This window comes from Vidua macroura, chromosome 5 (genome assembly GCF_024509145.1).
Source record: "Vidua macroura isolate BioBank_ID:100142 chromosome 5, ASM2450914v1, whole genome shotgun sequence".
NCBI lineage: Eukaryota > Metazoa > Chordata > Aves > Passeriformes > Viduidae > Vidua > Vidua macroura.
In genome coordinates this window covers 12,215,381-12,287,469 of record NC_071575.1, presented here as the reverse complement: position 1 = coordinate 12,287,469, position 72,089 = coordinate 12,215,381, and positions in this window count along the sequence as shown.

Genomic DNA, 72,089 nt, shown 5'->3' with positions numbered 1-72,089 from the left:
ATTACAAAGAAACATGTGAGATACTACAATTTTTGTCTGCTGCCAGCACCTCAATTATATTCAGTCTCTAATATGCCTGCAGCCACAGGCATGTCAATACTACCCACTGAAGGAAAAACCAAATTCATGTCTTATTAAATTTGCAAATGTAGCCGCACCCATTTCACACCTGAATTTCTCATCCTCCAGGCAGATTTCACTTATGCACTTTCAAATAAAATGCATTATATAAGAATCTGTTTCATCATTTAGGCTCTTGAGCATGATCTTTCCTTCTTTAAAAAATTTTATTTGGGTGGTCAGTGGAGGATCAGCAGAGCATAAAACATTCTCTCTTTCTTTCAGAGTTAAAATTTTAAGAATCTAGCGTATGATACAAAGCTCAGGTTGCATAGTATGTTTTTTCCTACAATGAGAATCCAGGAGTTATCATTCAACAGCTTCACATATTTTCTTATCATGTACATGTAAAAGTGAAAGGAACTGATTTGTCTGAATTACTTAACTTTTTGCCATATTCTATAGTTAGACAAGTTCACACAACTGACCTTCCTTGTCTTTCGATGCATACAGGTGAGACCTGACTCACCTGATAATACCATTTATTTATATGATGAGGCATTTTAATTCATAGAAGAAAAGCAATGATGGGAGAAAAGACAGAAACTGCTTGGGTAAGAATTGATGTAGTTGACAATTACATATTTTATTGATGGGATACAGAACTTTCTACCTCTTCTTCAGTTATTCACCATGAGATAAGGGAACATTAACAAGGGACACCTCAGAAGTTTCCTGCTTTCTAGAACATGCTGGCCAGCTGGCTGGAACACTGGTCTTACTGATTGAACCTGTACATTTACATCCCCTAGGCAGAAGCTGGTTGCAAATTCAAGTGTCTCACAACCCACCTCAATTTGCTAATCACTTGGCGACTGGATGGGGATGCAAGGAGAATAACTGCCCCTTCCTCTGCTTGTGCAGGCCTGACCAGAGAGAACTTTTCAAAAAAAAAAACCACATGACCCGGCCATGAAGGTGCAGAAATTGAACACACAGTCTGTGAGTCTCAACAAAGCTCAGGTGCCAACTGTCTCAGTATTGCCAAAAAGACCATTCTCACAGAAACTCTTGTATGTGTAGGGGTGTTTACTGATGAAACTTTGAATGTTTTATACTTTGGGCATCTTTAGTGCCAGATGGCATTTTAGTAGAGGTTTTGGAAATGAAATCACTAAACCTCAGAACTTGCACATAGAGCAAGTCAATTCCATGTGAGTACAATCCACTCACTATTGATAGGAGATGTGGACCTGCTGGAAGGCAGGCTGTTTTTTCCCCCTTTGTGAGAAACACTGGTCATCCTCAGGTGAGGAGACCAGTCAGAACATGCAAAGTACTCAGGAATCTTGGACAAAGAGATTGAATACAACTATAGATCATGGGACCCCCACATATCACAGGAAAGCCACTGTGCCTGTTGCTTGCTCTTTCCCATTGAACTAATAATTTCTGTAGCTCTTTTGACAGGCTGTACACTGAGGCAATGTAACTCTTTTGGATATTTTTCAAATATACTGATGTTTAGAAGAGTCATCACTTTTCCAAGATGATGTAATATTTTTGTGATCTATACCACTGGCCCAGGAGGACAAGTTCCTTATATAAAATAAAATGCATTTCTGCAAACCTGTAAAATCCTCAAGAAAGAGGACAGAATGAGAGATCAAAAAGTAAGTTGGAGTCTGCAGAATTTTTTCTCTAGATGCATTGTATGGTTTTAATCAAATATTTCTAGCTTTTGAATCAAATTTGCTACTGTCATGATGATTGGAACTAAGACTACTTACTTCATACCATCGGAGATTTTGGTCTTATGTTACCTTTATGGTATAATGAAAATGATACTCAGTTGTCACTGTGAGAGCTGGCGTGGATGTTTTGAGAGTTTTTAGTTCTTACTTGCAAAATGCTGCCTAAACACTAAGTGATATTGGAAGTTACCACAGTCTGACTAGTCCCTTTATTCTTTACATCACTATCTTATTTTTAGTTACTCATCAGTGTTCTCATGCTTCCTTTTCCTTTTCCTGAGACGTCATCATAAAGCAACCATTTAAAGTCAACAGACTGCTCACAGATCCTGATCAAGCATAACAAATGTAAGTATAGTTCAGGTGTCTGTTTTTCCCATTTGCTTTTAAGATTATCTGCATTCGATATGTGCTGGTCTCTTTTAGTCTGTGTGGTGCGTCCAAATATTTTAAAGCATAAACCAGAAGGACATTGCCTGAGCTGGTAGGAGGGGAAGGAGGAAATCCTATACTGGAGGAACAATTACAGGAAGCTGACAGAGTCATTAAGAAGTTTAGAAGAATCAACAGAGATGAAAGTCATTTTGGTATGGTGCCAAGTTGGAGAAGGAAATGACTTGTACACAGGGATAGATTTCAAAAAATAAACATTAAAAAACCCTCAGAAAGGGTTGTGGTAACATTTAGCTGAAAACAGTCTTGCAACTTTGAGACAGTCTGTTGTCTATTCACCTGATTCAAAGGAGGCAAAGAAATGTCAGAAGTCACTTCTTTCCACAGAGGGATTCCCTCAAAATGGGATACTCACAGGAAAAGGCCTGTCAAAACCTTGTACCCATCTTCATATGTCCTGATTAGGAAAATGAATGTAACTAAACTTGCATTGTACTTGGACTCTATCTAAATGGTACATTAGGAGCTTTTCATGTCTGGCACAATTTCATGGTGCCAGAAAAATCTTACCCATAATCTGCACTGGTCTTAGAAATGGAGAGGCACAGATGGCTTTGTTCCTCACCTTCAAAAGTTTTGTAAGCATTGACTCTTCTTCCTAGTCTCCTAAATTTTGTTCAGTAAAAAGACCTTGAATTTGCATAATCTCAGTAAAGACCTCCATTTTAAAAGTTAAAATATTCATGCTCATGAGGCATATTCACATCCCCTGGCTGATGGCAATACTGCTCAAAAAGTCCATGTTCCATCATCAAAGAAGAATTTCTTATATTCCACCACCTTGGGACTTGCAGATGAGACAAGCCTGCATTTACTCTATCTCTACAGAGTAACTGAGTATACAGAAAACAAGATGGACAAGTACACAAATGGACATCAGAAAGCACAAGGCTGTGGTACTCTGGCAAATAGACTACCCTTATGAATTACCCTTATGAGGACTGGAAAACCTTTTTCACAGGAAAAGAAAATAGGCAACAAAAAGTGTTGAGACTGAGGACTACATCTAGTCTTGTAAGGCAGAAAGAGAAATGAAAGGGATTGATGGGATGTCTGGCTGATCAGAAGAGGAGATAGGAGTAGCAGTACCTGTTTTTTCATTAACATAAAATTAGAAAGCAATGTATGGAAAACTGGTGGGTTAATATATGGAAAGGCTGGGATTCCATTAAGAGCTGGAATGTGGTACAACCATTGGGATGAGCTGGTGTAGAAAGCTGAAAGTTTCCTCCTGAGGAGGAAGAAAGCAGAAAAATAGAACAGATTCTGGGCAATGAGATGAAAAAAGCTGAAAGATATTGCTGTGATAGAAGTGAAATTGCTGAAGAGAAATACGGTGTAAGAAAAAGGGTGGAGAAAGGGATGGATTGAAAAGGGAAAGAGGAGCAAAGTATGAAAATGAGCAAAAGAGTCAGTCTTAGTTAAAAATCATTCTGTTCCATAATCTTCAGTGGAGCCTTACTGCTGTCAGCCCTGCTGTCAGAAAACATCTGAGATCCACAAGTAAAATGTTAGCCTCGTACTGTCATTAGTGATGTCTGCTTTGGAAGAGTCATGTATTAGGATGTAGTATCATGTATTATTCATAGGAATTAAGGCTTAAGATACCATTGATTCCCAAATGTTCAAAAAGGAATCCACTTTTGGCTTGATGACAGGCAAAGACAAAAAATGTCTAATCACTATTAAAACAAAAGTCACTTCATAGTTCCTATTGCAAATTCACCATCTTTTAACTTCCAGTCATAAGTGCTTGTAATCTCTCTTTTAAGATAGAAATCTTTCTCACTCTATTGTTTCTCATGGCTAGAGAATTTAAATTATTAAAAAAAACCATGGTTTGATAAGTTTGATTTATTTGGTAGTATTTAAAGGCTAAACAGATTGAGCCATTTAAGTTTCTCAAAGTTTTCAGAGGGCAAATAATTTTTGTGCTATCATTTACACAAAGCCTTTCTCTCTTTGGTGATAGCAGTTGAAATTGCCTGTCATGCTTTATTGAACTAACCCAGTTATTTGGTTACTAAAGAAACTGACATCCTAGATAAATTCACATCATTATTAAGCAATTACTTAAACATTTAGGACATCATTCAGCTAACACCAGTGGCTTCACTGGTAGGTCTTTTGTAATTCACCAATGTAAATTGAAACCAAGGGTTAATTAAGAAATACCAAAACTGCATATGAATTTCTGAGTTCATGATTCTATTCTTCTGCGAATGTCAATGAGCATGACGTTGATCCTTTCATTTGATCCTAAAATAAGCATTAGACTTTTAGTGTATGACCATTCCTAGGAGTCACACAGCTCCAATAATAACCCCTAGCATGTTTACATACCTAAATATTTTGCAGCATTTTGGTTCATTTTGTCTGAAAGTAGTAAGAAAAATTATTTGGAGAGCTTCATCAGGAGTTACTTCTGTTTTCAATTTCATAATATACTTGTGTGCTATTTTATTATAGTACTCTTTATGGTTACATAATAATGCAATTCATCTAGACTTATAGCATGCACTTTATAGATAAATTGTCAGTAATGAGTAAGATCATTATATGGATCCAGTTCCTCTGTTCATTTTATGAAACAATTCACCTCAGGATGATCTTATCTTCTCCCTCACAAGAAAGCCACTTTGTCTGGCATTTCTCAGGGGCAGGTAAGGGAGCCATACATATGTCATTCATACTGAAAACTGTACATTTCTTACATTCGAAGCATGAAAAGGTCATGTCAGTCACTGACAATTTTCTGTTTCTTCTCTATGACTGTATTTAGCTAGTCATAAATCTGTCCAAAGGAACTATCTATCTCACCATTAAACTTAGTGCTATGTGTTTATGCACCTTTTCCTCATTTTAGGATTTATGGTATAATCATGAGTAAATTGTACATTGTCTGCTTAGCCCACATGGCTGAGTTTTTATGTAGAAGTTAAGGTTTCCGAGTCTCCTGCTTAACCATATTGGTGTCAATTCAGCAATGTTTGTGTCTTTTTCAGTTTTACCCTTTTTTAAAAATAGGAAAATACACAACTTCCATGTCTTTCACACTATAATAATATTTTTATTGAGTATTCAATAAGAAGTTCCAGACATATATGTATCATGATGTTGAGCCGCAGTTCTCACACAGTGAGTTTATTTTAAAAGGGCTTGAGATACTACTTTTCTCTGAGGTGGATGTGTGGGAGAAACACAACCATGGTTTCAGGAGGTTAAAAACCAAACTTTTCTGGCAAACTTTAGAAAATCAGTAATTTGGCAAAATTTAAAAAAAATGTTTCACAGAGCATTGACTTCACAAACTCTACCCATCCAACCTTAAATTACCCATATTTCAAGAAAAGGAAATTATGAGTAGAAAAGAGACAAAGAGAGACAAAGGAAGAGAGAAAAGCAAGATACAGCTACAGCCTTAGATACTAACATGGACTCAGCTGCCATAAAATCCAAAGACAATTAGGACTTGACCATGTGCATATCAGGGCAATGGGTTTTATCTGCTCCAGCCTCCTGTGGCCACCTTCTGCCCAGGTGGGCCATCTGGTCATCTGGCCACTCTAGGGCTAGATTGTGGTACCAGAGGTATGGTGTGGGGCACGGCTTCAGGTGTGCCAGATGTGACAGTGACTGGGTTGGACTAGAGGCTCCAGGGGGTGGGGTGTGGAACAGTGCATGTCCCTGCCCCCCTACATACTCTGCAGTAGTTTTGAGCCAGTAATAGTTTTCTCTAATCTGTCATGCGTACTGGTTTAGCAACCAAGATTATACACTCTGTGATGCAAAGTATTGCTTTTTGAAGGAAAGCTGGAGTTTCTGTGTGTGATGATATACAAGTCACAATAATTTGATTTTAAACATTAAGATACATAAATAAAGTTTATTACTGCTTCTTTCTAACAAGACCTTTCCATTGTTACCCATTGTGTGTTCATTATTTTCTTTCTCTAGCTAGTTTTGGCTGTTGGAACTGCAAAGCAGAGATTTGTGTATTTCCCTGTAAAGCACTGCTGTTTGGAAAGAGAAAGCCTTTTCTAAACGCCAAGATATTGCTTGTAATTTATGTGGTCTTTCATGAATCTTAGTGGATATAATTTAGTAAATACAGGGAGGTTATCAGTAACTGTCATGTGAATAATAAGGCTAGGTCATTTTAATATCCTTCTCTGTGAAACCAGCACACATAATGTCAAGGAATACGTCATTCACCCAAAAGATTCATTCAAGCACAGGCCAGTAGGGCAACAAAGACTGCTACTATTGAGGAGGCAGAAGAGAAAGCCTTAGGCATACCCCAATCATGACACAGTTCAGGAGGCTATGCCTGGGTCAGAGAGCTCTGTGGAGAGAACTCTGCCCCCTTTGCTCATAAGAAAGTGTCAGGAGTATAAGACATTTGTGAACTCAGGAAAGGACTGTTGCAAGAAATGTTATTTGGAGCTGGTTAAAGGAAGAAGCAGCTGGTGGGGGTTGCATGGGTGGCTTGCTGCTGGGTGTTGTTATTTTCAGGAGACAATTGTGTCTCCTCACACAATCTTAGTCTTTCCTTCTGAGCAGAGTAAAATATGGAGTAAACACAGAAGAAAGCTGCAAAATGTCCAGTGTCTGCAGGGAAATGGTGTTCTCCTTGGTGCACCCACATCTTTTGCACCCCATTTGCTCCCACAGTGCTGCCCCTGCAAGAAACAGAAGGCGTTAATTGTCTGAGAGTGATATCTGAGATGACAACAGAGCAAGTGGTGGGTTACCACAGCTGTCCAATAGCCAACACAAAGAACAGCAATACAACTTCAGGTTTGTCTTCCGGTTTGTCAAAAGCCATTTGAATCTATGGCTTTCTGAAGGAATGTGTCCCACTCTATTCAGGACTGATAGCCCTATATCATCTTCTGTCTGTTCTTTCAAGGAATGCCTTTAACTGCAGAAAACACTCATTCTTTCAGTCACCTGCTTGCTAATGATCATACCTTCCCTCAGGGAAGAGTCAGTTCAAACACATCTTGCAGTGATTTAAACATTTTTTACCTTAGGAGATAGTCCAAACACAGTCCAACAGTGTCACGGAGTGCATTCTTTGCATGGATGCCCTCTTTGGATGGTATCTTATTGTGGATGAAATTGTGAAGTTTTCATCAAATATAGGAACAAAGGCAAACTCCTATGGGCTTAGACACTAACTGAGCAAAAAGCAAAAGCTAATTTCTAGATCTGTTCTGGGTAATATTTTTTGTAAAACTACAAAATCATATCTGAATTCTACATGTCTGAATTAATTATTGACAAATGTTTAACCACTAAGTTTTAATTACATGAAACACTTGAATCCCTTAAGTGAACAAAGCACCTTTTTCTGTGGGTAATTTAGATATCTTCTGCTTTGCAATGTGAGTGATGTGCCTTGCAAAGGAAAAAGGTGCCTGACAATGGTGAGGTAAGTCTATCAGTTAATATATTATTAAAGCATGGAACCAGTCCATGCTGTGATATCTGAGGCTCCTCTGTGAGCCTAACCACTCTAGACAAGCAATGGTAGAAACATGAGAGCCTGCAGAACGCAACTGCTCCTGTGGTTCAGTCAGCAGCCAGGCTGGGGTTTCTGGATGGATATCCTGTACCTAAAAGTGCAGGAAGATATTGTAATAGCCATGTCCTTTTACAGAGATAGTTCTATCTCTAATTTGATACTGCAGGGTTAAAACACAGTGATATTTTGCAATGATCACCCACTTAATCCTTTATTCTCCTTGGAAATTAGAACTTCCTCATTTTCAAAGGCCTGCATAGCTGTAAGAGTATTTAGACTCTTGGAATCAGTGGTTACATATTCTTAAAAAAGGACATTGATTCTACAGATGTAGAGATTGTGTTCAAGAGACAACACATAAATTAGCTTTAAATATTGCAGATACTACAATTCATAAGTTTGTAGCAAAAATTATTAGAAGAAAGAATCCAGACTATCTCAAATACATATGTATTTTTTCAGTGGAAGACTTAAGTGATTTTTACTTTAGTTCTCAGTAGTTTATTGAGAAAAGTGCAGTAAATTACATGTTTTACCTAGAAGAGATGCAGAATTTGGTCATTCATGTATCTAAAACCCCAATGATTGTTCAAAAAATCAACCATAGAAATAAAAGATGGCTTAAAGCTTTTACCATAACTATATTTTAAGCCTTTATTCCATTCAGAAATCTTAAGTAGGAACTTGCTTGTTATCTATTCCATTAACCAAGGATTCTGCAAATAAACATTTTTTCTTTTTGATAAGCTATAAAATGGTTTGTCCCAGCCAGTGTCAGACACAATAGAACTGTTAATGTGATCACAGATGAATCAGCCCCACCAGAAATGAGGAAAAAAAAGACTTCCATTTCACATAAGTCTACTACAAAGTGAGCTTTGAAGTGCCAGCTAACACAGCTCAGTTCCTCAGATATCCAAAACGGTCTTAACAACATTGTGCATGGTAGATAGCTGGAACTCCAGTTCATTTTACATTTGTATACATATAAATCAGAATTATAAGCCAAGGAATTTTCAATATAGGATGATCAGTACTATGCTTCAAGAATGTTCATATAAATACTGAAGATAGAATTTTTTTTACATTACCACTGATTAAGCAATTGCTTTTCACAGTAACTGTTTTTCATTCCTATTAGCAACAACTGTATCTTTTATTTAACAGTGGAATTTAATGGAAAGAATTATGGGCCCAGCCCTTGCATTCTGTTCAAAACACTCCATTCAAAACAGAAAATGTAAAGTAAAGTTACCAGAACTGTAAAAAAACCTGATATTGCAGAATTTCTTCTTTGCTCTCCACAGCTTAAAGTCTAATGTTGTCCTTGAAGAACAAGGTGGGAGACTCAAAAGTTCATTCTTTTTCTTCCTCTGATCTACCAGTTTGACTGACATTGTGCAAAGAGCTTAAATCCTTATAAGAGGAAAGATAGTCCATTGAGTCCTTCAGTATTTTTGACTAAGCTTCCCCACCTCTAATGTAGGGTCTCCATCACTATTTTGTCTAAATTCTTAGCCGCTAAAATGTTAAATATCCAACATTACTTAGGCAAGATTCTTCAGTGCAAAATACTCATATAAACTAAACTAGGCTACTTGATCTAAATTGAGTTCAACTCAGGCACCCAAAATCAGGGGCCTAAGGCAAGATTTTTCCTACCTAACCCAGATGTCTAAATCAGGAGTTCAGTCTCCTTAGAAACCTTACAGAGAGACAGAGAGACATATACTGAGGCATTTATGATACTGTACTGGGAGATGTGCCTTGCAGGGCTCTTCATTCTCCGCTGAGTCCAGGCGGCAAAGAGCAATTTCATTCCCACTGCAGGCTAAAATGAGCTAGAGCTGTACCTTAGTTCTGCACTGGGCACCTGGAGAGTATCACATAAGTACCCCGTGCAATCTGAGCTAGATATGGCTAAAAAACATGTAGAAGGAAACATATAAACACTGAAATGCATTAGAATATGCTTACCAAATTTCAGACTTGGAAATTAGTTTACGTACAGCTATTTCCCTTGCCAAATATGATGTATTCATTTAAGGAGTTAAGCATGAGACTTTGCTCTGCTTTACTAGGAGGGAAGGAAAGAATGTCTCTTTGAAAAAGTTTTTCATGCCCTTCTCTCATTCTCTGTTGTACATTTCAGTTGCTGTTATCATATTTTCCAGTCTTAACATCCCCATGAGTAATTATTGCCACACAATTAAGAAAACATTTAGAATGGAAAAGCCATTTGTTAGAGTTGCACTCTAAACCAATGGTGTACTCCTGTGCTTTGACTGATAACCTTTCCCCTGACAGCTTGCTGGGATCTGATGACTGTTTAGGTTCACTCATTACTGATTCTTGAGTTGGATTTTCTGTGACCTGACCTTTCCAGTAGTATATTTTCTTGCTGAAACAAACACATTTTGACAAGTCAGTAGGGGCCAGCTTGATACTCCTTAAAGCAGAGAAGACAAATTTACTTTGTTTAGAGCACAGAGACTTTTTCAAATTTTTTCTTCACAGTTTGATGGGTTAACCCATAGGTTTTTCTATACTAGGGCTGGATTCTGTACTGTTCCTGATATGTTCTCTGTATTTTTATGTTATATGCTAAGCAAACTAATGTTACTATAAAAGCAATCAGTCAAAATTACTAATAGCAAAAATGTTGGATTAAACTAGAGAAAGAGTGAAATATGTCACAATTTTTTTTAGAAATCAGATTATTTAAGTATAAAATTTCGTGTGCAGTGCTTTGGTGTTTAGAAGACTATATTGAACATATTGCATATATTCCAAGATAAACCCTTTTAGAGTAATGCTATTGAATATTTTAAAAGATATACATTAAGGTGGATGATCCTGATGATGCTAATAAAAGGTTACAAGCCCAGCTCTTCCTTCCACCCTTCTCTGCTGCTGCAAATTTGACAATGATGATGGGGCTGTGCAGCAACAAAAATAAAGGTTGGGCAATATAAAATATAGAAAGGTTGGGCAATAATGGAGACTATTACATTAGAAATTATCAAATAATGAAAGGCAAAACTGCATGCATTTTATCTATTATTTCCATCTGTAATAAACATGCAATACTACACAAGGGTGACTAATACAGACAAGTGCTTAAGGTATTGTATTAATTTTCCTTCTCATTTGCCTCATTTTAATATTTCAGTTATGCCCTCAGCTGTACACTTTTATCATCATTTTAAAAGCTCTGCAGGACTCCACTGTACTTTACATGCCTACCATTGCCAAGCAGCATTCTGCTGTCATTCTGTTTTGCGCCTCTGTGTTTGTTTCACATTCTTGACAGATATTTCTGCTTTTTGTTCATATGATATCTTTTGTGAAGAATAACCTTTCAGAACACTTTCAGGAATGTTTCACAGAATCACAAAATTTGCTGAGTTGGAAGGAACCCATGAGGATCATTAAGTCCAACTCTTGGCCCTACACAGGACACACCAAGAGTCACACCATGTGCCTGAGAGCACTGTCCAATGCTTCTTGAACTCTGTCAGGATTGGTGCTGTGACCACTTCTTTTGGGAGCCTGTTCCAGTGCCCAACCACCCTCTGGTTGAAGAGCTTTTTTCTAAAATCCAACCTAAGCCTTTCCTGACCCAACTTCAGGCTAATCCTTTGCATCCTGTCACTGGTCAGCACAGAGAAGGGTTTCATGAATGCCTAGCATATATCAGGAGTTAGCAATATTTTTTTTTTTTATTCAAAATAAATATTCTGAAGTTGTGTGCTGTGACTGATGTTGTACACATTCAATAAGAGTGCAAAACATAATTGGACAAAGAAAATAGGCCAATTCGCAAGGGATCCATAATGTGTTTCACTGTACAACACGGAGAAGTTTACTAGGATTTCATCAACAAGATTTGAAATTTTTGAGTTTTAATTCAATTTGATATTTCATTTTGCCAGTTCAAAATGAAATACACCAGAGAGAATGATCTGAAGTACTAATGGACATTATTAGGACTCTAAAAATCATAAGTGTTTATAAAAATATTTTGAAGCATCAAAAAAAACCTCTGCTTTCAGCTGTTTATATTATGTTTTCCAATAGTGAACAATCTGTCTGCATTAAAATAAGTAGAAAATAAGAATACAATTATTATCAACACATAATATATAACAATAGTATGACATCATCTCCAGAATCAAGTTCAATTTTAGCCATGCCTGTATCTTGTAACAGTAGCTGACACAGCGGAGTTTGGACTAGATAATGATAATTACTAGGAGCAGTAGGGAAAAAGTAAGATATTTCCTTAGGAAGAAACAAGAATGTTACATTTCTACAAATTAATGACTAGCTGTCATCTGGGAATGCAGGTCTTCCTCTTTCATTTTTCCTCCAAAATCAAGAATCAAATACAATCACTGATATTGTCAGGTATTTCATTTAAAGCTGGCAGATGGAGGGAAGGAGTGTTTTTTTTTTTTTTTGCATAACATGTAATTAATGGCATTCTTTGGACCATTGCTTTGAATTTATGGCAAAGCCAAAGACTGAATAGGAATTTTTTAAGCATTTCACAATTAAAGAGTTAAAAAAATCATTTGATTATATATGTGTGTCAAATTATAAGCACAAAAGAATTTCATTAAAATTGCAATATAATTCTTTAAAAGAAGTTGGAAATTGCCAATATTAATTTTGCCCATACAACATTAATTCAGGCTTTTATCCATGTGATTATAATAGAGGCTCAAGTTAAATGATCACATCCTTTTTCCCACAGGACTTCTGCCTAATTTCAGCCATGCTACAGGGTCATGTTCTGGCAGACTCAAGTTTATCTGCCTATACACTCAGAAAATCAGGTGTGAAAACCCCAAACCTGACAACAATAAAAAACCTCTAGTCCAGATGCTGTACAGTCCTGTTAGCAAAGTACTGCTTTTGATTTAAAATGCCTCCTGCCAGAAATATGCATGGCTTCCCTACCACAGCTGGTTTGCTTCTGGCCCGGGGAATGCAAATGCAGTACTCAGGGCTCTGTGCAGCTGTCCACGTAGCTTTGCCAGCAGTTATACCTTGCCAGAGCATTCATCATTAGCAGATGCAGATTTCTAATTTCAGGAATATTAAACTCAGCAGCGCTCTTAAGCAACTTATGTTTTCCACTCTTTAAATTCATTCAAGACAAAATGCAGCTCTGTGTTAGACTGCTTCACTAAGTGACTGATTACTCCAGGGAAGGTTACACAAAGTGCTTTGCATCTCTGAACACCTTCCTTCCAACCCCCAACCCTTTCTGGTTTTAAAACAGTCCTAAGACAATTATACCTATGAACAAATGGCTTTCAAAATGCTGGTTGTTACCACAGGGAGGACAGAACCCTGGCTATCAATATTGTGAGGAGTAACATTCAGAAAAAGATGGTCTCCACTGTTCTTCCTTCTTACCCTCAAGTTTTTGCTGCATTAAAAAATTGAATGGGATGTGACAGGGATGGGAAAGTGCTCTGTACTGTCACCTATGTCTGTGAATATTCTTATATCACACAATATAAAGTATCCAACTGACATATGATAAATGTGTGCCAATTTTTAATATTAAAAAATTAGTTCTGTTTAACATTAGTCTCATTGAAACTGCATGTTGAAAACATTTTAAAAAAACCCAGTAATTTAATAATTTTATCCATTAGCATAATTCGCAGTCCATCTTCACTATGAACAACAACAACAACAACAATAACAACAAAACATTTTCAAATGCTTCCATAAAGTTTAGGAGCACAAGAATGGCCTGTTTCAAACATCATCTCAAAAAATGACTTTTTGTTATTCAATTCTTCGGAATCTGAATAAATCCATAGAAGGGCAACATTTCAAGGAAAGTAATTGCCAATACACTTTCAATTCTGTCTAAAACCTACCTCAAACAAACCTAAAAGCTTACAGGGGAATGGATTAAATTATATCCTGATACCAGAAAAAATATGTGATTCATCCAATCCATTTGTAAATAGTGTTTTAATTTTAAGTGGTGTAAATCCAAACTAAGTCTCCTGACTCAAATGAAGTTCTTTAAAGTAAATAAAGTAAGAATTGGGCATGAGAGATCATAAATACCTTTTTAGGGACAGGAAATTTAATGGTTTGACATAATAGGTTATTCTGATCATTTTTATTCTCCTAAAGGCTAGAAGGATAAGCTAATTAATTGTTGAAGAATGCATCATGCCCTTTCAAAGTTATTCAGTGTGCTTACAGTCCACTTAAAGTAAGCTTATATTTTTAAGGTCCTCTTAAGCACATATTAATGATTTGAACCTCTAAAACACCCAAAAACTGTTTCTTCAGACCACTTCCTATGAAAAAAAATTGGAGTTATAAAACATTGCATCATTAAGTACAGAGTGACTGACTAGACCTGTCAGCTTTTAAAGGCCACCTTCCGTAGAGTACAAGAGCTCTCTATCTCTTTGTATAAGAAGTTGAGCAAGACAGGCTGGAAACTGGCTTGACTAAGCAAGGATCTGCTCCTCCAGCTGAGGAGTAAGAAGCAAATGCACAGCCAGTGGAAGCAGGGACAGGTGACTTGGGGAGAGTACAGATATGTCGTTCATGTGTAGGGATGGGGTCAGGAAAGAGAAAGCAAAGCTGGAACATCACTTGACAAATGACCTGAAGAATAACAAGGAGGAGTCTATAAGAATATAAGTCAGTAAAGAAAGGGTAAGGAGACTTTATTCATCCTGATAAGCAAGAAGGGTGAACTGGTGGTGACTGTTATAGAGAAGTCTGAGATACTCAGTGACTTCTTTTCCTCAGTCTTCACTGCTTCTCTCAAAGTCTCCAGTCCTCTGGGTGGGTGGGGGCCGAATGAATCCCTCCCATTACAAGTGAAGAGGAGGTTTAGAACCACTGATGAAGTCTGTGGGAACTGATGACATGTGACCCAGGGTCTTGTGGGTACAGGCTCACATTTTTTTCAAGCCACTATCCATCATATTTTAAAAGTTATGCCAGTCAGGTGAAGTCCTCATTGTCTGGAAAAAGGGAAACATCACTCCCTTCTTTAAAAAGGGGAGAAAGATGAACCATGAGATTACAGATGGCTCTGTCTCACCTCTGTGTCTGGGATAATCATGGGGCAGATCCTCCTAGAAGATGTGCTAAGGCACATAAAAGACAAGGAGGTGATCCAAGGCAGCCACCATGGCTTCACTATGGACAAATTGTGCCTGACCAACCTGGTGGCCTTCTATGATGGAGTGATGGCAATGATTGACAAAGACATCTATCTTCTGTTAGGCCTTCAGTACTGTCCCACACGGCATCGTTGTCTCCAGATTGAAAACACGTGGATTTGATGGAGGGACTATTCAGTGGATAAAGAACTGGCTGTAGGGATGCAGCCAGAGAGTTGTGGTCAATGGCTCCGTGTCTAGGTGGAGGCCAGTGATGAGTCTCATCCCTCATGGTTCTCTCTTGGGATCATTCTACTTCAGTACCTTCATTGATGACAGTGAGAGCGAGTGCAGCCTCAGCAGGGTTGATGACAGAAAGCTGAGCTCTGCAGCTGGCACAACAGAAGGAAGAGATGACACCAAGAGGGACCTGGACAAGCTTGAGAAGTGGGTCTGTGAGAATCTTAAGGAGTTCAACAAGTGCAAGTGCAAGGTGCTGCATCTGGATAGAGAAAATCCCAAGCATGAGTTCAGGCTGGTAGAAGAAGTCACTGAGAGCAGCCCTGCAAGAAGGACTCAGGAGTTCTCACGGATGAAAGGCTGGTGATGAACCAACAGTGTGCACTTGCAGCCCAGAAGGCCAACCACATCCTGGGCTGCAGCAAAAGCAGAGTGGCCAGCAGGGTGAGGGAGGGGATTCTGCCCTTCTACTCTGCCCTTGTGAGACCCCTCCTGCAGTGCTGCATCCAACTTTGGCATCCTCAAAACAGGAAGAACGTGGATCTGCTAGAGACAGTCCAGAGGAGGGTCACAAAGATGGTGAGAGGGATGGACAACTTCTCCTACAAAGACAGGCTGAGAAAGCTGGCGTTCAGCTTGGAAAACAGAAGGCTTCATGGAGACCTCATTGCCACTTTCTAGTACCTAAAGGGGACTTATGAAAATGAAAGAATGAAATATTATATAATTCATAGTGAGACATTTATCAACATGGGACAAATTTTCTATATAGACATTACAGCAGCACTAATATGAGGCTTCCTTCAGGTCAGTTGTTCTGGGGAATTCAACTTATCCAACAATCAATACAACAACTGTACAAGATAGAAGTACCCTGAGCTGGCCCACTTAACCTAGTGTCTGTGGGCAAAACGGAAGCTAGTGTTTTAAGTTAATGCCTAAGCAGTAAGAAGGAAATGGTGCAGCGATAAGGGCACTTGGAATATGCTGAGTCAAGGCAATTCACCTCATATGGGAAAACTCTGACTGTGGGAAAAAGCTGTGGGAAAAAGCAATAGGCAGTGAGTTCAGATGAGTAGACACAGAGATGTGTAGAGCTCCAGCTAAAAAGGGATGTATGTGAGCTACGTGTTGGGAAGTTATAGCCCTTGAAGGGTTTATGAGGTAGTGTATCATGGACTGAATAAAAAAATTGGCATAAAACCAGGGGTTTGATGCATAAAGGCAGGCCTGTGGCATTCACATATTTACATGGGGAAATCAACTCCCAATCTAATTAATTTATATGGTGAGTAAGAAATAAATAGGATGCTTATTATCATAATATCTAGCCAAAAAAACTGACTAGTTCAAGCGTTTTCTGAAACTTTCTCAGAAAGTGGTGAAATTTAATAATTCTGCCATTACTATAAAATTAATAATGGTTAACTTTCTGAAAACTGTCTCACTGTAGCACTCTAGCTCTCAGTAAATTCCCTATTAAGCAGTATTGAATTAGATTTTTGCATTAGAATCTGCCTCTCCACAGACAAATTCATACTGAATTCGCTGTAATGCCATTACTTAAATAAGGATGCTTTCATGAAAATAAAAGTTTGGAGAAATGTTGTTCAAAGATGTTGCCAGTACTTATCTTTCTCCAGTACTGCTTGCTTTCTTTTGCAGATATTCTTGGCTTATGCAATGTTTTGTTCCCTCTCTTTGTATAGTTTTAAACAAGGGTGTACAACATAGGTGCCTGTATGATCATCTTAAAGCAAGGGTAAACTAAATCAGTCAAACTCTTCTGGTACTGATTACTCATGGATGCCCATGAAAGCTTTCTTTGGACTGCCAATTTCAATAAAGTTTCCAGTCACATGCTGCTTAAGCAGACTCTGACAGGAAGACTATGTTCCTCACCTTAAGTAGTTCTTGTTCTAGGTAACAAGGAGATTGGAACATAAATTCACTTTCAAAAGACATGCTCAATCACAGCTTGATTATAACAAAAATGGTGGTGTGCAATCAAACAGTAGCTGTAACACATGATTTTTACCAAAATTGCTGACAGAACACCTGTCTGTGCACAGCACAGTCACACTCTCTGTGTGGTATACAGAATGCAGAACTAATAAATGAGTAATACTAATCTTCAGTTTAATGGTCCATTTATTAAATTGGATTTGTTGTTTTCTCATAGAGCAACACTTTTAGATCCATTAAATGGTTCCAGAGAAAGTGGTGTCATTTTAAATTCTACTTTACAAAATGTCCTAGGCATGAATTGTTCTAATGTTCTAAACACCTGTGGTTTTCCTTTCAAATACAAACTTCTTTTTACTTCATAGAAAAGTTAAAAAGATGAAGAAAGAATTTAAGGTCTCTAGTGAGAGAGCTGCAAAACAAAATGCAGTGAAATCAAGCAGTGCTACTGTGACCCATTACCTCCATACTGAGGAGGCTTGAAGAGATCCTCCTGTGATCTAGCTATCCCCTTTGCATTCTTTGTGGATGTTAAAGTCTACATGAAATCAATGAGAGCTAGGATAGACAAACAATGCTTAACTGATGACACTGACATAAGGATGCTCTTATAGCTTTTTTATCAGGTTGCCCTGCAGAACAGGCATCAGTGTTTGACAATACTTCTGCATAATGGATCATACTTAAACGGGAAGGTGACTTGCAGATCCACACGTGTCTCCAATTAAACAATGACCTTATGGCAATGGCAGCATGTGTTTATATGGAAAAATAATATTGAGAAAGTATTTTCTCTATTCCTTAGTTGCATTCAATGTGATTTATTACTTAGAAGGAAAGGAAGTCTCACTATGTGTCTGTCAGTGATCAGTGGCAGATCACTGACTGAAAACTGGAAAAAACTGTTCTAGATCATGTGAGATTTGCAAGAACTAAGGATCCACATCTAGCTGATTTCTGAGTACTTACAGGGGTTTTTTTTGCATGCTTTCAGCTCATCAGAGAAAGCCAAGGTCAGCAGCATATCATACACTAGAGCAAGGAAATTAATCTTACTCTATACTAGACTATTTCTGGAGTAAGGAGACCAGACTTAATTTAAAATGTACCTTTAGTGACTGATATTAAATACACTAAAACAAATGGTACAACTGAGTAATTGCCTTGGCTTTGCAAAATACTGGTACCTCAGAGATCACAGTTTGAGAGCTGCTGGTACATTATTTTAGGAGGTGCTAATATATACCTTGAATTCAAAATACTAAGGAAATTAACTAATAGGATGAATAAGATCCCTTGATTCATAACCAAGTTTTTCATACTTCCAGTTTTTAAATTTTTCTTTTTGTTTGCATTTATAACTATATTACTTGTTATTTACAACTCATGATTGAAACAACTGTGTTCTTTTCTTTGTAAATGTGAACTTCAACTTTCTTTTCAGATGCAAAAAGGAAATTAATTTTAATTTACACTCAGAAAAATTTGTAACAGCTTTCAGAGACACAGTCTTCATTATTTTTCTTTTTTACTAAAGACACTTTTTTATCCTTTCCATATTTGCAGCAAAATGTGGAGTGCCCTTGTTCCTAAGAGGTAGGAATTTGATCTTACCCTCCTTGACATTGCAACAGCAAAAGTCGATCAGATAGCTGAATCACAGTGGAAATGCACAACTCCCACTAGAATAGCACCTAGAATTTTACTGAGTCATCAGATGCTGGTATGGAAAGTGGATTTTAAAACTCTTTTGATATTAATCCCTTCATTTAGCATAGTTCATTTAAAGCTAACTTATCCATGGCTGCTCATATAATGCACCAGCCCACTCACACCAAAGTATTCACGTCTGCCTAGGTGTGAGAACTTTGCAACTTCTGCTATCAAACATACATAATTTTTATATGCCCCTGTTCTGGGTAAAAACATAAGTGGCCCATGCAACTTTGTAAAATTGGTAGAATTTTTCCCCAAATTGTATGTGACATGTATGTGACATGTCATGATAAGATTCCTTTAGTTATAAGACTCTAATCTCATCAATACAATTTTATCTTCCAATACTTTACCAGGGACTGTGGTTGACTGTGTGGCCAGGGTGTCACTTCAGTCTCAAGGACTGGTCTGTGTGCCACCAACATGTACAGAAACCACATTGATTGGCCCTTTCTGTCGAATTTTGTTAGATCAGTCAATTACTGTGATGGTGGTATAAACTGACAGTATACCCTCAGTAGCTGTCAAACAGTGCCCAACTAACACCCATGGGCCAAGCTCCGGGTAAAAAATACATTGAATTTGTTACCATGTATTTGTTTCACCATATTTAGTACTACAGCTGGTCGGTGAGTCCAAGTGATAGGGAGAGAGTAATTATCACTGCATATCACTGGGGAAGAGGAGTTGCCTTAACCTGAGATGGAACGTCAACACTTTCTGAAATGTAAAATTCTTTAAGTTATCTTAAATTGGGTAACCATCAGTCCTAAGCCTTCAAATTCTGGTGCTTAATGATTAAAACTTAAATGCTAATGTTTAAAAAATTCTGCTAAAAGTAATAGCTAGGTTAAATCACAAAGGAAAGCCTTCTTCATAGACTGGTTAATTCTCCTTAAAAAGGGGAAGGAGGGAGAGGAAGGTTATAAGGGAGGGACAGAGTCACATTTCAGGGGTTTTCTGGAGAAGATTAACTTCTTGATAGACTGTTCTTGTGAAGAGATTAGGAGAATGAGGTCATTTGCTACAGGTAGTACTTGTGGCCAGAACCTTCACAGAGCATTTGGTGGAGACTGGGAAATACAGGTCAATGGAGTCAGTAAATGAGACAATAGAGCCTATAATGGCAGAATTTATCCTGCAACAGTTAACACTACAGAGTATTAGACTTGTTCACTCCTTTCCAGATTAAAGCACCTCCATTCACAGAAGATGATACGTATGATCAGTTGAGAGGAACCAAGAAAATTAGTTCACCTCTCATAATTTGCTGCTTTTTTTTCTGGCTAGAGAAAGTAAACCTAGGACTACAGCATAGTGAGTTGTGTTGAGTATTCCTGAGCAATAATTAAACAGCCTAATAAATTTTTGGCAGATAAGTGTGTGGAGAAAAAATACCCCAGTAGCTTTTATTATAATTTCCTTAGATTTCTTTTGGCTGATTCCTGCCTCTTTCAAATTTCTTCTGTCTCCTTTAACAATAGGCTTTTAGCTTCAAACTTGCTGCCAAAATAGGAATTAAAAATCCTGAGTTATTTATCTGCTCCAATGTACAGGCACTCTCCACAGATGCTCTGCAAATACCTAGACAGATATCCCAGTATATGTTGGCATATTTTTTTTCATCCTTTTGGAGAGGAGACTATCACTTACTGTGCAGCCCAGTGACAGAACTCCAATGACATTTTCAGGATGTTTCAGTTACCAAGAACAGCAGGTGGCAACCATGCTCCCTGCTCTTAAAACTCCCAATAAGATCCTACCTTCCTCATCCTCTGGAGGTACCAAATTTTTTCAGCAGAGTAAGCAAAATTGAACGGTAGGGAAGTTTGAAGGAAAGGACTTGAACCAAGCCTGTGATGGAAAAGTAGGCATTAGAGTGGTTGTTGATTGATACTTCTATCAAAGTAGATAGACTTCTTCTAGACTTTCTGGTCTCCTTCTGTTTTCTTAGGCTCACCAAAAGAGGTGTAGCCAAACCCGGTAGATGTGCTCTGCAGATCACTGTGCAGATCCCACCCTTCCTTCTCCTCTCTCCCACTGTGCTGTGACATGTCACCTCAGATGTAAGACAGGGAATGAGCTGTATCCCAGGAAGGCTATTGTCCTTGAGGTCCAGCTGCCTAAGTTTTCTGTGCCCAGAATAGGTCCACAAAATGTCATGGATATCATAGGATTATGATTACAGACAATATGGAAGCTGACATGGTTTTCCACAGAAACTTGATACATGATTATATCTCCAGAATTGCATTCACCAAGATCCTATAAATCTTTATTAATAAAGACAATAAGTCTTTATTAATGACAGATAAGGAGATTGGGTGCATCCTCAACCAGTTTTCAGATTATGCCAATCTGAGTGGTGCAGTTGATATGCTTGAGGGAAGAAAAGGGTGACTTTTACAATCTAGAGACATGGACCCATGCAAACAAACATCATGAGGTTCCACAAGGCCAAGAGCAAGGTCCTGCAAATGGGTTGCAGCAATTCCCACTGGGTGATGACCTGGCTGAGAGCAGCCCTGCAAAGGGCTTGGGGCTACTGGTTGATTGAAAAATAGTACATGAGCTGTCAACATAAGCTTGAAGCAGTAAGGCAGCTGCATTCTGGGCTGCAACAAAAGCAACATGGACAGCTGGTCAAGGGAGCTGATTCTACACCTCTACTCAACTCTGGTGACCCTACCTGCAATGTTGCATCCAGCTCTGGGGTCTGCAGTCCAAAAAACCTATTAGCATTGCTCCAGAGGACTACCACAAAAATAATCAAATGCCTGGAGCATCTCTCTTGTGAAGACAGGCTAAGAGAGTTAAGGCTTTTTCTCCTGGAGAAGAGAAGGCTCTGGCCAGACCTTGTTGCATTCTTTAAGTCTATAAAGGTGCCCTATTAGAAAGAAGGAGAAATGCTTCTACCAAGGTATGTAGTGACAGGACAAGGGGCAGTTGTTGTAAGCTAAAAGGGGCTAGATTTAAATTGGAAGAATTTATAAGGAATTTTTTTTACTGTGAGATTGTTGACACACTGGAACAGATTGCCAGATTGAATAGTTGTGGATTCCCTGTGGTTGCAAGTGCTTAAAGCCAGGTTGGATGGTGCGACAATGCGTTATTTTTCTCAGCCCCGGTCAGCTCCCAAGTGCCCGGCTTGGGCACCTCTGCTTCTCGGTGGCCCCGGTGCTTGTCATGATTCCCAGGCACTTCTGCTGCCCCGCACCGGGGCGGGCTGGCTGCGCTTTGTTGTTGGGACAAGGGGCGAAATAAAGAGGTGAAGGAATTGTCCAAATTAATCTGCATGGTGGCTGGAAGGCTTTAATGGCCACGGGAGCCACAATGGAGAAGCTGCAGACCACTCCCAACTCCGCGTGGGCGAAAATGGCCATAGGACCAGGGAGGCGCGGGATGATATAGGGGTGGGACAGGGAGGGCAGGAGCCCTCCCTCCCAATGGGGGCAGGCGCCGTGGGGATGACGTGAACCATGGCGACCAAAGGGAACGCGGCAGGGGCGGACATGGGGCTTCGGGGCAATGGAGTTGTGGGAACAGGGTGACCAACACAGAATTCTCAGGAGTGGACAGGGGAGTGGTTACAGAAGTGGCAGAGTGAGCCCCATTGGTAAGAGACTCGGAGCCAACCACCGCGGGGGGGGCGGGGGGAGAGAGAGAGACACGGGGGGTGCACGGGGGTACACAGAACTCGGCTAGCTAATATAGATCAGAACCCCTAATCTGAACCCAAACCCGGGATGCAACAGGATGGGATTTTGAGTAACCTGGGCTGGTGTCCTTGCCCATGGCAGAGAGGTTGAAACTAGATGATCTTTAAAAGTCTCTTCTAACCCAAAGCATTCTGTAATTCTGTGATATTCTGTTGTTGCAGTACCTCATGCATAGAGATAAACTGGAAATTCATTGTCACAGCTGTGGCTTTTCTTTAGCTAGTTCAATACCAACAAAAAATTTACAATTGTCTTTAGCATATGTGAAGCAAAGTATCCACTTAACAGAATCCAGTGGGGTTTATCAAGCAATTTCACAGAAATATAGAATCACAGACTCACAGAACTGTTAGGGTTTTAAGGGAGCTCTGGAGATCATCTAGTCCAAAACCCTGGAAAGGCAAGGTCACACAGAGTAGGTGACACAGGAATGTGTTCGATTGTCTCCAGAGAGGGAAACTCCACAACCTCACTGGGCAGCCGATTCCAATGCTCTGCCACCCTCAATGTAAAGTTCTTCCTCATGTTCAGGTGAAACTTCTGGTGGCTTAGTTTAAGGCTGTTTGCTCCCTACCCTATCACTGGGCACCACACCACCAAAAAGAGTCTGGCATCATTCTCTTTGGCACCTACCTTTGAAATATTTATATGCATTGATAAGATCCCCTCTGTTGTCTCCAGACCTAACAGGCCCAGCATCCCCAGTTTCTCCTTATAAGAGGGATGCTCCAGTCCCTTGTAGCCCATCACTGGGCCCTCTCCAGTAGGTCCTTTTCTTTAGTGTCCTGAGAAGCCCAGAACTGGACACAGCACCAGGACTGGCCTCACCAGGGCAGATTAGAGGGGCAGGATCACCCCCCCTTGACCTGCTGGCCACACTCTTCCCAATGCACCCCAGGACATCATTGACCCTCCTGGCTGCAAGTGCACTGCCAGCTCACGGTTAACTTTTGATCCACCAATAAGCTAGCCACATTTGTGGTTCTCCTGATGGTAAAGAGAAAATTCTAAAATAGTCCTTGAAGTATAGCAGCCTGTTATTATTCTCAGTGTATTATTACATTTTCCTGTATATAATTTAATAATCATTTACTAAACTAATAAGTCTTTGGCTTACAATCTTTTGATGCTATGAAAGAACTTGATGAAACTATCAATGTTTCTAGGAATACTAGTAACAGTGGAAATAGTTATGAAGTATCTAGAAGGGCAACTTGGTATTCTCTAGTTATTCCTTGGTAAAGGGTATAGTTCGAGTGTTGTGCTGTACATGATCTTAGTTCTTAGGCAAACATTATTTTTTTATTAAGTTCAGAGGCCAATGACACTGGATTCATGTTCTTAAGGTCATAGACTAGGAATGGACAAAGCAGCCAAGAAATGCCTATTTAATAGATATGCAGAATATCATATGATGTAATGTCTCTTGTTAGACAGAAAAGCCAGAAGCTTTTATTTCATCCATCATGCACTCTCGACCTTGCATGGTTTTTAGTTATATCATATGGTGTGATATAATGTGTCACTTTTTTTTCCCACAAGTCTTATGCAATGTCTTGCAAAAGAAGTTACTCTAGGAATTTGCCCTAAAGGCAACCAGCAACCACCACTTTAGACCAGCAAAAAATTGTTATTGATCCCTGCTGAGTTTACACCGATGGACATCAGAGGGAACACCACTGCTGAGCTATTGTATTTTCATATGGTCTACAGTTTGTCCTTATTTCTTTTTACCCATTTGACTTTGGTTAGAAGATCAGAATTCTTAACTGTTTTACACTGAATTTGGTCAATTATTATCTGAAACGTTTAATGACCCTTGAAAAAAAAGGCAGTAAGTGCAGACTTATGTTGTGGTAACACATATTTTTCAGCTCTTTACCAAGACAAGGGATACAAAACCAGTTTTTCAGCTCATTTACCTAGTGAACAAGCATTTTTGTGATCTAGTGCATTTTTCTGCAGCTCTCTTCTGCAATACTTTGTCACAACACACATTTTTATCTTAAGAACAGGCACCAGAGCCTCTCATAAGGACAAAGTAGAGTTCAACTGCAAAAATGTTTGGCTACATAAAGCAATGCCTTTCCATTTCAATATTTAATTCTAAATTACACAATAAAATATATTTACATCAAAAATTGGTAGGTATTAGCTAAATATATAAAAAATTATACCGTTTAGGATCACATTTCCTTCTTGAGGGGGAAGGTAATTAAACATAATATAACATATTGGGATTAGAGTTATTATTTTATTAGTTCTCTCAGCATTAATGTGTGGTCTGATGTGAAATACTTACACAGCAGCAGACAAAATAGAGACATTTCTCACTCCACTCCAGTTAAAATATTGCCAAATATATTGCTTTTATTTAGGCCGTAATAACTACTGGAGACATCAACCAGCTTAGGACTTCACTGTATTCAAGCCCTACAGCAGAATTAGAATTAGCTTTACCTAGTTCCCACTGTCTGAAAGATGGGCAAGAGGTGTACAGTCCTTATGCCTGCACCCTCTGCAGTGATGAGAGAGAGCAAGAGAAAAATTAGGTTTGATTAATTCCATCTGTCTAATACATATGTTATGAAGTGGTTGAGTCATTATTTGAAGGTGTCTGTTTATCTCTGCCAGTTACAGGGAAAGCCTGAACAACTACCTAAGTCTAATTTTTTATTAACTTTTAGATATCTAGATTATCAAAGATAAATAATTTGCTGAATTATATTTTTTATTAAAACAAATAGATGGAGAAAATAGATTATGAGAAAAGTGGAAACCAACAGTAACAGCAGTCAAGAAAAATATTTATAGGCCTGAAGCTAAAGTATAAAGGATATTATTAATACACGAGCAATATTATCTACTGAAGACACTTTTTCTTCATTAAAATGCATTACTTGATTTCCTGCATCTGATGGAAAGCACACAACTATTTTGAATAGTCAAATAAACTTATATAACTTTTTTTTTTTTTAAACCTACCTTCCTCATAACTTCTTTCCTTCTCACAGAAGTTCCTCGTATGTGTGGGTCTCCTTTCCTCCTGTGTTTGGATTCTTGGTGAAACTTATTCAGCCTTTTGGAGCTCAAGTTTGTTGGGGCCCCAATTCCCCACAGAGAAGTGCTGAAATGGGTCCTGATGGTCCATATGCCCCTAAGTTGCCAAAATAGTCAAAAGATGGCTGACCCTGCCACAGGTCCAGGATGCTTCTCAGCTGTCACTAGTATTGAGGGATTCCTTGGTCTTCAATAAGGTACATTAAGATCAGTTCCATAGTTTCAATGGAAAACTTGAAAAACGTAATTAATTTGTTCCTTACTCCAGGTATCTCATGTGCACTCTCTTGTTAACTGAACAGCTCTGAAGAGTTTTAAAATTTGGGGGTTGAATTTTCTAGGGAATGTATTAAAAAGTCTAACCTCACACTTAATTTGCAATCTACATTAATTTGTAGAGGAAAAAGAAAAAAAAAGACCACACCCCAATGTCAATCTGTCATACTCCAACATGTTTTTTTTAAATAGAAACAAAAGCAAATACATGTAAAAGAAAGCAAAGTTCAATATTGAGTGCTTTGTTGGTAGAAAGCACTGCCTGTCTGACTCTATTTGTCTTAAAAGCTGCCAAGAATTTCAGTTACAGTTAATTCAGCTCAAAGCATGTAGTGGCTTGTTTTGTTTTGTTTTTTTCTTCTTCTTCTCCTCAGTAAGAACAACACAGGTTAAAGAAAAGGAACGAGTTAATCATTGGAATAACCCTAGATCTCAAAATGCTTGAATTGATAATATTTGATCATAAATACAAAGTTTAATGGACAGATTCTTTCCTTCACTACAAGTATTTCTTCCGTTTGACATGAACTCTTCATAGTGGACGCCTTTCTAATACTATTCACACAGAAGGCCTCTTCACTGGCTGTTGCTAAACCCCAGTAGCAGGACAGGGCAGTGACCACAACAGAGGAAGGAAAAAAGGAAAAAAGGTAGAAGAAACAGAACAATATGACAATTATTGCTTCAGCTGCGAAGGAGCTATAGTGTTGAAAGTTGTAGTTTTCATGCCCAGATTGTATTTCTAGTCACATTTTCCGTATAATCCGTATAAGTTTTCAAATATCTAAGAAATTAATATAATTGAAATATCCAGCTGTTGACCTATCAATATGCAAGTGCACATGATGTAGGAGAATAGTATTTTAGAAGAGTTTTTATCCTAAGTCTTGGTATCTTTTCAGCAGAAACCAGTTGCCAAGATAAAGATATTGTCCCAAAAGGGCTGTTTCAAAATTTCAGTGGTTTTGGGATGGGATTAAATATCCACTGAGTACAAGGTCAAGTCTACAAAATTAATTGACTTGTGACCTACTTTGGATTTTAAATTGCTCCACCAAGGCTAGGTAGTTCACTGCACATTGCATTTTACTTCTTTATCATACATCTGTCAGAGGTTTATAGACTTTCTATACCAATAACCCTTGAAATACATTAGAAAAGAGGAAAGCAAACTGTAGGAGTCTTTCATTTCTACATATCACAGTATCCTCTTCTGATCAACTGGTCTCCAGTGCTCCAGTATTCCGAAAGGGCTGAAGTCCTGAGATTTTGCAGAGCCCAGCTGATCTCAGACTTTTAATTTTAAATCTATTTTCTTAAAAAGATCAGTTGTCAGGTTACCTCACTCCTTTGATACCTTGCTGTAAAACCTAAATAAAACAACTTATGCATGCTCTCTGTTTTGAACACAGCCTGGGAGAAACTGTCCACAGATTTAAGCAGGGCTTTTGCCGGAACATACTGTACCAGATCTCCCAGATATTGTGAAACTAACAAGAGGCTTAAATGTCAAGCTTTTTAGATGACTGCCCCTTAGCCAGAAACAATGTTGCAGTTAAACCTTTTCCTCTAGGCATTCAGGGAATACAGGAATTGTCATTATGCTGACAAATTACATGCTTTGGGTCTATTACCACATGCAGAGATGGATAAAGTGTGAGTTATCTGCTGCCAAAACTTCTGTTGGAATACTGAGTGCAATAGTAGAATATGCCACTGTTTGGCCTACATTTAGAATAACTGTCTCAGATAACCAAATAAAATATGTTTAGATGAACATAAATCTATTTGAAAATTATATTGGTAAATGGTGTTTTTTGTTTTCATGGTAATTGTTTTTGTGGTATTGCACATGTTCCAATCTCTCCCTAGAGAGAGATGTAGTGACAATATACATCGGAGGGCTGTTGGAAGGCTTAGTGCTAACAATTATGTTTCATTTAAGAAAATACCTGTGCAAAGCAGCGTGCTCCTTCCCTAGGTTCAGGAATGTCCTTCAGCATGGACATCTACATGGAAGTCCATTATTAGATGCACTCAATCAAAAGGAGGAATATTGAATGCTTCCAGCATCATTGTACAAGATGGAACAGTGGGTCTAAAGAGAGAAAATACTGTTTTCTTTGCACAGCTGTTGGGGGAAGAGTTTGACGATACTGAGCATGTTCATGTGCCTAGAAATATTTTTGCTTCTTTAACTTTTTGAGTATAATGTCTTCCTGAGGTACTGTTCAGATATTATGTTCTCATTCACATATGGACAGCAGAAGTTATTACTTACACCTGAAAATTATTTTTCCAGCTAGATAGTATAAGATAGACTGCTCTACAGAAAAAAAAAAAAAAAATTAAAAAAAAAAAAAAAAAATGAATACATCCTTTATGGATGAGCCAAACCCTTTTCCACCCACATACCTCCCTTGATCTCCTAGGGAAAACTGGCCTCAGAGGTTCCTTATGTATTAATTTTTGCATTACTTTTTAATACCAGTCAAGCTGTGCAGCTGCAGAAACACACTGAGTCTACCAGAGACAAGGACTGAACAAAGAAAAAGCAGGATATAACCGTGGTAAATGACTGGTCTTGATAAGAAGAAATATTCCATTTTTAGCAAAGTATTTTACCATACTAGTTTGTATCTGAGGTAATAGGGAGAAAGCACTAGAAAAGGAAAAAGTAGGAGAAAGAAAGTGAAGCAGGAATTACTGATTGTGTGATTAAGGTAAATTTAAGAGTGGTGAATGCTCTAAAAGATTTGTTGTGTTATTTGCATAAAATCTGAAGAAGCAAATCTAGGCATTGTATAGTGGTGTGAAAATACAGATTCACTTCCCAATACTGCCTCACTCACCTGTAATTTGACTTTGTTTTTTAATGAACATGAACTAGTCTTTCCACAAAGGTATAATTTGTGGAAACTGTTGTGTTGTCACCCAGTGCTTTTAAGACACACAATTCCCATTTTTATGGACTGCTTTCCTTTCTGCGGCCAGGTACCTTACAAGAGCTACAAATCATTCCTAGGAGAATACAGAAGAAAAGTTTGTTTAACTGGTGATGGTGTTTGGCTGCTTTTTCCTCTGGTGGGAATGTCTGTCTCAGACTTAAACCACACAGCTGGGGAAAACAACCTCAGCCTCCAGCCCAGGCTGCCTGCATACAGAGACTGTAATTGTCAGCCAATGTAATACATACTAAAGAAGCCAGAGATTTCATGACTTTCTGCTCAAGAGAGCCTGGGGCAGCCTCACTTAAGACTGTATAGCATGTGCAGAAGAGATCAGACTGTTCAGCCAAAGGCAAACATTAGTATATTGGTTATAAAATGCACAGTACAGACTTAGAAGCTTTGTCTTATCCCCTCAGAGTAACACCATTTTGTACTGGTAAATTAGGTGTATTAGCTCAGAGCTGGTACAGTGTGACACCAGAGTACTCTGCTCACTAATAGTAGCTTACAGCCAATTTGTTCTCACAGACAAGCAACTGAACACAGTGTAAAAGAAGGAAACCGAGAACACGTATTATCAGTGCAGATTATCTGGGACTAATCTAACACACAGAGTATAAGGTTTTCTGTGCTCACATTTAAGCCATGAGCATCTGGTCTTGGCCATATTTGGTCTACTACCGATGAATGGAGAAATCTGTCATCTGTGGATACCCTAACAGAGCTAATATCTTCCAAATAAATGTCTGAGCAAAATAAACGACTAAGGCAAAGTTCTGTTCATTGCACTGCTCCAAAAATAGGTGTATATTAAAATAGAGTCAAGTGTTATACAAAGTGCCCTGGCAACAAGAACTAATATTGCAGTGAGTTGTAAGTCCCAGGAATGCAAAGAGAGTTGGGCAAACAAACTGAACTGCTCAGTTATAAACACGGGCTGCTGCTGCGAAGAAAGGCAACAACCATATTGAAACATGAGAGAAACCTCAGCATGTTGCGAATCTAATGCACTACCTTCAGGCAAAATACTGCAGAGGAAATAAAAGCTTTGAAATTTTTAGACAAAGAAGATGGGTAATGTTAACTGGACCAAAGAGACACAGCTAATAGAGTAGGGACAGCTTCCAGAATGTGACGGCACATAAGGATTTTCTGGTGACGGGGAGAAAGAGGAAGACTAAAAGCTGTGAGCATTTTAGTCTCTACGTTTGTTCTTGTCAGACCCTTACTAGCTGTGCGCTATAAAGTATCACCTCTGATATGCTGTGGTTGCATATTAACCCCCTGCCTATTTCCCCAGCTGCATCTCTTCAGCATGTGTTCCAGTCATAAAAATAACTTAATGCACTGATCTGATAAAAATATTTAGATAACTAATAATTCTGTCTAACAAATATTTCAGATGCTTCTTAAGAAGATTATTTTTATTAGACGGAAAACAATTTCAATGGGGTTCACCCAAAGTGTGCTTTCCATGTGGATGCTGAGACTGAATACAGCAAAACCAGTCAGAAATTTTACTTTGGAGAGAAGCACTGCTACACTAATTTATTTCATGACACATGGTGTGTGGTAATGCATAGCCTCCTTTCCAGAGATATTAGGTTGGGTATTCTGAGTCCAGAAACACGTATTTATACAAACATACTTTAAATTTTTTTTTTTTTTTTGAATGCTAGTTATGAATAACAGAACTTCTGGGAACCAGGTAGTTATAGTTCTCCCCAATAAACTTGGGTTATCAGAACTATTAGTTAGGAAAGGCCAGTCTAAGACTCAGACTTTGGATGTAATAATTCTTATGAAGATCCTTTTGAACTCTGTGACTATTGACTTAGCTGCAGACTTAAATACAGGTTTTTCATATGTCTGATTTTTCATAGTTTTACTATTCACAGTTACCAATAAAGAAATAAATGGAAATTTGGCACAATAGGTGAACGATATAAGAAAATTGTTGGCTTGTGTCTTGATTTAGAAAAATTAGGAAGAGATACAAGTTACAAGAATTGCCAGATATGTACACACTCTTCAATTTAGCAAAAATACACAGGTATTTTCATAAAAATGAGAATAATATAGGAAGAGTTACCTATCTTCCCACTAAAGACATAAAAATCATTAGTGGGAGTAGAGAGCAATCCAAACATTAGTTTACAGACATGTATTTTTATTCCTATAAAACACACAAAATAAAGTTAGTCAATCATCAAGATGATGATTTCACTAGTTTCTGGAAACTATATACCTGCTCCGCACAAGAACAGGTAAACAATAGTCTGGATACTAATATGTTTACACTTGCTACAATTTTCCCTCAGAAATTATTCCTCCCTTTCAGCTTCATTTCAATGTTTTTTTTTCCCTCATTGTAAGTACTAAAGACCTACTCATCGTTCTTTGGCATCTGAAGTTCATTAGAGCTATCATCAAGCAAAGCATGATCTTTTTCTTCTCAGTTTTCAAGTAAGCTTCTCATTATAACATGACCAATATGACTGCAAAAAACAATGAAAAAGCTTATCTCAATTTTCTCTATTACCTCTGTTCATACACAAGGCTGCTTTACCTGCTTCTGAGCAGAAATGCTTTGAATACCTTTGCAATGAAGTCATACAGTCTTATATCATTGCCTCCACAAGGATAAAATCAGGAAGCAGATAACAATTAACACCTTCATTATGATATGGTGTTGAATAAGTTATTTCCATGCCTTAGAGTACCTTAATATTTACCACTATTTTTTGTAATCTGTGCAAGCTACAGAATTCTCAGGAAGAGCAAGGTAGGGTTCAGGAAGAGCAGGGTAAGGTTTCTGCCACCCTTGTAAATAAATGCTTATTACCATTGATAAAACAAATGTTTCATTGCACATTTTCTGATTTATAATTATTTCTGCCTGATAATGAAAATACTCCTTCATTATTATCAGTGTTGCCTATTTAAGAGTAAAAAGTTATCTACAAATACTGAACTAGCTGCATGATCCTGTGTCCATAAACTACAGTATCACCTTATTTTCTGAAGAATCTTGTTTGAAATTCCATTACTTATAAGGTTACCTTTATAGCTTTATTGACTGTGAAACTAGGAAAAGTGCTTCCTGGTTGAACTTGTGTGACATGAGCCATATGACATTTCAGAGTAATTTAGGGCTGAACTGGATCACATGAATTCAGAAAAAGATTTTTTAAACTTTTATATAAAATGACATTATAATTAAAGATATTAGTGATGAAGAAGTTTGACTGCAATGGTGGCAAAAAGTACATATGATATTTCTACAATCTCTCTTCCTAGTGTTAACCTATAATCAGTGTTCTAACTTTGCTTAATAAATTAAAAACTCTCTTGAATTCATGATCAAGCCTTTATCTCATTTGTAGCTAAGCAACACTATAGAGGTTGTATTTCCATATATTGAATATTTATTCATTCTTTGATTATCTTGTGTGAATGTTCTTGGAAACTTCTAATTTATGTACACCCTTTAGTCCTGAATATACAAGATCCAGTGTCTTTTAGTCAAAGTCTCCCTAGAGTGAGATGACAGCTTCAAATAATTTGATTTCTTTATTCTTTGGAACACCAATTGGGGACCTCACATATATAAGCCTAAGCCATATTTGGTATATGATAATATGTTCCTTCTCCTCAGAAAATTTTTAATGTTTGCACTCATATATGTAAACTGAAACCAACTTTAATTTCAGGGAATTGCTTCCAATTTCTGCTGAGAAGTCATATAGCAGTTGCAGCAATATTTTGCATTTCTTTATCAGTGTCTGTGCCAATTAAATAGTTCGTACCCCTCTATAGCAAAAACTGCCACTTCTGAATTTCTTCAGGTAAGAGGAGAAAAATCAGACAGTGTCTACTTTGGCCCTGTAGTACATCCTTCAATATCTTAAGAAGAACTCAAATTGGCTCAAAAGCTATCTACTAAAAAAAGAGAGAAAAATATAGTTAAAACATTTAATGAATTAATAAATCAATAATTGTTCTGAAAAGTATTTCTAATGAGAAAGGCAAATAAAGAAAATTATTTTATGATGCATTGTGTATTTATAAGCACAGCCAAGCAGTTATTTTATCCCAAAAACTAAGATCTAATAATACTACCAACAAAACCCAGCTCCTGTGCACTATGTATCCCTCTAAGAGGCAATGACAACAAACCACACCTTTTCATGCAGCTACTAGTCTAATTAGATAGAAAAATATTAATTTAAATTAGACATATACATGCAAACAAAAATGGAAAGGATTACTCTGGATATGAATACAGAAATTATTTGTAAGGTGAAATAGCTAATACTTTTTTCCATTCTGTCCTCCATTTATTTTTCTTGAAAGGGAAAAATAGACTGTTGTTACTGAGGCCATGGTGTCTACAGGGATTAACAGAAATTTCCTAAGGTCATTTCTGCACTTTGCAAAAATATTAGTAACATTTAATTAACAGTCTAAGTGAAAACAGATTAAGTTGACCCCATTGAGTTTCTAGTCATCACTTCTTACATTGCTTCCGGCACCTTTGGGATTCTGTGTGAAGTTATCACAGACACACTTAACTGAGACAATTTAATATTACCCATAGAGAGCACAAATCCATTTGCATTATTATCATCAAATGAAACCTTATTTCAATAACATTTAACATAATTAAAATCTATGAATATATACTGCAGATTATATTATGAAAGAAATAAAAGATTAAATATTAGAGTGATAGTTCTGATTGAATATATTCATTTTTTTAAAGTTGCCAAGTGACCCTATTTATTATTTGTGCTCAGTAGATATTTTTAGTGTACTTTTTGCTTTGGATGTAGGTGTGAAGGTGTTGGTAATGAGGGAGATGCAGCAGGTGACCTGAAAAACTGAAGGCTGCTCCATGCTACACATGGCTTGGTCCAGCCAGGTCCAAAATGGACCCTTCCCAGGGCACAGCTGATCCTGTCAGCTAAGTTGGCACTTCTGAGAAAACACATTTAAGAAAGAAAAAAATACCTCACAGGCAGTGAGGACTGAGGAAGTACATGTGTGAGATGAAACCCTGCAAATCCCAAGGTCTGAGAAGATGAAGTGGGAGGAGGAGGTGCCCCAGGTGCTGGAGCAGGTTTGCCTGTGGGCAGTTGAGTGGGCCATGGTGGAACAGGCATTTCCCTGCAACCTGTTGAGGAGCCCACAGTGGAGCAGGTGAATATGCCCCGAAGGAACACTGGCCTGCAGAGAGGAGCCCACACTGCTTCAGGTTTATCCTGAAAGACTGCAGCCTGTGGGAGATTCACGCTGCAGAAGGGAAGAAGCATGAGGAGGAAGAGAGGAAGGAACTGCTATGGGCTGACTGCAACCCCCATTCCCCATCCCTTTGCACTGCTCAGAGTGTATAAAGTATAAAAGAGCAGGGTGGTCTAGTTTTGGTCTTTGTATCTCACCTTCCTGCTGCAATTTTAATTGCCAAAAAATTAATTTTTCCCAAATCTTTTAAGCTCAGGATGATAATTGGCAAGTGATCTTCCTTCTTTATCTTTGAAGATCTTAATCTTTATCTTCACCTATTCTATCTTATTTTCTCCCTCATCCTGTCAAGTACGGTGAGTGACATAGTAATTAGGTGGGTGTCAGGAAGCCAGCCAAGCTCAACCCAGCCCCCCCATTGTATGTTATCTTCTGGGTACAATGGTTTTGATTAGTAGGGCTCAAGCTAGAGTTGTTAAAGGAAATTCCAGTGTGAAAATCCCATTGAATTAAATACTCATGGCATGGGTGCGTAAAATCAGAATGCAGAAAGTGAAGTAAGAAAATGGGGAAGAAGCCACATTAACCCATTTTAGGGTCTAGATTTCAGATGGTGAAATGTAGTGCTGTGGTTTTAATTTTTCCTGTTTCTTTTGGAAATTAAGATTTATTTTTCAGAACTTAACTAGCAAAACCAAAGTCTCACAGAAGGGCAATATTTGTTGTAATTAAATAGGTACAGTAGCAATATCCACAAATAGACAGTTTCTAGTCAATACTACATATGCATTGCACTGATTCACATACATATCAATACAAAATTGAATTTAAGATTTCATGAAAATTCATACCTATAAGAGGATGGGTACTTATATTCCTATTTTGTATGCAAACACTTAAATGAATGGCTTGTCACTGCTTAATAAATTTTCAGAATTTATATGATGAAAGAAAATTTCTCTGCATGCAAATACAGTGCAAACAGACCACTTGCAAAAGACCACAAGTTATAAACAACTGAGTGAAGATATTAATTTAGATAAACAGAGCTTGTTGAGTCAGAAATATACTACATGGTAACTTACCTTATGCACTTAGCTCTTCAGATGCTGTTTATAGTCACTTTAGCAACTGTGACATATTACTTCAGTTGGAGAAAAAAGTATGGATTAACAAGAATATATATCAGATGCAGCCATGATAAAAAGAACAGCATATTTCCAACACACTTTATTAAGCTGAATTACTGGTAAGGTTCTTAATTTTGGTTATAGTTGACTACAAGATTTCCAACTGTTTGGATTACTATTATTTTTCAAGTGCATGGGAATTTAGAAACATGATCATGAAAAGCTAATCTAAACAGGCATATAAATGATTCTTTTGGGAAACTGTGAAGTAAATTTGTTGAATTGGATTGCACACATCAGAGGTTTCCTGAGCTGTGACTTTCCTAAGAACTGAAAAATGGAGGAAGTGATTGATAATATAATGACAATGCTTTCCTTCATTGTTGGTAAGGAGTAAGAAAATTCCTTGCCAAAATCCAATATGTCTGATATACGCTACACTGAGTGCTGTTCTGATGAGAGTAATTATAAAAAAAATGCCTACTGTAAAGTTACTGTGTAGGTAGCTGTTCATAGAATAATAATTTTTAACTGGGCACAGGCACCTTCACCCACTCAGCTTAAGTAAATTATACCACCTTAAAAAAACATCCTGTATTTGATAGTCATTTTTATTTGGAACTAATTTGGTAGGGAGAAAGTTAGCCTAGAAAATAAACATTTACAATATTGGAGAAACTTATCTTCAAGAGAAGTGTGTGTACACTATCTACCAAATAACTACTGCCATTTTAGAAAACAAACACAGAAATACTTACCCAGATCCAGTGTGCAAAGAGTATGACATGTAGAAGGAATATCTGGAGTGAGTTTAAACACATCAGCTTGAAGTGCATTGATTATTTTGTGTTGAAATGGAGTAAGTTTTAAACCATTACAAAATCATCATATGCACATCTATAAACATCCACACAATTCAGGCCAATGTTGAGTGTGTTTTGGGCAAGTAGGGCAACAATAGCTTTTAAAATACTCTTTTAATAAAGTACTTTTATGAGTGTGGAAGACTTACCTGTTGAGAAGTCCCAGAAAAGGTCAGGTACAAAAGTATGCAAATACAATGCTGCATTTATATGTAGCAGGTATGCACTCACCAATTTGAGCACTCAGGGAACTCCACTGTCATTCAGGCATCACAAGGGACACTCAGTAATTTACTTCCAACAAATCTGCTTGTAATTGTGCTTCAGTGTCTAATGCTTGTTAAAGCTTGCCTTGTGATCAGACTGATGTTCTTAAATAGAGTGTACCAGAGGTAGCAAGCATAACACTGGTATTGGTTATCAAAGCCCAAAATAAGGTGGCTGGAATGCAAAGAATAAAACATCCTGTTTCCTCAGGCAAGTATATTTTAGTCCCATTATACAGTCTTCCAGTAGTTACTGCCTTCTTTCACAGTTTTAGCAAGCCCTACTTAACTGACTATTATCCATACATTAAGCATACAGTCAAATGCTAGCAATTCTTATCATTGTACATTCAGTTCATGTGCTAACCACAAAGCAGCAAAAAACAAATTATTAAATTTCTTTGTATGCATATGTCATTGTGCAACATCCTTTTCAAGGGTTGTGTTTCAGGTCACAAATATTGATTGCTATTCCTTGAATTAGCATGACATTTCCTAGGAGCACTTAGTCATATATACATATTGAATAAATTTCAAGATAACATGTATTTCACTAACCTTGCTTTCATTTAGTGACATTACTCACTTAATACAAATTCTTATGCTCTAAAATGCTCTTTTAGCATCTCAGTTCTCTTGATGCCCCCAATTTTATTTCCATGTTCTGTAATCAAATTCTGTCATACTTCGGCTTACTAACAGTAGTACAAAAATCATATGTGTTTCCTCAGCAAGACTGTGTTGGGTTGACCCCAGCTGGACACCAGGTTCCTGCCCCCCAAAGCCGCTCTATCCCTCCCATCCTCAGTGGGGTTGTGCAGAGAAATCACAACCACAGGCTCCTGGCTCAACATAAGAACAGGGAGAGATCACTCACCCATTGCTGTCATGGGCAAAGCAGCCTCAACTTGTGGAAATTAGCTTAATTTTTTACATTAGCAATTCAGAATAGGATAATGAGAAATAAACCCAAGTCTTATAACACTCTCTCCTCACCTCTCCCTTTCTCCTGGGCTCAGCCTTACTCCCATTTTGCAATACCTCCTCCAAGCAGTGCAGGAGGGCCTACCACTGACCTACCCCTCCTTCTTCCTTGACTTTATTATCTGCAGGGTGCTCTCTCTCACTTAGTTTGACTCCTCTCTCCAGTTGCTGTTTCCCAGAAGTTTTACCCCTTGTAAACCTGTTATCTCTTTTGCTGAGGTACTTGTCCTTGGCTAGGAGGGGAGCTGTATGTCATTGGCTCTGTTGGACGCGGCAGGGAGCTTCTACCAGATTCTCACAGAAGCCACCCCTGCATTCTCCCAGTACCAAAAGCTGATCATGCAAACCCAACATACAGGAGCTTAATTTTTACAAAGTAGGGTAATGCACGCACTAAGAAACGCTAAAAAAAAGCAAAACTGTTTAAGTCTATGAAGTATATTTGTTAGCTGTTTTCCAATATTGTTGGTATACCATATTTAATGCAATAAAAGTTGTCCTAGAAAATTTAAGCACGGTTCTGTCCTTATTCACTAAGAAGCAAAAAATGTTGATAGCACAGCAAAATATTATTTTATTATAACCAAAGATTAATATTTAAGACTCCTTATACAAATTCATATTTAACAAGTATATTCTAAATGGATTTTTTTTTTGTTATTTTAGAGATTCCACATTGTAACAGTCATTTTAGTGTATGGAGTGCACTGGTGATTATAACTGATCTAAAGTAGTGCTCCATCTTTCCTATTTAGTTTATTTAAATCTGCTGGAAAAATTAACTAGTAAAATTCCACCTTACCACTCTGAGAAGCATTTTTTGCACTCTTATGCTTATCTGCAATTACTCTTTGTCATATTTCATACATGTTTTTACATTCACTTAAACTAAAAACACAAAATACTGCTTTTATGCTTTTAGACTCACCATCTGACTTGAAGAGAAGCTTAACCCCATTACAAAGCAATGGTAGGCAACAGTCACCTTCAAAGCAAATACTTTAAGGAACTCATTTTTCAAAATAAAATTAATTATCCCTTAGTTAATAGGAAATTTCAGTTGCAAGGAATTATTATAAGATAAGATTATATAATCTTTCAAAATCGAACAAGCTAGAAAACACAAACACTCTCATAATTCATTAAAAATTCCTAGAGGAAGCTTCAAAATCTGTATTATTTGTTCTTTCAATCATTCAGCAAAATTACAGTTCTTAACTTGTCCACAAGACTATGTTTTGTGCAATCAAGTCAGTATGTGCCAAATCTAACTTCCAGAAAACCCTGTCAGCTAATCATACATCAGCCTGCTTGATAAAGCAAGTACTATCAGTAGCAGAAAAGGCACACATTGAATATCTTGACAGGCAACAGGCACAGCATTTACAGCTTTGCTATTTGGTAAGCTTATTTTAGAATTTAGCAACGAGTATCAAAACATGATAGAAAGCTACTTTAATTGGCAATGGAACAGTAAAGAGCACTCCTTCCACAAACAACACAGATCAACATCTTCATCTTAATGAATGGACCATATGAACCTGTTACCTTGAATCATCATATTACATTGATTTTGAGGCTATGAAAGACTTTTTTGCTCACCTTTATCCTGTCTCATGTGACAAATTGTGAGAATTACCTGAGTCAGTTACTGCATCCTGTTGAAAAGCTATAGGTGAGCTACAGCATCTCTCTTTCTATCACATGCAAACTCAGTTTAAAAGTTTCAAGTGAAGTAAAGATCCACAAACTTTTCCATTGACAAATTATTGTCAGTACTGACATTTGTTTATTATTTTATTACATTTTAGATATTACATTTTAGATATTTAGATTTTAGATATTGGTTTGGCTGTCAGAGTGAAGAGCATGAACAGATTTATTACTTATTATTAAGAGGTTATTTTCAGGAAAGACTATACTGTCATGTCTTCTTTCAGTCCTCTATCTTCTTTAGGAGATAAAACCTGCATTAGCTTAGAATTGTCATGGCTTTTTCTAAAATTTTGAGTTTTCAGCTTCTTCTTTGAACTAGTAATTCCCTAATTTGCTGCAGCATTCCAGTGACACAATGCCAAATGGAGTGATGTAAAATAGTCTTGATTCTCTTTGCAACAAATTTCATTATTTTTGTATCCAGCAGCTGCCTGAGCTCTTCTTATGAATATGTGCTTTCACTGTGACAGACAATCAGTTTTAGTCTCCGTATTGGGTGACTATATTCTCCTCATACCTCTAGGACATGGCCTTTTTAATCCAGAAGCACAATCTCATACTTGGTTGTGCTTCACACAAATATTTCGATGGCATCCAGGTTGTTAAATGATTTAAAATTTTACATAGCATTGATTTGTCTTCAAGTGTTTAATTTGTAAGTGTTTACGTTTGTCATGCTTACAGCTCTGTCAGTAGTAATTTCACACCACATAATTGATAAAATATGTTGAAAGTGTTGAACTAAGAATAAGTTCCTGTGAGCTCTCATTAGAAATGCCAGCAGATGCAGGTCTGTAATTTGTAAGTCACTGAGCTCTCTGCTCTCACATCAATCCACCTTATGAAAATATAGTTCCCCAGTTAATCACAGGTCTCCACAGACAACACATATCTTTACAAACCATGCTTTTAGCTCACAGGGAGAAGTACCAGTACATATATATGACTGTCATTATTTATAAATCCATTCTGACTGGTATTTATTAGATTACCCCATTCAAGTGTTTTGTTAATAATGTCTAATTTTAGGTACATTCTATTTGGCCTTTAATCAAAGTTGGATGGATGTGCCAGTAAATATGCAGATAATTTTGTTTAGTTATTCAACAGTTATTGAGCAGACAGATGCCTCGAACGTTTTATTAACAATTTTTTTCCAGTGTATATATCTTAAGATAACTTAGTATGAATCCTTTATTTCTTATTGTACATTAAATAATTACTTACCTTTATACTTTCTACCAAAACCTCCTTTTTGTACCTTTTATCTTTGTCAATAGTTTCCCATACTTCTTAGTTTATGTTTGATGTTCAGTAGCATTAGCTTCTCCCATCTTCCATTTCTTGTAAGTATTTTTGTTAATTTCTTCATTTCCACTCTACATTGCCTTTTGTTTAGTTCCATTTCTTTGGTTTTGATAAGAATCACTTTCTTAATGGATATATAGCAAGCTTGACAGAACCTAGAAAAATGCTTTAAAGTAGTATCCAAATGTCAGTCGTGATAAATTCTTACTACTATCTGATTTAGCTATGTTTTTATGCCTTTATGATAGGATCTTTTTAAATCATTACATATATATCTTACTTTTATACTTCTATTATCTATGCACATTGTAAATGTGATTTATTATAGCATACTGACAAATGAGGGAAGAGGCTGAGTGAAAAGCTTGCCTGGCATGAAGACAAGAAGGCATTGTGGAGACTTAATAGCATCTTCCCAGTACCTAAGGGCAGGTTACCAACAAGATGAACCCAGACTCTCTACTGATGGACATGGCAGAAAAAAAAAAAAAGGAAAATTGAGATGCCACCTTTACATATGGAAAAAAATCACTGTGGCACTAACCAAGGGTAACTAGCAGAATGCCTGGAAAGCTCAGGTAATGTCTGTCCTTTGAGACTTGTCTGACTAGATGAAGATGTGAACAGCCCAGTCTGATCACAGAGTTGATCCTGCTTTAAGCAGGAGGGTGGATCTCCATCCGTCCCATGCAACCTGAATGATTCCAGTTATGCAATAAGATCACTTACAACTGCGCCAGTATTTATTTTTAATTTTGTTTGCAATTCCCTCTACCTTTCTGAAGGAGGATAATGTTAGCATTCAATTGGGTTGGTTATGACCATGCTTTAGGTTTCAATTTTGAGAAAGAAAGATACTTAGAAATTCTATGATGTTTTAGAATTAGCCACATGAGACCAGTTTTTGTCATTCTGAGTAGATTACCTAAAATAACACAAGTTCATTAAACATGTGAATGCCTCTACCAACATTTCCCTTGTTCTTTGTTTTGTATAGTAGATGGACTATTCTCTATAACATAAAATCACCATTGCATGTTCAGTAGGATTTTGTCAAACAATCATTTAAAAACTCAAATTTGTGTACATTGCCAATAGCAAGCTGTGATAAAGTCACAAATTAACACTCAACAGTTGTATCAATAACTTTTCAGAGGAGTTCAGGTAACACAGGTTGAGCAGTAATCTGTTGATACAAATTACTTGGTTTTCAAGTCCTAGGACAGTTCTTTAACCTTTATGTAATTTGGCTGAAGTCTATTTCCTATATCCTGTAGGCCACAGGCTGGCTGATATTGAACATACAGTATTCCCTTGCAGTGAATGTTATACACACAAATGTTTTCTGCTGACATGATGTGGGCCCAGATAGTACTCTGTGCTACTGTGCAGTTCTCTGTGCTACTAAAGAATTTTGGTTTCAGGATTTAATGATTTAAAAAGAAAAAACTCCAACTATCTCTTCTCCAAACAGTCCCTTTTGCTTGGCTTTCTAATCAGTCTTTTTTCATTGATCAGAAAAATGTCTGAACATGAGTGCCTTTTGATAAAATTTAAAGCTAACACCTTAAAGATAATTATTGCCATAATACTGACCTTTTCAATGCAGTGTGAATGTTGAATCTTAAAGTGACTTCTTAAAATATTAATGCTAATGAGAATTCCTTTGCTTTCATGTCTGAATTTGTAACTCCTTGCCATAAACAACATCAGTAATATGCCTGTAGGCTTATGACTCTCCCATAAAACCAATCACATTAGCAATCTCATTTTGAAGCTGGTATTAAAAGTGGGATAGGAAAGTGTTTCTGTATTAGCATAATCCAGACAGAACTTGCTGCATACAGTTGAAGCATAAAACTTTTCCTGTTACATGGTCTGACAGCTGAGATGAAGATGTTTGGCAGGACTTGGCCTGCAATTTTGCAGGATTTTGTCTGTTATACATTACTACAGTGATCATTCATTCTCTAGGACCTGGCTTTACAATTCAAAATCTATAGTCACTACGTATTTTCTCTGTGTACACTGGGAGTAAACTGAAGGGGATCATGGTATAACTTATAGCTGAATTTTTACAATGTGACATAAGAAAAATGCAAGAAAATATGTTTTTTCACGGCATGCACACAAGCACGCTCTCAGCACTTCCTAAATAAATGTAAGTATCTTGGTAAATGCTATTTCCTTTGTTTAATGACATGGATCTTCTTTTCAGCTGCCCTTTTATATCTTTTCCTCCACTTCATAAAAAAATATAAACCACTACTCTTTGTGGGAAATAAGGAGTGTACTGTCTTTAGTATAGAGTAGATTCAGATCTACATCTCTGCATTGCTTTCAAAGCCTTCACAACCAAGGAATTGATTGGTGCTTGCTAGCTTCTTAAGTAATTGTTGCAGACAAGATGTCTTCAAATCATATTGCAGCAATGCCAGTCATAAGTAACTTCAGCCACCTAAAAGCTAGGCATTTAAATAATTTTTCTTACACATAGTTCTTTTCTTTAAATATTTGGTAGTGAGGAGAAGTTGCTGCATCTCGTATTCCAGGTTAGGTACTCACAGAGTGAATTTATGAATGAGAGTACATTTAGAGACAAACTAGAAATTAAAAAACAATGAAATATGGTTATTAGAAGATCAAATCAGTTAAAGATGGGAACTATAGCTACTATTAATCAAAGAATCAAAAATTCAGGCCTTAAAATTTTAGATAAACAAATTTTGGTTCCTAAACGTCTTCTCTACTTCAATTCTCTTCTGAGGAGTCTTGTCTAGCAAGAGTGGTTAGCCACTCTTCTGTGTTTTTATTTGTGTTTTCAATTAGAGTATACTTAGTAGATGGACAACACATTTTGTACTAGAAAGCTGCTGAAAGTAGCAAGCTCAAACTTAGAGATCAATTGTTATTTATTTTAATTTTTCTGACGTGGAATAAATGTATGTATTATGTTCACCACAGATTTTAATAAGTCCAAATAAAATTTCATATATAAGTTGTCAGTGGAAATGCCCGAGCAATTTGTGAGAATATAGTTACTTCATGTAATGTGAAGAAGCCTCTACCTGCTATTATTTTGTTTAGCCGTCATAGGTGTTTAATTACATTCTTTTGATGTCAGTAAAATAATTTAACTTCCCCTGAAGACATTGAAAGACATCTGCTATATTGAAAAAAGTATTTTCCCATGCTACAATTTGAGCATTACGCATAATTACTTGTAAAACACATATCTATATCTTTCCCAGTTCAAAATAAGCCTTATGCTTTAATAAGAATTCAGCCATTATATTTTGCTTTAAAGTAGAGTCACCAATATACATAGCAAAATGTATGTTTTCATAACAAATAACTCAATAGCTGAAGATATATTTGGCAGGTGTTCTAATGGTGTAATTACAAAGATAATATTTCATTCAATAAGATTTTTTCTACATATCCAAACAGTAGAAACCAGAGCACAGCTGCATAATTTATAATCATATTTGGAATTTAGGAGCTGGGTTAGCATATTTGATGGTGTATAAAACTAAGAACTCAGTCCAGGTCCCAGGTCCATGATTCTCTAGTGCTCATTTTGGAATCAAATTCCTTCTATTCTATAAATATCAGAATAGAAACATAAAAAATAAGGCTCAGGTGAGTGTGCTCATCCCTTTCCATTAACTCTAGAGGAAGCCTAGAAATTTTACATAGAGTAGATTTAAAGACTAATAGGTGAGATATATTCCACCATAAATATTGCTATCTCTGTTCTACAAAAACCTTGGCATTGCAAGTAAATTTAGATGCAAGAACTTTCATTGCTCATTTAATCCAATATTGTTATAAAATACAAAATTACAATATATGTTGTAAATATGTGCTATAAAACAACAGTAATAGAATATTAACATGTAGAAGGGATGAGAATTAAAATTCTGTCTAGCACCATTGTCATCCTCTTGGGAATGTGTCTTATGTTATCATCATAATAATTATCTGGGTTTTGAACATAACATATTCACTACTAAATATTTTTATGGTATGTGAAAATATATTTTAGTAAAGCAAACCAGTCAATGATCTTCATTGTATACAGCATTTGTTTCATATGCAATGAAATCCAGCTATCTCTTGTGCCTAATAAATTCAATCAGGGAAATGCAAATACAAAATACTCCATTTATTTTTTCCATATGGCAATTATAATGTAGTACAAGCTATGAAACTTATATATAACTTTATTTATTCTTCAACTTTTAGAATTCATCTAGAGTTCAATGTGAATACTTAAGAATGAATGGCATTATAAATTGTTGTTATAACTAGAATTTAAGATATATCTACTTAACATAAATAAAAAGAAACACTCATTCAAATCTTTAAGTAGCCTAACTATTAGAAACACAATACATCAACATTAATTTCATTGGAAACTCAGCAAGCAGGAAAGATTCAGACACTACTTTCCAACCTCTTGGTGGGATGTACAGTTTCCAACATCTTTTTTCTGGCCTTTCAAAATTATGTCTCTTGGAATATAAAAAAGAAGATTATTGTCATCAGGCAGTTACAGACTAAGGTGATGCTAGAGGCAATATTTATAGTCCTAGAGCAGTTACAGAGATCATACCTGATTGCATATATGTGCACAGGGAGAAGGCAAAAGAAAATGAGAAAGTGAAGGGACAATGAAAAGAAATCAGCATTGAGCTCTCTCCTAGCAGGAGCTGTGGTAATATGAAATTGGATAATACAATATTTTGTAGGCTTATGTGATTTACATCATCCTAAATAGCTTCTGAAAACAATTAAGCCACCAGTGCAGACCTTAGAAGATGTGATGCTGCCTGCCTCTCACAATTTGAAAGCTCAGGAATTTGAGTGCTCTATTCCTTATCAGCTTCAGTCCCTGACTGCTTATATCAGCTTGATCAATAGTTGAATTTCAAAGTAGCAAAAGAATAAAAAGCAGTAGCAAAAAGCTGCTTTCAAAAGATGGCAGATTACTGACCAAACACAGTTCATAATATCCTTACTGGCTAACTCACACAACAGGATCACCAAACAGTCATTAGGAAGCCTAAAATGGTCTTAAATTTCCATTTTCATGAATTTTAGCAAGCAGTGGCAGATTTACTCTCAGTCATCCTCTTTTTCCTTTTTCTGTATCTGTTTCCATAACTCATGATTTGACATCTGAGTTCTGACAATATCAGTCACGGTCTATGTTTCATACAAGTTGCTCTCTTTCATGCTGCCACTGTACCCAGATAATGTCTGCAGTCCTGTTCTGCAATGTCCAGGCCTCAGACACAGGACTACATATAAGCAGTTCACTGATAACATCATTTCCTCTGACTCCTAACAGCCCCCCCAACAATGGGAATACACACTAACAACAAAAAAGGGAATCTATGCCTATGAAACATCTCAGACTAGACTAGTAGCTGAGATTTCATCTAAGGACAAAAATGAAGAATTATTCTCTTTGCTTCTGTCAAGGTCTTTGGGTGCATCTTAATGCTAGTCAGCAGAAAAGATCAGCAGATTTCATGAAAGATCAGTGTGGATATCTGTTTCCCAGAGGAAAACCTCATTTTTTTTCCTATGTCTATCTGACATAAATGTTTTGCATGGAGACCAATTTCATAATTTCTGAGCAAGGAAGTTACTCTTCTAAATAACAACCAAACCATAGTTATATTTGAATGATGTTGAGTCAATGTGAGCTTGAGAGCTACAGCCATATACTGAGCAGCCACAATTTATAACTGACAAGAAAATAAGAGGAGCTGAGACAGTCTTAACAAAGATCAAGGCTCTTTTAAAAATAATTTGTTCTTTTACAATACTGCCACAAGTAAGATAATAAATTGTTCATGAGTGAAGTTATGATGGGGGATTGCTTGGCAGTCTGGCTGGATATCAAAACAGTATTTTACAGAGTAGGATTAGCTGAATAAAAGGTGAAGTGTCAACACATTTAATTTCTAAAGTATCATGAAAAAAATATAAGACTTTTAATACAATGAAGTACCAGTGGACACTTTACTATTCTTGACATAATCCTTGAGGACATGCAATAATTGCCTTTCAAGTTTTAATATTCATTTGCTCATTCATTTTCACAAGTGTATAACTGTGCTTTTGTAGCCAGGCACTGATGGTGCTAACAAGGTTGGGTTTAAATATCTAGGGTTAAACTAAATTTAACAGAACCAGTAGCTAAAGCCTTACCCAGAAATTTGGGGAAAATACACACCTCTTTTTGGTATGGCTAAGACCAGAATCCTCTCTTGAAAGCATTGCATCTTCAGATAAATAAAAACAACTCTAAAGAAACAGGAGAATATAAGAACATTAATGTCAGAAGACACAAGGACAGATTTACATGTCTGTAACAGAAAAACCACTTCGGTGATACCTTCATCTGCTGTGTCTGGTATCCAACCTTTAGACTCCATGTCCAGTAGACCATTGTTTCTTTGAAGATTCCTCACTTTTCCAACATAATACATTCAGAGCAAACTAATCACACAATATCTCAGAGATGCAGGTTATGAGTGGCTGTGCTCAATCTCTTAGGAAAATGCTGACTGTCAGACACACCATTCTAGCAGCACCCTCTCATCTCATGCAACTGCTGCACTTAGTCATGATGATGCAATGACAGACAGACCAGAGCTTTGCACTAAATTGTTGTCTTCATCTGAGCAATCCACACGTGTCCCACCCAGCGGAGCCATGGGCGTTGGAAAAATAGCCTTGGTCATAAGTCATTATGGTTTAGCTGTGTGCTCGGTGGGGAAAAGGAAAGATTAAGGGGGTTTGAAGCAGCAAGAATCGTGGAAAAATAAAGGGATAAAGTGGTAACTGAGCAGGCAGAGCATTAAAAGTAGGTGATCAGTGGACTTGCCTGTTCATGTTCTGCACAAAGGGCTCATGTGTCTGCGTACAACATCTGTAAAAACCCAAGTGAAAGCAAGCATCAACCCCTGAGAAGGGATCAGGGCTCAGAAGCCCATGTGTCCATGGTGTGAGTGAGGGTGTGCAAGTGGGTGTGCGAGGACTAGCAGGGCCTTGGACAAGCTGGACTTGCTGCAAGTGTGTGACGTGGACTGGGAGCAAGGCAGGTGTGTGTGTTTCCAAGGGTGAGACCACAAGAGGACCTGGCTATGGAAGGGACTAGGGTGTTCCCTACTGTCAGAGGGACTGTAGGGTCTGGGACCATAGGGTCTTGGGGGCTCTGAGGGTGAGATCAGCTGGACAGTAGACATGTATCTGGAGCAGCAGCTGGAGTGGGCCTGCAGACTCAGGGGTTCGTGTGTCCCACTGGCAGCAGCTGAGGGTACTGGGAGCCAGGGGCCACTGCTGGCTTGATTGAATATCTGAGTTCAGCTGCTAGGGGGATCCATCCTGTACATATATTCCCACTAGCAGACCTCCACCCTGCTCAGCCAGAGAGGGGAGCTGGGTGAGGCTATTGGTCCTGTTTGTGTGAGTGCTGAGCCTGTCTGTTATGTGCATGGCCGGCTGTATGCACATGAGTATTTGTGATGGGTGGGTGTGCATGTGTGCCTACTGGGAATGCATGCTCAGGTAATATTGCATCATAAGCCAGATTTATGGATTAATTTATTTAAGTTATAGATATATTATTTCCCAAATAATTACAATGCATATTATGGAATAAATGAAAAACAATACCAGGTACAACATTTAAGCTAACATTTTGCTAAATATTTAGTTACTGATTTTTTTTTAAACTTTTTGTCTTTTGAGTGATAAAAAGTAAGGAAAATTCCACCTTCAAAAGGTTTACTTAGACAACATTAGAAGAACTCTTTTCACACTGTCCTGGAGAGGTGCACCAGAAGTTAAATGAAACAAAGCTCTACTAAAAGCTCTATCTGGTGAGATATAGATATCTAAGCCTTTAGTTTCCAGTGGTGATGAAAATAGAATAGCTAAATAACTAATATAAGGACAACAATATTGACTAAACACATGTTCAGGATTGGCATACAATAGATAAATAAGATAATAAAAACACTAGAAAAATATATTAGAATCATTCCTGCGACTGTTTTTTTAAAGACTTAATCCCCTCAAAAAATATCACAATAGCAATGCTGATGCTGTCATCTTACCCTTCAGTAAGAGTGGTAATAGAAATCCTGTAATTGTAAAAGATTTCTAGACAAAATAAAATTATTAATGCACTCTTAATTTTTTTTCATCTCTCACCATCTCAGCACCAACTTCTAATGAATCACAGAAAGTGCTGTATGACTGTTTTACTAATAGAATTGTGATAAATTTCTTATTTTCTGTTTAAAAGAATCAACTTAATTTTATTTCCAGGTTGCTTTTCACAAGATAAATGAAGGTATTATGAATTCAGGAACATTCAGAAAATGAGCAAGCAACTATATTTAAGAAATTAAAGCATCTGCTGACTGAAATTAATTAGCAGAGGGCAGAAGAGATTTTTATTCAGTTCAGTGAAACTGATTCAGAAAATCAGCTGTGCCATGCTTGGGCTCAGTTTTGCTAAGAAATTATAGAGAAATGTCAGTTAACAAGACAACATTTCTGTTCCACTGAATCACTGCTGCCCAAAGGTACAATAGTTCATTTCCTACAGTAAAGCAACCTAGGAATTACAGTTAATTGAATTGATTAATTCCATCCACATTACTCTGGCCATTGCAGACAGTTTTTAGACTGATCTTCAGGAATGGGTTTCTTCATCTTCTGACATGATTCTCATTAAAATAATCTTCTCATCCTTTTAGGCATTTTCCTATGTGTTCTGTGAAGCTTCATATGTTCAAAGCAAAGTGAGATGAGTCTATAAATGAAGCCTTTCATTTTTGTTTTGCTTATAGCTTATTTAAACCACAGTCTCAGAAACAAAGGTGAAAGTTTTCTGTGCTTCTGCTCCTTTAGTTAAAGCTCATAAAACTCCCAGTTGCCTTCTCTGAGACAGAGAAATAGGTAATAAAAACCAGGGGATTTACTTGAAAATAGATAGATGTACAGGAAGAAGACTGACTCTCTTCAAATAAAATCTTTCAGACATAGCCATAAAAATAACAATAACATCACCCCTTCATTTAAATATAATAAAGACCACAAAATATTATACCTAAAATTGATAATTGTTTATAAAATATTGGGTGACTCTGAAGTTGCTTTGATTCATCACCATTTTGCTTCTTAAAAATCTATTGTTTATTTTTTAAACTCATGGGTTTTCTCCTGGACTTTTGAAATCTGGAACCATGTCACACTAAGAATATCATCTACATACCTACAGTTAAATTAGAAAAGAATCCTGAGAGACTAACGACCATTTCTCATCACCTTTACTTACATAGCTTTAAGAATCCAGATTTTATGCTGCTCTAACATTTCACTCTCCTCAGAGATAAAATTTTTTCTTCAAACTCAAACCAGACTTTTTCCTGCTGTTTATGCCCATCATTTTTGATTCCATCCACCGTGGATACAGAGAACAGATTGTGCTCTTTTTCTGCAGATATTTTGCTTTTAAGAGAAACAGCAACTTATGAAAGCCCTGCTCTTGGTAAAACTTCATGTTGCACGTGAGTTACATTTTTTTGAGCACAAAGGTTCAAGTTACTATCGCTGTATATCTACTACTACTGTACTACCACTACACTATGGCAACTTCTAAGGCCTACGGTGACACAGGAATACATTTAATTTCAGTCCACTTGGGACTGGGTAGAATATAGAGGTAGGCAATCACTGGGATGGACATAATCCTGTGCAACCTGCTCCAGATGAACCTCCTTTGGCAGAACCTTCCAACCCCAATGATTCTGTGATTCTACAATTCTGTTCCTAGCATCTCACACTGGAATTCCTCAAGGCTAGCTGCAAGATCTTGATCCACAAGATCTTGTGGATCAAGTCCACATTGTTTGGATTTGGCATAGAAAGTTAATTTCATTCAAATCACCAGCAAATGTACTAAAAAAATCCAATTGTTTTTCCTTTCTATGTTGTTGTGTTTTTTCTATTTTACAACATCCAGCACCCCAGAAAATTTTCCTGTACAAACAGGTGAAAAAAGAAGATAAAGAGTTAAAATGTCATTCTGTCTCTTCCATTTATTTGTGACTCACATGCGACTAATAACTTTTGCTAAACAGAAGAATGAGTGGGAATATTTTCCCATGTAGCAGTTACCTGAGCATTAGCAGAATCCCTTCTTACCACCAGATGCATATCTCCCAAACTGGAAGATTACGCTCATCCGGCTCTTTGATTCAAAATAATTAGCATCAGACTTCCTGAATGAGAACATGTCCTGTGGAAACAGAAGGTGGTTCACAGCATTACTTAAGATGTTTGACCTTTTTCCATTCTGAAAGGTCATCTTGCAGAGAGAAGCTTTCTGAGAGGATTTCTATGCTTTTCCTTCTAAAATTCTTTAAAATATACCTTTAGAGTGGTTTCTGAAATGATAATCTTGTGTTCAGCTCCGAAAGCTGAGAACAACCTTTTCCAGTAAAATGACGTTATTTTACTCTCCATATTTGCCCTAAATCAATAAGAAGATTTTTTTCTCTGAGATACCATGTTAATATTTGGATTTCATAATGCATTTGCCCAGTGTTTTCCATAGAGTATGAAGGCATGATAGACTAAAATATTTTCATTAATTAAATGTGCAATACATGTTAGACCTCTTTTCATTAAAAATCATGTGTTTCTTCCACTGGGTCAAAAATTATTATTTTGTTTATTTTACAGTACATGGATGAGTTTCAGAAAGTTGCTGGATAGAAATATCAGAAAAATATAAGAAATAGCTGAACAGGCCAAGCAACATAGTTCATTTGTGTTTTGTTCGGAGGGGATTTTAGAAGGATACATGTTTCTCTGTAAAGCAGTGCATTCAGCAAGGACAAGGCTTCAGAAACCCTGAAACTAAAGTGCATACTACAAATCTTTCCCCATCTCCAGAATTAGTATTTATAGAAGGCAAAGGATGACAGCATAATTCATGATGGAAGGGATCCCATCTGCCTCCTCAATCAGAGGGGGAAAAAGAGATACATTTTCAAAGAAGAAGGAACCGAGCACTTGGACACCAAACCAAGCCAGTTTGAATTGCTGAACCCCACAGTAGAGTCAGTTCTCAGAGTTAATACTTATACAGTATAATGCTGGCATTTAAAAGCTATCTTGTTACTCAGCAAATGCAAATACAAGATGAATTGCCTTGAGGAATCCAAGAGTCATGTGACCTTGGGAAAAAGGCAGAGCTTGGAAGGATCACAAAATCACAGAACAGCCCAGGAAGGAGGGGACCTTAAAAGGATCACCCTGTCCAACCCTTCATGGGAAAGGGAGCTTGGATGAGATTATCTAGCATGGTGTCCAACCACATCTTGACAACTTCAGTGAAGGTTTCAGTGAAAATCTTCAGTCTTTCCTCTTAAGTGAGGCTGTCTGCCTTGCAGCAGGGCTGATCAGGCTTGGTGGCACAGTTGGTTGTGCAGTCTCCTGGCTTTGCTTCCTTTGGAACAGAAGCAGGGTGAGCTTGTGTCTGTTGAAGTGGCTGTAGGTAATATGCCCTACAGAATAAAAGCAAAGGATTAGTTTCTTCAGGAGCCCTGAAAACCACAGTATTGTGCAGAGAGTTCCCTGAGGTAGGTTTCTGGTGCTTCAGATTTTTTTTAGCACCTGAGGGAGATTTCTAGAATTTCAGGCTTAGGCACATACATAAATCAAGTTATGGAACCTTAAGTTCTCTTCTAAGAACTAAGGCTTTAATAAATGAGCCTTAATGTAGTCCCATTTACTGTAATGGAGTAAAATACTGGCTGGCCACTTTTAAAGATATCAGCCATCCTAGACACAGAAGGAAGATGGAAAATATGGAAAAAAAAGCTATTTAAACATCAAATTAAAGACTACATCACCTAATATATATTCATAGATGAGGAGGGAGGACACATTAAATTTGTCCTAGGTATCTCAATATGATGTTTCCTGATTTTTCAGTATAATGAAGAACAAGTAAGATTTAAAAAGACATTGTAGGAATAGCAAAAGAATTAGCAGCTGAGAAGCTGCACTGTGCAAGGGAAGACACTATAAAAATATAAGGAAAGTTCAACACAGAAGGTATAAGGAAAAGAAGTTTAAGGCAGAAAATGTTAAAAGAGTTGAAGCGTTAAATGTTAAAGTGCCAACAGCTGAATAAATGAGAAAGGCTTGTTCTTCATTTCAGTTGATATTTAATTACTGAAACCACATCTTATATAACTAAAATTATGCTGTATTTTGGGTTTACATATTTTATAATTTCAATATCTATCCAAAGAAAATAATAATAGTGTCAATACTCTTTGGAAAATGTTTTCACAGCAAGAGGATATCAAAGGGCAAGTCTATAATTTTAAGCACATATATAGCATATAAATCTGATATTTTAATCTAAAAATACTAATAAAATTAGAATAAAAAAGGAATTTAATTATGAACTTTACATGTAGCTTCTCAGCAAATTTACTGGCTCAAATTTAGATGTCCAAATAACTACGCAGTTCCCTCTATTAACATACTTCTGCAGACATCAAACGGAACACTCAATAATCAGCAGTGTTCCTCCATATATTTAATGCTATCTATTAAAGGAAGAGATACAGATTGATGGATTAACAATATCTTTTTTGTAATACATTAACGGTATCTCATTCTGAGCAACCACTCATTCACACATCAAAAAGATTTTGCAAGACCACCTTGTCAAATAAAAGGGTTTAATCATTAAAGAGATGATTTTTCCTGCTTAGTCTTTTTGTAGAATGAGGCAAAGGTATTTAAGGGAGGCCCAAGTCTGCAGGGTGCTTCTGTACTAATACATTCTCTTGAACAAGGAGTGGTAATGATGGTTAGACTTCTGGGCAATTTAGACAATCAATAATTCAGATACTGTCATGTTCAACAACCATTTGACTTCCCTGCAATATATCAAGACTTTCAAATTCATGTACATCCAGTAAAACTTTAAATATGAGAACAAACTTGTAGAGAATTCTTTATGGAATGCTATGAGAGATATGAATCTATTGCTACAATTATTATCTTAACAGAATTAAAATATGGAAACCTCTGATCTTCTTTATTTGACTTCTGATCTCCTTCCAAAAACTTGTTATAAATGTGTAAAGGGGTTCATTTCTCCTGGAATATCTTTGAAATATCATACCATTGACTATTCAATATAATTGTGAAAAGTGATGTACTCAGCATTCAATATATTTAATGATGATCATTTAATAATTTCATAATTATAGCAAACACTTTCATATATGCTTCCAAATATTTTTGCATTCTTTCAGACATGTAGCTGTAGTTTCTGAACACTGGGAATATTTCTGGCTGTAGTAAAAGAAATGTTTTGGAAACAGTTCCACTACTGGGGTTTTTTTAGTGTTGATATAATAAACTTCAATATTAAGAATGCACACTTCTGTTAGTTTCGATTTTTAAATAACTTTGCTTCACATATTTGCAGTGCAAAGAGGGCTATAAAGAAACAGAAAGCAGTCATTATAGAAAGGAATTATAACTCCTATAACAAATTTTCATATTATTACAAGCTTATCAAGGAATCAAAAAGAAGATAAAAGTTTTATAAAAATGTGCAAGCTTATCTGCATGGTGAGAAGTTTAGTAGTAAACAAAACATTTTCAAAGCACTATGATGTGTAGATCAATAGTGAAGAAAATTAATTCACTGAAAAGGGGACTTTTTTTTCCTGTTACATGTTCCAAAACTTACAAAATATTTATGAAAATTTTCTTTAAGATGGTCCTGCTAGCTGACATGTACCATAAGGCACAGAGTTTATACACATGCCCGTCTGCAGCTTCAGGATACAGTTTGCAAACATACATAACACTGTGTCTTACAATATTCCATAGATATATGTGACTTGATTTCTGAAAAAAAATACATAAAATCTTTTGAGTAGGACTTAATACCAAGCCAGTTTTACAGGGTAGAACTAAGGAGAACCTGGTTGTTGGGTCAGGACTCAAAATACTACAAATTATAACCTCTTTCTAAATCACAGAGAGATTACTAGCAAGCAAAAGGTGACTCCGCATCTTGTTTTCAAATAAGATGGGGACAAGCTGAATGAACAATTTCATTCAAGTCTGTTTGAAAAGACAAAATTAAAACACTGCATCACCCCTGGAACTTTCTGAGATATTGCTTCAGCAACATGTCAATGAAATAAGGCTGTCCATCAGAAATGCCCAGGTTTGGTGGTTTGGCATTTTTTTTACCTTTTCAATTTTTTCCTCCCTCCATGAGAAGTATAGCAGTAATACTTGGGGTAGCATCCACCTAGATGGGAATCTGTGCATAAAGGACTACCACAATCATATTGAGTCAAATCACCTTTGATACTGCTTTCTCAAAAAGATGTTCATGGGTTCTGACACAGTAAAAACCCCTGCAGAGTGCTGATGAATCCTTGTTTCCATCTGCTACCACTGGATTTTATGAAACACAGTCTTCATCATTACTCTTCACAGAGCAAAGACCACACAATTTTAGATCACTGCAACTGTTAGACTAGCATTGACTACATTCAGGAAAAAAAAAACCTGAAAAGGAAAGAAAAGGGAAGCCAAGAGGGATAATTCGTTTCTTCAGGGTAAATGATAGCCACAGCAAACAGCTTTACAGGCTCTCTAAGGATACCAGATCTCTACACCTCTGACACTAAGGTAAATATACAAATCTAGATAAAACACCTACACGCTTTCCCTTGTCTCAGTTTCCTCAGCAGCTTGAAGCACTTCTTTGATCTCAGATTAGAATCCCCTAGGGTTTTTTTGATCTCTGCCCCTGTAGCTCATGATTCCTGATCTGATCCCATCTCACTTGTATATCCAGTTTTCTGGTACTTTCCCCTTCTTTTCTTTTAAGCATACCTTGGTGACTTGACTACTTCACACTGTCCTAATAAACTTCCAAAACTGGTAGCTGTTTCTTAGTAATCTTCCTCTGCAACTTCATGTTAAAAATTGACAACCAACTCCAAATGTCAAAAGGATTATGCAATCAGAGGCTTTCTTCTGAAGATAGTGGCCCACCATCCAACACTGAATAAGGAAAGAGAGCACAAGCAGATTCCAGTCAAAGCAACTTCATTTTGTATCCAAGCTGCAAGCCTTCTGTATCTTATTCAGTGTATAGAAGTGATTACTGAAATAGTCATGGGCAGACATTTGAATTATGAAATACCTTAAATTTTGGTGATTTTGAAGAGTTTACATTCTTGATGAAAAGTTGAAAATTTCTAGGAAATCCAAAGTATGCTTTGCTTTTTTTTAGACAAAATTGTATTTCTATCAAAAATAAGTTCCAATGAAATGCCCTAAAATTGGGAAGATTAGTTACATACACTTTTTTTTTTACAAAGTTGTAAATTTATTTTTAAAGATATAGACAAGCATATAATGTTAATGAACTGGATAATCTTTGATGAGAAGTGCAACAAAATTTTTGAGAAACTTTGGGGAGCAATTATAAGGAAATGGAGGGAAAATGAGTTAAGAAGAGCTACAGTTATAACATTTGCAGAGTAGCAGGTCTGGGAAACCCGATGAGCTGTAAGATTCATTATTTAATAATTAGGAGCAAAATTTTGAAAGGTATTCAAAACAGGAATGGTAAGCTTATTCCTGATGCTGTAAAATATGATAATGTGACTCATTCATAGGGGAATTCTAATGGCAAAAATAGTAAGCTTTGAGATCAACACAATATTTCAAACAGATTTATGTAAGGCCAAGAGGCAACTGCAGTGATAACAGCAGGGTAAGAGTCAGGCAGTTAGGTACATTTAGATACTGGAAATAAATAAGTGATTTTTAAAAATCACTACATTTTCTATAAAGCTTGTATATCTGGTTGTGGAGGAAAGAAAGTACCTTAGCTAAAAATATTTCTACATCTAAAAGCACTAGTATTGCCAACAGGTACAGAGAAAAATTGATGAAATGGGGCTTAGAAAGAACATAAACATCTACTTTTGGTTATCTTACTTTAAATTTAAGTAAGTACACTAAAAAAGAAAAGAAATCAGCATTATCAATGATATGCTGCAATGATAGAAGAGAGACCAAAGAACAATAGAGAGGAATTTGGGGGTGTGCTCATAGTGAACTAGGAAGGAAAAATGTGAAGAGGAAATTTGGCAAATTAATAATACTTGAAAGCATTTAATTTCTGGTTGAGTTTTTTTCTTCCCCCCTCCCCCTCCCCAAATCCTTAAAACATTTTAATGATGCTTTAAGTGACTCTTCCTTAGATGAGGTCAGTTTTGAAATGTCATTATTTAGCATAGTGAAAATCACTATTTAGCATAGATATATAGGTTTTTCATCTGTAGATTTCATATCAAACTTGCATTTTTCTCTTGCTGTGCATTAGATTTAGATGCTATTAGGTTTTCCTTATGAGGTCAAAATAGGTATAATACATAAGTTCTTTGCTGAGTGAGATTTAGCTAACATGAAAACTGATATAATTGCCACAATAATTGAGAATTTTTAAAAATGAAATTCCTAATGCTGAAGAAGCAGGAAGAATTTCCTCACATTTGTCCTTGTTGATGGCTGCAGTTGTTAGCAGCAGATGCTCCCATACTAAGGCTAATAATGGGATACCTATTGGAGCAGATGGAATAAGCATTATTGCTGGCACAGCATAAAATAATTTAAATTCATAGGTTTGAAAAATGCTTTCTAAAGGAGTTTGCAAAATGCACCAGCAGACATGCAGCTAATGGTATCTGAGGTACATAAGGGCATTGCTTGATGGGAATGTAATGACACTACTTCTGTGTATGTGTGGGAATACAGTCACAGGACTATTGGCAAAGAGAAATATTTTAATGTCCTTTGATCAAAATGAAAAAGAAAAACGGCTAAAAAATTTTGAATTTCAAATACTAATAAAGGTAAAGTGTAACAGAGACGTGGGGTGAGAATTCACTGTACTATAAAACAGATTACCTTGTTATCCATAATTATAAGCAACTGTTCATTACTTTGCCAGTCTGAACTCTTAATTTGGTTGAAAGAGTCAGAGATTTTGCATTTATACCCTGGAGAGCTAATTTTCTCTCCAGGATGCCCCAAAAGTTTTGGCAGTTGCTAGTGCTTTTCCTGTCCCTCCAGAAAATGAATGAGTTGATGAGGACTGATAAGAGGAACTATTTGCTGTTCTCTTGAATACTGACTGGGCTGAAAGCTAGTTTTCCTGGATGGAACAGGAAAATGAACCATGTTATGGTATCAGTCTTTCCCACAACTATCTCACTGGACCTCAGCAGCAAAGTCCTTTTGGAAAATCTTTATACTACCTCTCTGGCTTCACACACAGGCCAGAATGAGCATGCCTCCTTTAAAGTGACCAACTGTCCCCAAATACAGCAGTCATTTCCTTTCAAGCCTTTCTTCAATTCTGTGCAATCCGTGCATTTCTTCTCTACTGACAATAAAAATTATATTTGTTTTTATTTATGAATTGTAGTTTCTTTACTGACTCATCTCAATCACAGGACAGAGATTTGGCAGTTGAGATTCATAAGTGAGGCTCTTAAAGCGCACCCCTTCTCTGTCCAGCCATTAAGATCCTTGCTACAGTTATCTAAAGGTCAGTTGGTTTCCCATTGCTACATTAGAAAAATGCTGCTTACACAGAGCAGGTGCCAACAGTATTAGACTATTTGCACAGAGAGGTGCCAACAGTATTAGACTATTTGCAAATGAAATGCTCGAAAACTGACATCATCAAAGAAGCTTAGATCCTTGTAAACATTTAAACAATTAACATTAAAGAGCTAAATCTGAAAACAGAATTGCTACCTAAATGCAGAAAAAAAAAAAAAGTAAATTAAAAAGTATAGAAAAATTAGACAATATACATTTTGTCAAGTGAAGTTTTACACTACATTACTAGAAATCATTTTCAAAAATAATATTTTTTTTAATTGTCCATAGGAGCATAACAAATACTTTTTCTGCTTCCTAATGAAAGAAGCTAGGCTTGGATTGCCTTGACTAACTTTCTGATCACAGAAAAAGTATTCTACATGGCTTTCAAAAGCCCTTCTACTGATTTGAAACAACTACTAAAATAATGATTTACTTTCATTCCTTGCCTATAAATAGAAATTCAAATGCTAACAAAACACTCAGTCATACTCCAAATTGCAAAAAAGTAACAATTAAACAGATATTTCTAACATGTTACAGAGATTATTAAGAAAAAGCATATTTATAAAATGCATTTCCAAATCTGTTCAGTGGAGCTTTCACAAAACCTGTGAACTGTGAGATATATGCAGCTCTTGAACCATCAAGATAATAAACTTTCCCCCCATACCTTTTTACAAACTGGAAAGAAATTTTACAAAGAAACCTATGAGCTCTTAACTCCTGCAACATCTGTAGAATTTTTCCAGGAACTTTTTTTACATTTGAGAGGCCATTATAACACCAAGCAAGGTCAGAAAATTAATCTGAAGCAAGGTCACAGAAATATGCTTTTCCAACTTAAACCTTTGCTTTATCCTTTCTCAACCCTGATGGATTTCCCTTCGCACTAGGGATAACAATGTATTATTGTATGATGCTGAAAACTGTGAGTAACAGTGTGTAATTTTAAAATCAGTTTTAAAAAACTGTTTTTGAAATTATTAACGTCTAATGCCCATAGGCTATAAGATTTTGCTCAAGTGAATCTACATCAAGACTCATAATTTTAGAGATCAAAAATCTACAGGAGACAAGACTGGAAATAATAAGTCCTGGACACTGATTAATGAAAATATTGAAATGAATTATATAAAAGACTTCAGTGAAGGCCTTAATTTTACCTAAAAGCACAAATATGAGCAAGTACCAACTAACCTTTTAAAATAAAGATATACTTAGCACCCTGAATCTGTAGTACCTATGTCAATTAAAAGGGAAAAAAAACCTGAGGGAAATTGCTTAGCCATAAAAGAAGGATGTAAGGTACTCTAGCTCAAAAAAATCACAAATCAAAAGGAGTTAATTAGGCAGAGAGATGAAATATATATACTGAATAGTCCAGGTGCCCAAACAGGATGTATTTCTCAAAGACAAAAGAAATTTTTTTTCCTTTAAAAATATCAAGGAATTTTGCCCTATTCTGATTTCAAGGTGAAATAGTTATTATTATTATTGTTATTAGTTTCACCCCTTCTTCACATATCTTGAAACACTTCAAGATATCCGCATAAATTGTGAATTAATAAATAGAAATGAAGACCAGAAGCACCATAAGACCTACAGGATGTTGAAGAGCAAATCTTGCTTTCACACCTACCTTTTCATTGATTTAACAAGGTTTAAATGGGGATACGAAGATTAAATGGAGATGAGGAGAAAGCTGATTTTTCTTTTCTGTTTTACAAAAAAAAAAAAGACACCTTAGATTAGTTGATACAGACTTATGAAAGCATATTTTTCTCTCATTTTATCAAAAATATTTTTTCATAGTATATACCCTCTCCGAACTCACAGGATTGTGGTAGCCATCATACTGCGTGTGAAAAAATGCATTTGAAAACATTCCTGAAATTAGAAAATTAAAGACATGAGCATACAAACAAGTTATTCCAAGGTGCATCAATGTTTGAAACTTCGCCACATCAGTTTCTCTTCAGGAACTACTATATGCAATGCTCTTCCCCTGAGGCACATGTCAGTTAATGACGGGGAGGTTATTCCTCTCTCCAGAGGATAAGCTCTCTCATGTTTCCACAGAGTGAGAATATGCAGACTATTCCTTTGGAAAGGCTCTGTTGTAAATTAGTATACAGCTTCACTTTGGAAAAAAAAAAAAAAAAAAAAAAAGCCCACCCATATTCTTAGAATTAAGGCATCAAATGGTTTAAAGAAAGAAGAAAGCTAATGTTGAAAAACATAATGTCTGACTATTTTGCCATATTGGAAATGAGTGGGACACAAAGAATGCAGTGATCAGAAATAAATACTTGACATCATTCCATATTTCCTACAGAAATGTTTACTTTGCTTACAAAAATTAACTAAATGATACAAATTTATTAGATCAATGACTCTTACAGACTGCACAAATAAAAACTCCATTACAAGTATAATAACTGGCATTTATCCAGATTATAATTAATAAAGCATATCCATTTGGGCAATAAAAACTCCAAGAGATGTAAGCATTTTAAGATTACACTGCCTTCTAAAATCTTGAGCCTTATTCTTCCTTGGAAAATACACCACAGTGTCTTTCATGTGAGGAAAGTCTTATTAAGTCACTGCTTCATCTCATTTTTAATAATGTGAACAGACTGAACTTTGTGTATAGAACAATTTTCTGCTATGAGAGCATTTACCTGATTTGCTTCTATACCCTTATTCAATTTTTAGAGTATTTTTAAATTATCAAGTATGGTACTCCACAACTGGGCGCCACTATAAACAGAATTTTCTTTAACTCATTACTTCTTTTTCTTTAACTCATTACTATATATATAGATGTAAATATATATATATATATATATATATATATAATATTTTTTTTCTCCTCTCCATTCATGCTGGCAAGACCTTCCAGAATGACTGTCTAGCCTTTTATTGTATATGGCAAAAAAATTTGGAGGACAATTGGGAAGCAGAAGAGTTAGTTGGTTATTCAGAAATTTCTGGGAAGAAATACATGTGTGCGTGACTGGCCAAGAAAAATATAACTACTTCTTAAAATGTTGAGAAACAGTGCAATGGAAGCTGGCATCAAAAACTTAGCAGAGTGAATATCCTATGCAGAACTTTGGCCAGCAACTGGACCTTCTTCTACATCATATTGATAATCATCAATCACTATGATGTAGGAGAAGAAAACTATAAATTGTACAGACAGAAAATATAAATACAATCAAAGCAGCTAGGAAAATATCCTTTACATTTGCTGAGAGCAAAAAAGGGTTCCACAAAAACTAAGCTGGGGGAAGATGTAAGACTAGAAAGACATTTGGAGGGGAATGCACAAGTTAACATCAAAGGGCTTTGCACAGGCAAAAGTGAGTTGTTGGCCTTTGACCTGCTCACCATTCCACAGCTGAAAAGATCAGAACCTCAGACTTCTTTCAGTAACACTTAAATGGTTTCACTGGAAAAGGTCAGCCAGAGAGATGCAATGCAAGCACTATTACTCTCTGACGAGGATGAAGGAAAAGTTGTGGAGAGTTAATAACAAGTTTGAGCTACATATAATATGCTATCTCCTCTCCAAAGTTACTAAGCCTTTAATCTACAAGGTGATTAAACTTTCCAATACACCTAAAATCCAGTCAATGGAGAAAAGAAGTTTTATTCTAAATAATAAACATAAAATTAGACATCCTGCAAAATAATTAATACCTTCCCATTTGGCCTCCCACCTCACAGAAAGCATGTTATTACCCAGAAGGTGGATTTATGTGTTTAAGTCATTATTTTAATGAGGAAGACTGATAGCAGACCCTTCATGGCTTAGATTGTTATGTACTGAAAGACAAGTTCAAAAGGTAAGACAGCTATGCAAATTATGCTCTTCAAATACCAGAGATATTTTCAATTTAGTTTTTCTGTAAAAATACTTTTGATCCGCTGCATTAAAATCACACTAAACACAAGAAGTTGAGACACACTGTAGACTTTATGTAACTAAATCTACAAGGAAGCCCCTTGGTTTAGTTTAACAAATTTCCACCAAAGAAGCATTTTCACTGTTAGACTTTCTTGCTGTAAAACAAATTAATTACATTTTAATAATGTGTGAGTTATTAGCACAGGTAGATTTTTTTAAAGCATCATGTTGACAGTCTTCTGAAAGTCATTACACATTGTTTAAAACTGTTCTATATCTACTTGAGTAGTGATTTCTCTACATTTAATTGCACTCCCTTCATGAATTCAGGACATTCTCTAGCCTCAGTAGGTATGGGATGACAGGATGATCTCAGATAAAAACTTGACAATGTACTTTTGTACATTGATTTCCCTACTAGCTGCACAGAAATATAATTTTCTACAGTTATGAGAGTCTGGCAGTCACTAATGTATTTCAGAATTGACCAGGTCATTTGTTCTCTACATTGAAAAGCATTGGATACAGGGATAGGCATTTAGTGACAAGGAAACCCATTAAAATGAATGGGAAATATTATTTTATAAAAACAATTAGGAGATGCTTTCCAGATTCCTACTGCAATTAATTTCATTTCATTCTAAACCAAAACTTTTAATAAATTATTTAATTAACAATGTCACTATTTTCTTTTCCAGACAGCATTGGTTTGGTTTGGGATTTTTTTTTTTTTTGTTGTTTAGGTCTTTAGGTACCTGCACACAAATATCCTTAGGAAAAGGGAGATACAAAAAAAAAAAGAAATCCATGAAAACACATATCAGATGTTTTTAAATTTTTTTCAGCAGGAGAACGTTTCCAATCAGTGGAATTTGTATATAAAGACGAAGCAGGGGCTGAACCAGTGTTTGCTTTTAAACAAAAGAGTGTATTTCCTATTTCCTTTTTAAAATCAAATTACCAATAGACAGAAAATGCAATTCACTGAACATCTGTTGTTCTTCTCCTAGATCAAATTGTTTAAATAGAGAAAGTTACTCTGTATGTGTCAAAGCAGGGGGAGCAGATGTTCGATCAGCAGGAGTGGCTTTTCAACAAGAATATATTTTAAGATGGGCAACTCTTGGTGCCCCATTCTCCTTTGTTTGTCATGTTTGATATGAGAGGAGATTATTTGCTGGACTCATCCTTGTGCCAAATTTTGGTTGGATTTATCTTTAAAACACTGGCTAGGACTTTGCACTTCAGAAATTCTTTGCTTCCGGACACTGTTAGTGTAACTAGCAGTATAACTAGTATAACTCAGTAGTTATTGTAATTAGAAATTCATTCAACACATTTGAAACCAAATATGTTGAAATTATACTTTATGTATACTCATTCACAAGTATGAAAAAACCTAATATTGTAGGCTTGTTTGTTCTTTCTTCTTAAAAGAGCTTAAACTGGAGGTATTTACACTGCTGACCTTTAAACATCTAACCCCAAATACCTAATTTCAGAGGCTAATTTTCCTGAACTATTTGTCTAGCCAGACAAAAGACTTGTACATGGAAGCTTTATGTTAAAGATCCCTAACTTAATCCAGTCAAAGTGGCCACTTTGGGGAGATTACTGGAGTCCAGACAAACCATGGAAGATGTAGAGAATGGAACTCCAAGCTAATATTTTTGCTCTACAGTGTCCACCATGACCTGAGAAAGCAGCTGCATGTACCAGAGCTTCAAGGTCATTCTGTTTTCAAGTCTCTCTTATTGTTCATACCATAACTAAATCTATCTGGGAAGACTTAGTTTCTTCTCAGCAGAAGGAGAACCATCTACTTTCCATCGTGGTAATATTCCTTGGCAGAGTAGTAGACAACACATTATTTTAGTGCATTAATATTTATGTTTGAGGGTCTTATTTAAAGTATATCTTTGTGAACACTGTTCAGACTTGCATCCAGAAAATATTTTTAATTTAAATCCAGTTCTTTCTTAGAATATAAACACTCTTCTTTCTACAATGTACATATACTGCATAAATAAAAGGCCTTTTTAACCTCTGATATTTCTTGTTTTAATACATTTTTCATCATTATGAAGAAAATGAATATGGCTTACCATATGTTAGCTGCTAGCTGTAGGCTAAGAAATGCCCTCATGTCCCATAGAGACATATTTTCAAAAAATGTAACGTAGAATCTTCCAGGTTTTAGACCTGAGATTCACAGTGTTCATGACTGACCTTTCCAGCTGAAAAACAGATCTCTCTTTGCTTAATATCACAAATGGGGCCCTGATCCTTCTTTACATTGTCTTCATTCAGTTCAAAAAACTGTATTTCCCCTTTTAATGGGCTTGTTCTCATCAAATAATCAAAGGAATCAAATAATCAAAGAATGAATTAAAAATTAAAACAGGGCTTCTGCAGGTCAGGATAGAGACTGTCATGTTAAACAAGGGAGATGAAGCTCTATCTTCATATACTTCCATGAAACCTATGTTACAAGTCTTCAGTTTTCTATGGTTATTAAAGCCAAAGAAGTTTAAAAAATGTTTTCAAATAAAAATGCCTTTATGTACTCCTTACTTCAGATTTTATTTACAGAGGCCAATAAATGCTGTTCTGTTTAAATATTTTCTTCTTGGGTAAGTGTTAGATATATGATAACAGTAATAATCTGGCATCAAAAGTATACATTAAATAAACACAGATTTCACCTTCAAACACTTAAAATACCTTCAATGTTTTGTCCCTCATTATGTATTTAATCTTCTTTAGCTAATTGTAGATGTTCTGAGGCTTATACAAGCTTATTGACTTTTTTCTTTATCAAAGGTTCTGTAAGAACTTGCTTAAAAGGGTGTTATTATATACTTAAAAGCTTTTTCTCATTTAATAATCCTGAACATGACAGCCAGCTTTGGTTATGCAAACAAAACTCAGAGCTTTGTTTCATAATATTTTCTTCTGATTATTTTTGATAGCAAATAATAACTGCTTTCCAATTTCTCTACTCTTTATTTTGCTGTGTGTTTCAATACTAAATGATACTATTAGCCTTTTGCCTCTTTTCATGCTGCTGTCACATAAGGATTTGGTCTTTCTGGAAGGAGTCAGTATTCTTAGCTATTCTCTGGTAATACTTTTTCGCAATGTGCAAATAAAATAATGCTAAAACAAGGAAAAAAAAAATGTTTTTCTTTAAGACAACAGATATCAAAGAAAAAAGTGTAAGGAAACCCAAAGTATCTTCTAATTCAGTCCACTGTTCCAAAGCCAAACCAACCATCAACAACATTCTTGATGTATGTTCTTCTAAATTGTTTTGGGGAATTTTCAACAACATGAATTTTCCCTTTGCTAGTAAACACTCCAACTCTCTATATATTTATAAAAAATAATAATATTTTCCTGCTCCTTGATTTTCTACTCTTTAATTCTTGTTCACTAATCTCTGGAATTGAGTAAGGACTGTGATCTGTTTGTAGTGGAAGTGCAGGTGAGGTAAGGAATATTACTTCTTTTTTAGACAACCAAAGACATAAACCCCAAACGGATTTTATGCTTCTACTTGCAACAGGACAGCCCACAACACTTATGCTGACAACTTTTTTAAAACCCTAATTTTTCCTCTTCCCATCCATCCACTTTACAGTAAGACCAGTGGACATGACATGAGAAAGTCTGAGAGCACCAGGGATGAGCCTTCTTCACCACCTGCAGACGGAGATGACTGGAAGCCCAGTATGGGGCCCTTCCCTTACCACCTTCTCCACAGAATGGGTTCCAGATAAGTAGGACAGTGGAACTCTTGTAAAAGGAGTTGTGGTGAGCACATAGAGGTAAATACACTTATACTGGAGCAAAAAAGTATTGAAAGATGAAAAAGATGATGCATGCAAGCTTTTCTTCAGGGACACCTCCTAAATGAGTCATTGAACACGTCTGGCAGCCAGGACACGAAAAGCAGTAATACCTTAGCAGAGGGAGAAGACTTCAGCTTCTTTCCCTCTGCCTCTCCCCACCACTCCCTTCTCTTTGTTGGCTCCAAAGGGGAAATCCAGACCTGACTTGAGAGGGCTTGGGACCCAGGGATAGCATGGCCCTTCCTCCTGATAACAAAGTATGCCACATCCTATAACTGTGAGCCACACTGTCCACACACAAGGGATGCCATCAAAGTATTCTTGGGCAGCTGTCAGCAATTAATCTTGTCAATGGCCACCTACATGGTGTTGTCTGATGGCCCTGGATGCAACCACACTGGGTTGTGTGTCTTTACAGAATTGTTATTTACTCGGTGATACTACACCCCAGTGATTGCAGCTGCAGTCCTCCCTCAGCATTGTCCTCATGCATGTCTCTCTCTCCCTCTTTTCATAAAAGCAAATGGGTGTGCAATCTCCTCCTTTTCATCACTTCCCTCACCAAGAGATGTTTGCCTGTTGTCCTGGCCATGCTCTGGGTGTTTTCTCATTCCACAGCTGTCTGTTACAGGATTCAGAACTGGGGTGTCTTGTCTATGGACACACTACTCTGAAGTTATCAAAAGCACTTGCAGCCATGCTCAAAGCCAATACCATGCCAAAGACTTTGCTAATTTCAGAGGTGACTGTGTCCTGTGTCCCAGAGTACTTCTGGGGCTGTTTACTAATACTGTCATGGGCTTTAGATTTTACATGAAGTACTTCTTCCAAATCAAATGTCTTTATGTGTAAATTATGAAAATAATAATGAAAATAAATAGTGTTTCAAGTTCTTAAAGTCTTCTTATTTACTGACTGTGCTGCTTGAACACTGAGGATATTTCAGATTATCATTTTATTACATAATTTTATTATATTTTCCTCTTGGTGTCTTCTTTATAAGTATTCAAATGTCCCCTACTTCTTACTTCTGTTTACCAGTTTGCCTTATTAACATTCATGATGTGGTGCTATTTGAAACCACTAGTCTTATTTTAATGCTGTTCTCACAAGTTTAGCTAATCTGTGTACAAAGGCATTTTCTGCCTCTACTCCTTCAGAATTTCACTCTTGTTTGAAGAAGCCAAAGCCTTTCCCAGGACCATAATCTAAGAAGTCAGACATTCATGTTCTAGGTTGTCCTTGTCTTCTCCTGGGTCTTTTTCATCTGCCACCATAGATGGTGACTAGTAAATGGTGAATAGTGCCCAGTCAGTCCCTGTAGAGAAGCTGGTTCACCTTCTGAGGTTGTTCAGCAATGCCCCTTCTAGCCAATTTATCCTTGTTACTGTTTTGCCATTGTTTACACTTGGCTGATTATGCCAAATACTGTTGAATGCTTTCCAATCTAACTTATGTTATTGGTATTTTTACCCCTGCTTCCTGAGAGATTGAGTAGGAGGCATGCCAGACAGCTTTCTCTTCCCTGCTTTCATTGATAGAAACCTTTGGCTGTAGTGTCCAAAAGCAGACAAAAGACAAGGATTGAAATAGGTGAGAAGAAAGGGGCAGGAATCACTTAGAATCTTTGTATGGATGAGGTATTCATGCTAAGAAAATCTTTGTCATCATTGGTTGTCATGATAACCATAATCTGTGACTTTTTTTTCATCTCTGAAGACTTTTCTTTACATTCTTTCCCAAAGCTTCCTTACTGCTCATGGTCTCTCTTCCATTGTCTGTTAAATATAATATGTCTGTTAATCTGCTAAATGTTAAGCTCATTTGTGCTTACAGGAAGTCCTGTTCTTTTGCTAGGTATCACCAGGAACCAAATCCAGTCATGACTAGACAGCCAGTTACAACATTTTCTTCTCAGCCTCACACAGGAGGCCTGACACTGTCAATCACTGACACACACACTTCAATATCTTTTTCTGCTCAACTTCTAAAAGAGTGTAGATTTAGATTACATATTACAAAGAAATCCTTTACTGTGAGGGTGGTGAGGCACTGGAATTTGTTTCCCCAGAGAAGCTGTGGATGCCCCACCCCTGTAAGTGTTCAAGGGCAGGTTGGATGGGACCCTGGGAAACCTGATCTAAGGGGAAGTTCCCTGCTCATGGCAGGGGCTTGGAACAAGATGTCCTTTAAAGCCCCTTCCAACTCAAACCTATGATTCTATCATTCTTTCTTTGCAACATAAATTAAAATTTCTTACATTATTCCTGGAAATTTAAAAATGCTAATATTACTTTAGTCTTTCATTCCTCAATAAAGGATTGTTTCCTTCATTATTAGAATTCCAGAAGTCCTTACCTCTAGCTCACAAGAAGCAAAATAATAAAAGGCATGCTGTTCTATATGCAGACATAAAGGGAGAAAATGGTGAATTAAATTTTACAGGAACTCTTGTATCTATAACATCACACGTTTTGAATAGTACGTTTGTTAGCTTAGGTATTAAAATTATTAACCAAATTTTTTAGGCCAACTGAAACCACTGCTCTATTAAAAGTCTTATTCTTTTACTACACAGTGGCTTCAATTACTTTTAAGGAGACAGTTTTTATTTCTTCTTGAATGCACAGAGATTTGTTCAAGTCTTCATCTCTGAAATTCTTTAACAAGAAGGTGTCAAAGTACCTTGACACCTACTTTGCTCAAGACACTCTAAACGCAAACAATTTTTTTTCCTGCCAATGTGGCCTTTCTATGCCTGTACTAAATTCTCCATTGAATAAAATTCAACCTGCTGCTTCTCAGCATCAAAGGTTTTGTTTTCTCTGCTAATCTAGTATCCTGAACATTATTCAGCCATATCTCAAGACACCTTCTGCTCTTCCGGAAATACAACATTTGATTAGGTGCCATTCCATTTTCTACATTTCCACTCAAAAAATTTGGATTATTTTAAATTTATTTAATCCATTAAAACATTCAGACATTTTTAAAGAATTTATCAGTGTTTTCCATAACACTCCTCATGATATCTTTAAGAAAGTGAAAAATTCTGAAGTACTGAAAGCCTAGTCATATAATATTTTTCCATGCATCTATAACAAAAATACATAAAAAATATATAATCATACATCTATTATCTGAATTCTCTTAATTTTGTGTATTACATCCATCTCAGTCTTTTGAGGTTTCTGCAAATACTATTTACTGCAATATCAGCAATATATAAAATAAACTACAAAAATTGTAGGTTATAAAAATTTAGAAGTTTCAACACAATTGAAAATAATAGATTAGTACAGAGACCTGAGTAGGGATATAAACATGAGCAGAATATCTTAAGAAACAGACCATTAGACATTCTGACAGTCCATATCATATTATCAAATCTTCTGAAATAAAATGCCAATTGTACCAGCTTTATTAGAATTATCAGAATCTTATCCAAAAGCAAATAACTACAATAAATTTTGGAGAAGAAAATACAGAGAAAAGTTACTTGTTGAGATGTGTTGCATGACTGAAAGATGCCATGTTCCATAAATTAAATGTGAGAGATTTGGCAGCAAAAATACTGGCACAATCTAAGCTTCACACAGAGAAGAATTGTCACACTACAAGGAATTATCCTCTATTAGTGTGGAGACACATGGTGACACTACATGTGTAATAAAATGTGTGTCAAAAAAATAAAAACATGGACAGACTAGCAGGTGTTCAGAGAACCACATTTTTTTTAAGTGCTTAAAGAAGGAAGACTCACAAGAAGAAATTAATGGAGCTTTTATTTTTTTTTTCATTAAGATATGGTTAGAGAAAATAATTATTATTCACAGTTGTTAGTTATGTCTAAATGCTTAGAAACAAAACCTCTCATATAAATCTGTGCAGTTTATTTGAGAACACAGTAGCTATGCTGAATTTTGTGGAGGGTAAGGCACTAAGGAAAGAAGCGAAATATAAATTGATATGGGGAAGAAGGAAGAGCATTTTAGTAGAATATAATGAAAAAACCCAAAATGTAAAGAACCATTATATTTTAGAGCAGATTCACAAAAGAATTTGACCAATCGTGACTGCTATAACTAAGAAAGTGAAAGGTATAAATTGCAATTCTTAATGGCACATGTGAAGACCAACACAATGTGACTGATTATTTCCGTCCCTGTTTCAAATTTCTGGGGACAAACAAAAAGACTGAATTGCAAGATTTTGAGGCTGTGATGTGGTTTTCTTACTTTTACATGCATATTGCCATATATGGCAATAAGCACCACAGATTCATAGTGTCTGAAATTATTATTCTGACATTTATACAAACAAAACCAAATTATCATAGTTTAGAAAACTACAACAAAAATATTTTAAAGCCCCACTAGACAGCCTTGTCTGATACCTGTAAGTGTTTATTATAGTTTATTAGGAACTAACAGCAGCACTGCTGTTCACAACAATCCTAATTCTGGCATGTACTAAAAGGAGGGCACTCTCCCTGTGTCACAGTCATGTCATTTAGGAATTTTTATTATGTTCTCATAATAATAATTTAGGAATTATTATTATGTATTATATAGTGCCATTCCATTTGGCAGACTCACAAGTTTTTCAACTCATTCACTTTCTTACCTCTCTGCCCTTGTAATATTATATTCCCTACAAAATGGAGGACACAACAGGAGAGACTGAGTAGGCACCTCTATGCTGCTGTATTAGCACGAGCTCCCTGTTCACACTTGAGTTCAAATTCTACCATTGTGCATACTGTTTATGCATTGAATCAAACCATATTAGCTGACTGGCTCAAGTACTTGGTGAAGTATTCACATTTTTTGCAAACCTCTAGGTGAGTAAACATTGGAAAACTAAAAGCAGGCCCTATGGATTGTTGAGGCATTCCAGTGTGTCCAGAGAAGGGCAACAAAGATAGTGAATGGGCTGGAACATAAATCCTATGAAGAGGAGCTGAGAGAGCTGGACTTGTTGAGCCTGGAGAAAACAAGGCTAAGGGAAACCTTATCACTTTCTACAACTGCTGAAAAGGAAGTTGCACAACTACCTAAAAGAAAGTTGCAGCAAGATGGGGGTTGGTCTCTTCTCCCAGGCAACTAGTGACAGGAGAAAGGGAAACAGCCTCAGCTTGTGCCAAGGGAGATTCAGGCTGGACATTAGGAAAAAATTTGTCGCTGAAACACTGGTTAAGCATTGGAACAGGCTCCCTAGGGAAGTGGTGGAGTCACCATCCCTGGAAGTATTAAAAAAATGAGTAGACATGGAACTTTGTGATGTGGTTTAGTGGGCATGGTGGTACTTGGTCAAAGGTTGGACTTGACGATCTTCAAGGTCTTTTCCAACCTTAATGATTCTATGATAAGTCTGGCACTAGGACAGGTTGAAATGTACAGCTGCAGCTAGGGGAGTGTAGCCCAGAGAGACGGGAATGATTGAGAACCTTGAAGTAGGAGGGCGACAACTCTCAAAGCAGTGGGGACAAGACAAGATGTGGTGGGGACTAGGAAGGTAATCTGAGGAATTGAAGAAGTATTGATGGGGTAGAATGTGGAGTTGAGAGAAAGACTGTAAGCAGAAGACAGTTGTAAGGAAGAGATATGTAGATTGGAAGAAACCCAGAAAGAAGTAGAGTTTTCTGTGCCAGAAAAATGGGACTGGGAAGAGAATCAAGTGTGGGAAAGAGATAGGAATGGTTCTGGCTTCAAGTTAGAGAACACACAAAAAAAGAAAAGAGAACAGGCTTTGAATGAATGGGCAGAAACATACGTATTCACAAGACATATATTTTCTGAAAGCCTTCAGTGGAGCTGGCATGGCCTGAGTCTCACTCAGCTTAATCCTGGTAGTGTTTAGAATGATGATATTCAGGTTTAATCTTGCAAGTTTCCTATAATCAGAATTTCTAAAAGTCAATAACAATCAGATGTATAACTCTCTGTTTGTTATTAATAAATGACTGTATCATGAAGTTCTTTTAAAAAATCTATTTAATATGTTTAAACAGAAACTGTAAAAACAGAATGTTGCACAATCTGCTTTGCTATACACTTGGCCAGAGTTAAATAAAATCTCATAATGAAGTGGTTCAGTTCTAGCAACAGAACTCTGGTGGCTACACAGTAAATGCTAGTATGCAT